Source organism: Pinus tabuliformis, chromosome 4_1 (assembly GCF_031772625.1).
Source record: "Pinus tabuliformis cultivar Carrire ecotype Pingquan chromosome 4_1, CPIR1, whole genome shotgun sequence".
Taxonomy (NCBI): domain Eukaryota; kingdom Viridiplantae; phylum Streptophyta; class Pinopsida; order Pinales; family Pinaceae; genus Pinus; species Pinus tabuliformis.
This window is the reverse complement of record NC_142303.1, coordinates 785,272,618-785,344,706: the sequence shown is the minus strand read 5'-3', so window position 1 is coordinate 785,344,706 and position 72,089 is coordinate 785,272,618. Positions and strand designations below refer to the sequence as shown.

Genomic DNA, 72,089 nt, shown 5'->3' with positions numbered 1-72,089 from the left:
GACATGTCAATTTCTCCTGACATTTTCAAGATCTTTCAACTGAGGGCACCTTTATCTCCTCATGGATTCAGGTTTTTTATCCCTCCTCGAGTTTTTACCGATTTCCCATTATTGCAATGGGGTTGTCATCTGACTCGTAACCCTCCCTCGCCCAGGGGGCATGGGGGCACAGCCTTATATGAGTTTTACTCTATTATTTGGCCGAGTCGATGCTTACTCGTCATGTCAATGGTAAAACTCCGGTGTTCATCTGTGTTGATTGATTACTCGAGTCCGAGCATGGACTCTCTAAAAAAGTACTATGCTTAGGTCGTCTTGCATGGTTACTTATATACTTTAGTGTGTCATTCATTTTTCTGCAGTGTGGTTTGGTGTGTTAGTTTTCAAACAAGTTTCCTGTTTACTATGTCTTTCCCTGCTTTGCAGATGTCTGTGACTCCACACATCGGTTTTGTTGATGGTGCTTTCTGTAGTACTCAGAATCTATCCTCCGCGGCATGGGCCATTTATGAACCTCATGGTGAGTTGATTGATCTTCAATGTATTTGTTTAGGTTGCACAACTAATAACATTGCTGAATACAACGCAGTCATCAAATTGTTGTCTGAGGCCATCGCTCTTGACATTCGGGAATTGGTTGTCAACCTCAATTCACAACTTGTTGTCCTTCAACTCAACAGGAAATATTCCGTCAGAAATCCTTAGATATTGAGAATGTATCAACGTATTCGTCCACTGGAAATTTTTTTGACTACATTACATATCATCATATTCCTAGACACATAAATACATTGACAGATGCATTAGCTAATTGTGTTGGATAGACATTTACGAAACATGTGAAAAGCCAAAACAAATCATTTGTATCATAGTAAGAAAGAATATGTATCATATATATATATATATGGCGATAATGTTTGATACATCAAAACCCCAAAAAATAATATGTGTGTTCAAATAACATCCGCGGCTCGCAAGCCTCATATATCTGTGGTGTGCAGACCTCAAAAATGTAAATGTTGGACCTAAGAGCTAATCAACATGGTGATCATGGTAACATGAAATTGCTCGTGCCACACGAGTCAGCAATTGGCAGATCCGATCCGATGCCCCCACCCCCTCTGGTACTAGCGTGGGATGTCTCGCACCTGGGCATACTCTGGGATATCACGAGTCAACCCCTCAAGGTTCCTCGCGATCTCCTCCTTGTTGTCGCTCCCCTCCTGATAAGGAGCGACATCAAACTGATGAGCAACACACCTGGCTATTGGGGACATCCTGACAGGACGCTCTGGTTGAACATCTGCATTGATAAAACAAAATGTTATAAACAAATATATATAAAAAACAATTGACAAATCCAAAAATTAAAAATAGACTTTTTACCTTCATCGTCGAAATTCTCCCCATCTGGTAGCGGCATGTCTGGATCTCCGCGGAAGTCGGTACCGCTATATAGCAAATCCTTCACTACGGTCAGCTATCGTCATAGCCATGAAAAGAATGCGGGCCTGTAGGACATATTCTGGCCCCTAGTGATCCTAGGCATCAAATTACTCCAACGGACCATCTGTGGGTCTCGTGGCATCGACGGATCTACCTCAGTCAGCTGGTACTGGAACAATGGAACCTGTTCCAAGAAGAAGGTCATTAGTACAGATCCGAAGCAAAATTGCTTCAGATTCCCCACCTTAGTTTTTGACCGCTGGTGTTTCATGTTGATCTTCATGGCTTCTGCCCAATTGAGGATCGTCGGTGTTGTAAAGTCGATATCATATAGAAATTTCGACTTGTTAGTCTCGTGCTTCGTTTGGGACCTAGCCAATCTGTGTTAGTCAATAGTAGCACTCTCAGTGTTAGATCTCGCACAGTGGGAATCTCAATCTTGCCGCTCTTGGATTTGAGGGCTTTTGGGCAATGTTCGACAAGTAGCATGGATATGCTTGCCCTAATCGGTCGTGACCCATATAGGTTGACTGGTTCCTCTCTCCAGGATAGTTCTGTGATGAAATAGATGTCTGCAGTTTCTAACTCCATCTCTTGGTCACCAATGATAAGTATTTCCCAATTTATGTCCCAAAGACTAATAAGGTATCGAAGCAGCTCAGGTTGAGCCCGCATCCTTGGTATGAGAAAGAACTTGAGGAGCCCACAGTTCCTCAAGGCATCCAAGTAATTTGGATCATTCATTGCTTGAGTGTCCACATCTTCGTGCTTGCGTTCTTTCCAGTCTACCATTTTCGACAATTCTTTCCTGCAAAAACCATGTATTCAAGTCAATAATCATTTTTGGCAAGTAAAATTTGAATTCAAACGGTGGATTAGAAAGGAAAATGGATTTTTTTTGTTCACGACGCTAACCCCCCTGTTTTAAAAATAGTTGTGTCGACGACACGGTTCGGCATTTTAACAACCTTGGTGGACACGATTCCGTGCCAAGAAATCGCACCGAATGTTAGGATATTCCGACACATAGGATATAGTTAAGTTCAACTTGGTCTAGTGTAGAGTTAGGTAAAGTGTGTTTCTTTATCGTTGTACATTTTGTAACTTACAATCCGACGGTCACGATATGTAGTGATCCGACGGTTCATTCTCTCCTCGGTATTACCGACACTTGATCCGTGGCTTGACACCCGATTGGTCCATGAATTCTATTTAAAGCGCATGGAGGGTCATTTGTAGGGTAATCCGTGCATGAGAGAATCTTATGTAAATTTTCATTCTTTGATTAATAAATTGCCTGAAGTGGCCGCGTTGGCTCAGGCCGTGGACTGTTTCCCTCTTTGAGGGTTTTAACCACGTCAAAAATACTGGTGTATTGATCTGTGATTTGGTTGTGAGTGGTGTCCTTTTGGTGTTCTTTCTGAGGAACTTACCCTGTAAATTCCTACATGGTATCAGAGCTATTTGAGGGCCGCGTCCGTTGGTGATCCAAATCTGAAGCCGGTAGAACTGCATCCGACTGCCTTTTCCTAGATCTGCTGTTTCTGACTACTTTCGGGTCGAGTGGACTGCTTTGTTGTGTTCGGAGCATCTGTTCCAGTGAGGAACCCCTTTCGTTTCACGCGAAAAGGTTTCCGGTAGCCCTAGCTGCGTCATTTTTAAGATCTGGAGGTATACAGTGTTTATTTGCAGTTTACTGTTATTTTCTCTCTGCTTATTTCGGTTTCGGTTTATTTAGCTTTTTTTTAACCGGATCTATACCTTTCATTTCTGCGTATGCTCTTTGCCCTGCGACTCTGTGCGATCTGAGCAAATCGGAAACAAAAAGGAAGGGTTTTTCTCATGCGTATGCTCTTTTGCCTGCACCTTAGTGTGATCTCGGAAAGTCAGAAACATTGAGAAAAATATTTAGTTTTTCGGCTAAAGCTAACTTTGAGCCGCAAGGTTCAATTTTTGAAAATATTTAGTTTTTTGGGTAAAGCTAACTTCGAGCCGCAAGGTTCGTTTTCTTTGCATGTCCGTGTTGGGTTTTGTGTTTTTTGTTTTGTAGGGAAAAAGAGCTTTCTCAAAGCAAGCACGCAACCCAAAGCCCCCCCCTCTCTCTCTCCCTCTCTCTCTCTCTAAATTTTTTTGTATAGATCAATTGGTTCAAAGCTATTTTAAGAGATTAGCGGTCTTGGGTTCAAGTCTCCATTTTGTGGGGGCGGACTTTTTTCATTTCCGCACATTCCCGCACTTCGTCGGCAACTTCAACAACTTTTTTTCAAAAAGCCATAACTTCTTCATCCGGAAGCCTTTTTCAGAGCCGTTTTTTTTAAACCAGCCTAATTTTTCGAGATCTATCCATTGGAACACTTACTTTCAGCATCTTCAGCTTCATTTTCTGTTGAAATGGAAAGTTAATACCAAGTTACCCTTGACAGCACCAACTACTTCCAATGGTTGTCCTACATGGAGGATTTACTTAGAAGTAAAGGTCTCTACCGAATAGCCACAGGCCAAGAAAAGAAACCGAAAGATGAAGACAAGGCTGCTAAATGGGAAAATAGACAAGATCAAGCACATGGTTTGATAGGGATGTCTATTTCTCCAGATCTTAGATTCCATATTGCAGAACTTGAAACTCCTCATGAAGCAATGGAACAAATCAATAAAGTTTTTGGGATTAAAAATGAAATTAGAGCCCATCAACTTGAAAATGAGTTGCTTACATTGGACCCTAATAATTTTTCTTGCATTGAAGATTTCTTATCTAAGTTCAAGACCCTTAGATATCTTTTGGAAGGTGTTAAGGTTAAGAAAGAAGATAGTAACCTTATTTATTCCATCCTTACTAAGTTGGGACCAACCTACTCTGTATTTGTTTCCACCTTCCATTCTACAAGAGAAGCCTTCATTTCTCAAGGAAAAGACTACAAGCCCCCTTCCTTTGACTCTTTTTGTGATTCTTTAATAAGAGAACAAGAAAAACTCTTACATCTTGGTCTTCTTAATCTTGGAAACTCTTCCAAGAAAGCGTTAGCCGCCCAACAACAACCAAATTCAAAGAATCCTAAGAAGTCATATCCTAAAAAGAATGGTCCTAAACCAAACAAGGGTCCTAAGCAATTTCAGCCCCAAAATGAAAAATCATTTCAACAAAATGATAAGACAAATAAAAACAAAGGGAAGAAGACTGATAGACATTGCAATTTTTGTAATCGAGATGGCCACTTAGAATCAAAATGCTTTAAAAATATGGAAGCCTTGGAAGCAGCAATGAAGAAGCATAACATCCATTTGGGGCAATCTTCTTCCACTTCATCTTCAGGAATGACACTTTCTGCATGTGGTTGTCAAGCATCTCGGTCTGGCTATGCATTAAATGCATCTTCTTATTCTTCTCATTCTCATGAGTGGCTCATTGATTCTGGAGCTTCTTATCACATGGCCAAAAACAAAGCCATGTTTTCTTCTTTAAATGATTGTAACACCAAAAATATATATGTTGGTGATGATAGATCTCTTAATGTTGTAGGGACTGGAACTGTTCATCTAGACAATGGTCAGTTTAATGATGTATTATGTGTTCCAACCTTATCATGCAACCTTCTATCTGTATATCAGATAACTCATTCAGGTGAAGGTAAAATCATTGAATTTTCACCTCATGATGTTGTAATCAAGGACTTAAGAGATCCTAAACAGATTTTGGCTACTGGCATTGCTGATGATTCCACAGGGTTGTATAAGTTTCACAACTTTGGGTCATCAAATCTTCCCTCAGTATTTGTTGCTCATAACGATGAAGTGAGCAAACTTTGGCATGAGCGATTTGTTCACTTAAACTATCGCTCCCTTCAGCATCTATGTAAAGAAAATATGGTGACAGGTCCTCCTATGGTATCTTGCAGAGATGGTGTTTGTTCCGGATGTGTACTAGAAAAACATCATCGGGACAATTTTGAAAAACGTGCCTCTTGGCACGCCTTAGCCCCTTTACAGCTTGTGCATAGTGATTTATGTGATCCACTTCCAGTTGTGTCATTCTCTGGTTGCAAGTATTTCTTAACTTTCACTGATGATTTCTCCAGACGCACTTGGGTATACTTCTTAAAACTCAAGAGTGAAGTATTTAACACTTTTTTGGCCTTCAAGGCCTTTGTTGAAAAACAATATGGACATCAAATTCTTAAGTTAAGATCTGATAATGGCGAAGAATATGTTAAAAACACATTCATCAACTATTTCACTGAGAATGGAATTCAAATGCAACATACTGTTCCATATACTCCACAACAAAATGGTGTAGCTGAAAGGAAGAATCTCACCTTAAAGGAAATGGCTAATTGTATGCTACAATCTAAAGGACTTGGTCTTAGTTTTTGGGCAGAAGCAATTAACTGTGCAAATTACATAATAAATTGCACTCCTACTAAGGCTTTAAAGAATATCACTCCAGAAGAAGCATGGAGTTCAACCAAACCAGATGTAAGTCACTTTCGTGTTTTTGGAAGTGAAGCATGGGCCCATATTCCAGATGAAAAGCATAAAGCTTTAGAACCTAAGAGTGAAAAATGTACTTTTTTTGGATATTCTGAAGATGTGAAACGCTATAGACTTATTCCATTTAAGTCCAAAAATGTTATCATTAGAAGAGATGTAAAATTTGATGAAAATATATCGGCCTGCGAGCCTAGTCCGGCGGATGTGCCACCTCTCCCTATCTCTTCTACCTTTGAAAACATTTCTTCTTCAGATGATGAAAGTGAGGATGACAATCCTCCCCCACCATCTCAGGATCCTCCTTCAGCTCCTGAGCTTCCAAAATGGGTTCGTGCTAGTCGAGATGCAGCAGGTGATCTTGCCGGTGATCCTACAGATCAGCGACGCACACGTTCTCAGTTCGAGAGAGCCTCTTCTTTACTGGCTCAAGCTCCAGTAAATTATGATCCTGACACCTTTGCAGAAGCTTCAGGCCATCTAGATTGGGAAGCAGCTATGAATGAAGAATATCATTCATTATTGGCAAATGATACATGGGATCTTGTTCCTTTACCAAAGGGACGAAAACTTGTTCGATGCAAATGGGTTTACAGAACCAAATATGGACCAGATGGGAAAGTTGATAAACATAAAGCTCGTCTTGTTGCTAAGGGATTTTCACAGGTTGAAGGCATTGACTACACTGAAACCTTCTCCCCTGTTGCCAAAATGAACTATATCCGCCTTGTTCTTTCCCTTGCTGCCTCTTTCAAATGGGAAGTCCATCAGATGGATGTTAAATCTGCCTTCTTGCATGGGGACTTGCATGAAGAAATCTATATGGAACAACCCATTGGCTTCATACAAACAGACTCCAGCCTTGTATGTCGACTTAAGAAATCCCTTTATGGTCTCAAGCAAGCTCCTCGAGCTTGGTATGCCAAAATGGATAGCTTTCTTTTAGAATCTGGCTTTTCTAGGTGTCATTCTGACAATACTGTCTACACCAAGAGAGTGGGCAAGTCTCTTATCATCCTTGTTCTTTATGTTGATGACCTTATTCTCACTGGTAGTGATCCCAACCTTAAAAACCATGTGAAGTCCAGCCTTAAAAAGAAATTTGAAATGACAGACTTAGGACACTTACACTATTTTCTCGGTCTTCAAGTCTTGCAATCCAAGGAGGGTATTTCCCTTTACCAGTCCAAGTATGCTTGTGATATTCTTCATCATTTTCACATGGAAGACTGTAAGCCAGCCCCTTCTCCCTTTCAGTCTGGAGTCAAACTTTCAGTCACTTGTACTTCTCCTGAAGTTGATGCTACCTTATACCGTCAACTTGTAGGAAAACTCTTGTATTTAACCCATACTCGTCCTGACCTTTCCTTTGTTGTTGGCCTTGTTGCTCGGTTTATGCAAAACCCCTGTGAAAGTCATTGGAAAGCAGCTAAAAGAATACTTCGTTATGTTCGAGGTACAGTTAAGTTTGGGATTCATTACAGTGCCGAAGCAACTCCTCTATTGGTTGGTTTCACTGATTCTGATTGGGCTGGTGACCCTGATGATCGGAAGTCTACTGCTGGTTATGTCTTCACTCTTGGTTCAGGACCTATTACATGGGCTTGCAAGAAACAGGGTGCCATTTCTCTTTCATGAGCAGAAGCAAAGTATCGTGGTGCCGTAGAAGCTAGTAAGGAAGCCTTGTGGCTTCGTCAAATCCTGTCAGAATTTGGCTTTCAGTAGCAGCATCCGACTACACTTTGGTGTGATAATCAAAGTGCCATTCAGCTATGCAAAGATCCAGTTCAACATCAGCGCAGCAAACACATTGAACTGCACATGCACTTCATCGGAAAGCTCATTCACGACCATGTTCTTGAAGTGCAATATTGTTCAACAGATGATCAAGTTGCAGACTTCTTCACAAAGGCTCTCACAGAGGCGAAGTTCACTAAACTTCGATTTATGGTTGGAGTTCAAGAAGTTGTCACTAAGGGGGGATAGGCTCTAGTGCCTCCTTCCTTCTCCTATTGTGTCATATTTGTAAATCCTTCAATCCTATCCCAAGTTGTTCTTAAGGGGGGATGTTAGGATATTCCGACACATAGGATATAGTTAAGTTCAACTTGGTCTAGTGTAGAGTTAGGTAAAGTGTGTTTCTTTACCGTTGTACATTTTGTAACTTACAATCCGACGGTCATGATATGTAGTGATCCGACGGTTCATTCTCTCCTCGGTATTATCGACACTTGATCCGTGGCTTGACACCCGATTGGTCCATGAATTCTATTTAAAGTGCATGGAGGGTCATTTGTAGGGTAATCCGTGCATGAGAGAAGCTTATGTAAATTTTCATTCTTTGATTAATAAATTGCCTGAAGTGGCCGCGTTGGCTCAGGCCGTGGACTGTTTCCCTCTTTGAGGGTTTTAACCACGTCAAAAATACTGGTGTATTGATCTGTGATCTGGTTGTGAGCGGTGTCCTTTTGGTGTTCTTTCTGAGGAACTTACCCTATAAATTCCTACACCGAGGGCTAATTTTTTTTGCCAAAACCTCCCTCATAAATCCCAAAATTAGATAGAAACAATAATAAACAGTATGGAAATGGAGTTTAGGAACTTGGCTCTTACCTGCAACTGACGGCTTAGCGAATGGCCTCCCGGATCTCCCGCAATCTGCTCCGGAAAAATTAGGGCAAAAGTGGGTAAAAAGTTTTTCACAACAAGGTAAAATGGTAAATGGTAAAAAATATTTACTTTTCCCTCATTTTATTCAGTTTTTCATAAAATGTTAGGGTTTTTGAGTATTTTTGACCTATTTTTCCTCGAGAATTGGATAATGCACTTTACCTTTTTTGCGCAGCGGCATGTGATGGATGTTCGACGATGGTGCCGAGTCACGTTTCAGCCCTTTTCTCCACTCGTAAAACTCAAATGAAAATATTTCTGAGTATTTTTTCCCTTTTGACTCGTAAAAGAGAATAAAATGGGGGGTCCTCTTTCAAGCTCTTTTCCGACCCTTTAAACACGAAAAGATAGCTGAGCCCTTGTCGTCTCTAACTCGTTAGCGGATGCGAAACATCGTGCGCCCAGTATACATTTACCTCTTTTTTGGGCTAGGATGCATTATTTACGAAAAATGTACTCCTTGACTGAGATGGTCAAGTGGTTCTCTCAAATATCGTTTTCTACCTTTTCGGGCTTGAGAAACACAAATCTACGAAAAGGGACCATGTGGAGTTTTATTTTTTGTGTCTTTTTCAAACTCTCTAAACATGAAAAGGATATTGAGTTGCACCTTTGTCAGACTCCTTAAAATATTAAACGGCATTGGATTCGTCACCATGATGAAGATGAGCTTCTCCTCCCTAGGGCTTGTTAAACTTACTAGGTAGGATTCATTCGAAGGATGAACTTACAGTGCAAGCATATGCTATCCCCTTCAAGTTTGCGATTTAAAAATAATTGGGGCACCTGCTAGAAATGGTGGGGGAAAATTTGGAAATCCAATCAGTTGTGTCGGCAGCTCACTCTTGAACATGGCAATTTCTGCTTCGTGTTAGGTTGGGATATCCTCTTTTCTATCGTTGACCTTCTTGGGTTGGGCCGTTTATTTTTTCTTTCCATTTGATCTCTGCCATGTCATCATGACCACCGACCTATGGATCCAAAAGTTGCCAAACTTCTAGTCGTGTCGCCGATATGTTCAAGAGTTGTCCTTCTGCAGTTACACTTATCCCTAACTCTCTGTATCATCCAAAATCATTTTTCATCCCTTTGTCTTGTGTCGATGATGTGGGATACATTATGGCCCTCCTTCGACATGGTCGTTTCCTGTCGACTTCAGCTCATTATCCAGGAAGTTGTCTGAGAGACTCCCTTCCAATACCTTAGAGCTTGCATGCCCTAATGGCATGTTCCTCGCACTCGATGACAAGCTCACATCATTGGCTTTCGATCGAGTGATTTCACGGGTGTTCGACTACAGTTCCTTTATTTACATTCTGTGAATTGTGCTGATAGTACCTTGAGGACCATTGTCATTATTAGTAGTTTCTCTCGCGCTTGTTAACCGTTTAAATCATTGGCTAGTAATCAAGCGATTTTATAGCATGTTCGACGTCAACACATCTATTCACATGTTAGAATTTGTACTTTGATCAGGTCGTGTTGGAGCGCAAGACCCTGGGCTCAGATTACAAAATTCCAAGTTGTAAGGTGATGTGACATGATCATGTTGATATACATGTCTCTTTCAGATGGGTGGGTGCGACCATACCATGAGTTGTCATATGTGATCCTTCTCATTATTGGATGGCTGCGACTATACCTTGGTTTCGATATGATCCTCTTTATCGAATCGCTGCGCCCATACCTGGATCCATTTGCATGATCTTTCTCTGGATGGTTGTGTCCATACCATGATTCATGTATCAATTTACAGAGTTTTCAGTTATGTATATGTATCTATACTTTCTTGCAGGTTTTCTGACGACAAACTCCGGTTCCCCACACTGATTCATAAAGCATTTCATCTCTCACTTTAGTTCAACCTTCACACTCTAGGGGGCATCTGTTACACAACATTTTGTCACTGTCCCTGTATTCCCTGTCCCATGATCCTAGAGGACATCTATAAAAAATCCTACATGCTTCTCCTTAATGAAGAAACTCCCATTGTGTCCCTCTTCATGAGTAGAAAAATTCCTTTTTGCATCATTTCCCAAAATTCTTCTGTTTTTCCTAGTTTACAAGACCGACGCTAATGACCCTTATTCTCCTCGCGCTGATATGCAAGGATTATAACTATCCCTAATGTCGACCGGAGCGACTGAGCCTTGTTCCAGTCACGCCGATCCTCTTTTGGAAAGTTTTTAAATAAGGAGCTGAAGCTTCCAGCTCTAGAAGCTTCGTAACGAAAGTCTGGTAAATGGTTGGGTCGGATGGAGTCAAGGATGTTATTTTGGGCTCTTTTCCCCTATTAGGATGGAACTAACTCAAGAGATAAGAATTTCTCCCATTATAAGAGGAACCATCTCCCATCCATTCATGCTATATAAACCTCCCTTTTTCCCAAGCAAAAACTATTGTTAATGTTGGTGTGATAGTGTTAATTAAGTTTGGAGTAATCAGCAAGTTATTCATAGTTGTATCTCTCTAGTTGTGTGTGAGGGAGAAGTGTGAATTTGGTTTAGTGTGAAGACTAAAGGGGAGAGCCTTAAAACTATCATTGTTGAGGCCATCATGGTGTTATCTCAAAATAAGGCCCTGGAAGGCTGCAAACCAGGAACACTTCAAGTAACTATTTCAAACCAATCTTTTAGCTAAGGCTTAGCCTCCTCAGCCTGAGAGGGCTCTCTCAAAGGGTTAATGATTTAGATTAAAGATATGAATATATGGCTAACTCTATGGTTTGTAATTGTATATGTTTATAGGTTGAAAGATGAAGGTTGGCTACCATTGGGCTATGGAGTCAAAGTATGTTTCAGTACCACAACAAGATCAGCTTAACATGAAGTCAGGGCATTCAGCATTTGAATATTCAGAACACAACACACATATGGAACCACAGCTCATAAGTGCATACAGGAAGTCAGAGCACAATCAGTGAATTCTGAGTGATTGTACACCTATGCAACTGTAAACAAAACTAAGGAAAGGACAACACACATTCTGAATATAAGAAATCCTTCATGAATCCTGAGTAGTGAAGCCAAAGCATTCTACCTAGCATGGAAGTCAAGGCATTATAGAGTTCAAGTGTAGAAATAACAATACAAAACAATGAAACATAGTAAGTTTATCTATGAAAGAAGTCAGAGCATCAGTGATGAATTCTGAGTATCATAAGTAAACACCACTGCAATGTAAGTATTGGAAGATGCCATCATAACAAGAACATACAAGAACTCTTCATGAATCTTGAGTTGTCTAAGTAGAAATCTGCATTAGGTTAAAAATATACACAGTCTGCACATAGAGCAGCAGCTGAGCCAAAAAGTCTCCAACCCTTTGCTAATTCGACCTCTTGCTCTATATAAAGCATTTACAATTAGGATTCCATCATCCCTCCTCAAGAGAATTCGAATTTTCCATCAGTGACACCTATTCTAACCATAAAACAAACCATTAAATGTATTTGACACCTAACTAGTAGTCCTAGAGACCTAATACAACTAGGAGTGTAACTCCTTATTATGACTAAAACAACCTTATCTAGACATTTGAAGCATTCTTTGACACCTAACACTCCATGAAGTCGAATTTGATGAAGCCTCCCACGTGGTCATCTGACTGCTGAAGACAAACCCTAGAAATTAGGGAACATGTTTCCTTGTTTTTAGGTTTAGAATCCCTGAAAATGGCACGTGGGACAGAGCCTTTATCTCCTCATCCATGACACATTTTACGAAACTGAAGGAGGTTTTTGTAGCCCATGTTGTCTAGAACAAAAACCTCTCCTGGTTTTTTAAAACATTCCTCCAGCTGTTCAGAATCTGTCCTTGAAAAACACGTGTCAAACAGGAAACTGTCCCTTGCTTTGTTCTGGCTGAAAAATAGGTCTTGGGACAGAGGTCATAACTTCTCGTAAAAAATGTATTTGGAAAAACTGAAGGAGGTTTTTGTGAAACAATCTATGCTGAACAAAAACCTCTTTTGGTTTTTTGAAACACTACTCCAGCTGCCCAAAATAAGTCTTTGAAAAACAGGTGTAAAACAGGAGATGAAAAACTGCACCTACAACAGTTTTGTAGCGCAACTTTGACCACAATTTCTCCCACCTCAGAATGGAATTGAAGAAACTGAAAGAGGTTTTTGTAATTCAACATGTTATGAATAAAAGCCTCTTTCAGTTTGCAAAATTGAGTTCTCAGCTGCTCTGGAAAGCTTCTGGAAGTTACCTAGTAAAACAATTTTTTCTGCTGAAACAGGCTGCTACAGGGGTTTCGCAGCGCACTGCGAAAACACTGATTTCGTAGCGCAAGGTTTAGCATGCGTATGTATCTTCATTTCTTGAGTTTTCCTTTTGATTAGGGCTCAAACCTTCTCAAGTGATCTTATTACACCTCTGCAGCAACATCCCTTTCAAAATAATCTTCTTTTTCTTTCAAGGTAGATCCTCAAAAAACAAAACTGTCACCTTCAGCAGTTTCGTAGCACGCTACGAAACTGCTGAGTTGTTTCAAAAATCATAGTTTCAACCCAAAAATTTTCTATTTGAGAACTTTTCTATTAAAACATTCTTTCAAATGTTTCAAGACCCTCCAAAACTGAATGGAAATGTTTGAAAAGATTATACCAAGCATAACTACCAAAACTTTGAAGCATATCCTTACTTGAAGTGAGATTTCTTTATGGAGATCCTTTTTTTCTTTGAAATTTTGTCAGTGATAACAGTGGCTCCACTTGGGATAGTGTGCCCTTGTGGTACACTAAGAACCTGCAGTTCCAGTGCCTTATCCTCTTATCATGAACAAAAATTTATTTGACAAACATCTTCTTTAAGTTCCTTGGGCCTTCACCTCAGGCTTAAGCTTGATGATCACTGTAGGAGAAAGAAGTCTATATCTACTGAAAAATAAAAATGCTCAGTCACCTTGAGCTTATTTGCACTTTCCTACCTACCTACCCTATCAGCTGCAAGCTCCACTTGTAGCTCAAGCAACATGATATTTCCAATAAAGCCAATCAATTGTCTTCTCTGATATTGGAGGCTCTTGACTGCATTCAACCTCAAAATAACCATGGTAGTGAGATGACCACATCAACTCATAATATACTTGATCTTCATAATGCAAATGAAAATGAAAGGCCGGAGTACAAAGCTTGTCCATATATTCACTTATAGGGTCAAAGAATACATGGTTATGTTGATGATCATCATAACATTCTACATCTCTCGACAACTGATTCTCAACCACACCAGATTCTTTAGATATGCTATCCAACTGCCTTTCTAAATGATGCCCACAAACAATGTAATTTTCTTCATTATAAAGATCATTCTTTGATGCAAGTTGCTGCAAGGAATCACAAAAATGAACAACCTTTTCCTCCGCCTGAGGGTCATAGAAAATTTCCTCCAATATTTCTTCTTGCTGTTTGTAATCAATTTCATACTCATAATGATCTGAAGCCTGACAAATCTGCTGCATCTCTACATCAATATCAGAGGATTGAACATGGTTTTCACAAGTAAACCCCTGCTGATCTTCATGCTGCGTTTCATGAGATATTATACCTTCTTCTTGGTGCTGGAATGCATTGTTATGAAGAGCCTCTAAAATTTCTTCATCCATAAATTCATCATCATCATAACAATCCTCCAAGTATTGAATAAGACTTAAAGAATGTCTACAGCAATCTTTGAGCAACAATAAAGAAGGATGACATTCTTTATACATGTCATAGAACACATCATGGAAATCAGCAAGAGAATATAATGAACCATTTTCCAAACTTTTATACCAAGACCATGCTTTTCCTTCTAAAGTGGTCATAAACATCCTCATGAGACAATCCTCAGGAAAGTGAACCTTAAGACTGCGTACATGTATATGAAACCTAACCAAATGAAGAGCAGCATTGTCTTTCTTTTCATCTTTGAATATCGGAAGATCCTCTAACCAATCAACCTTTGGCATAGGATTTGGAAAACCAGGGATATGAGACCGATTCATAGGAGCATACCTGGCATTCATTCTTGCAGTGGAACTCATCTTGTAACTTCATCAATCTACTGATCTTCTAGCAGTGGAGTCACCTACCAATTTATTATTCGATGTGTGGAGTCACCAAGGTAGTTTTGCAGCCTCAAAAAGATGTCTGAGCTCCTGCTACCTTCAAAAGTTCAACCATAGATTTCGAGAATGAATAGACTTCAGGTTCCCGGCATACGCACCAAAATGTTATCTCAAAATCAGGCCCTGGAAGGCTGCAGACCAGGAAGACTTCAAGTAACTATTTCAAACCAATCTTTTAGCTAAGGCTTAGCCTCCTCAGCCTGAGAGGGCTCTCTCAAAGGGTTAATGATTTAGATTAAAGATATGAATAGATGGCTAACTCTATGGTTTGTAATTGTATATGTTTATAGGTTGAAAGATGAAGGTAGGCTACCATTGGGCTATGGAGTCAAAGTATGTTTCAGTACCACAACAAGATCAGCTTAACATGAAGTCAGGGCATTCAGCATTTGAATATTCAGAACACAACACACATATGGAACCACAGCTCATAAGTGCACACAGGAAGTCAGAGCACAATCAGTGAATTCTGAGTGATTGTACACCTATGCAACTGTAAACAAAACTAAGGAAAGGACAACACACATTCTGAATATAAGAAATCCTTCATGAATCCTGAGTAGTGAAGCCAAAGCATTCTACCTAGCATGGAAGTCAAGGCATTATAGAGTTCAAGTGTAGAAATAACAATACAAAACAGTGAAACATAGTAAGTTTATCTATGAAAGAAGTCAGAGCATCAGTGATGAATTCTGAGTATCATAAGTAAACACCACTGCAATGTAAGTATTGGAAGATGCCATCATAACAAGAACATACAAGAACTCTTCATGAATCTTGAGTTGTCTAAGTAGAAATCTGCATTAGGTTAAAAATATAAACAGTCTGCACATAGAGCAGCAACTGAGCCAAAAAGTCTCCAACCCTTTGCTAATTCGACCTCTTGCTCTATATAAAGCATTTACAATTAGGATTCCATCATCCCTCCTCAAGAGAATTCGAATTTTCCATCAGTGACACCTATTCTAACCATAAAACAAACCATTAAATGTATTTGACACCTAACTAGTAGTCCTAGAGACCTAATACAACTAGGAGTGTAACTCCTTATTATGACTAAAACAACCTTATCTAGACATTTGAAGCATTCTTTGACACTTAAAACTCCATGAAGTCGAATTTGATGAAGCCTCTTACGTGGTCATCTGACTACTGAAGACAAACCCTAGAAATTAGGGAACATGTTTCCTTGTTTTTAGGTTTAGAATCCCTGAAAATGGCACGTGGGACAGAGCCTTTATCTACTCATCCATGACACATTTTACGAAACTGAAGGAGGTTTTTGTAGCCCATGTTGTCTAGAACAAAAACCTCTCCTGGTTTTTAAAAAATTCCTCCAGCTGTTCAGAATCTGTCCTTGAAAAACACGTGTCAAACAGGAAACTGTCCCTTGCTTTGTTCTGGTTGAAAAATAGGTCTTGGGACAGAGGTCATAACTTCTCGTAAAAAATGTATTTGGAAAAACTGAAGGAGGTTTTTGTGAAACAATCTATGCTGAACAAAAACCTCTTTTGGTTTTTTGAAACACTACTCCAGCTTCCCAGAATAAGTCTTTGAAAAACAGGTGTAAAACAGGAGATGAAAAACTGCACCTACAGCAGTTTTGTAGCGCAACGTTGACCACACATTTCTCCCACCTCAGAATGGAATTGAAGAAACTGAAAGAGGTTTTTGTAATTCAACATGTTAGGAAGAAAATCCTCTTTCAGTTTGAAAAATTGAGTTCTCAGCTGCTCTGGAAAGCTTCTAGAAGTTACCTAGTAAAACAATGTTTTCTGCTGAAACAGGCTGCTACAGGGGTTTCGCAGCGCGCTGCGAAAACACTGATTTCGTAGCGCAAGGTTTAGCATGCGTATGTATCTTCATTTCTTGAATTTTCATTTTGATTAGGGCTCAATCTTCTCAATTTATCTTATTACACCTCTGCAGCAACATCCCTTTCAAAATAATCTTCTTTTCCTTTCAAGGTAGATCCTCAAAAAACAAAACTGCGCGCTACGAAACTGCTGAGTTGTTTCAAAAATCATAGTTTCAACCCAAAACTTTGCTATTTGAGAACTTTTCTATTAAAACATTCGTTCAAATGTTTCAAGACCCTCCAAAACTGAATGGAAATGTTTGAAAAGATTATACCAAGCATAACTACCAAAACTTTGAAGCATATCCTTACTTGAAGTGAGATTTCTTTATGGAGATCCTTTTTTTCTTTGAAATTTTGTCAGTGATAACAGTGGCTCCACTTGGGATAGTGTGCCCTTGTGGTACACTAAGAACCTGCAGTTCCAGTGCCTTATCCTCTTATCATGAACAAAAATTTATTTGACAAACATCTTCTTTAAGTTCCTTGGGCCTTCACCTCAAGCTTAAGCTTGATAATCACTGTAGGAGAAAGAAGTCTATATCTACTGAAAAATAAAAATGCTCAGTCACCTTGAGCTTATTTTCACTTTCCTACCTACCTACCCTATCAGCTGCAAGCTCCACTTGTAGCTCAAGCAACATGATATTTCCAATAAAGCCAATCAATTGTCTTCTCTGATATTGGAGGCTCTTGACTGCATTCAACCTCAAAATAACCATGGTAGTGAGATGACCACATCAACTCATAATATACTTGATCTTCATAATGCAAATGAAAATGAAAGACCGGAGTACAAAGCTTGTCCATATATTCACTTATAGGGTCAAAGAATACATGGTTATGTTGATGATCATCATAACATTCTACATCTCTGGACAACTGATTCTCAACCACACCAGATTCTTTAGATATGCTATCCAACTGCCTTTCTAAATGATGCCCACAAACAATGTAATTTTCTTCATTATAAAGATCATTCTTTGATGCAAGCTGCTGCAAGGAATCACAAAAATGAACAACCTTTTCCTCCGCCTGAGGGTCATAGAAAATTTCCTCCAATATTTCTTCTTGCTGTTTGCAATCAATTTCATACTCATAATGATCTGAAGCCTGACAAATCTGCTGCATCTCTACATCAATATCAGAGGATTGAACATGGTTTTCGCAAGTAAACCCCTGCTGATCTTCATGCTGCGTTTCATGAGATATTATACCTTCTTCTTGGTGCTGGAATGCATTGTTATGAAGAGCCTCTAAAATTTCTTCATCCATAAATTCATCGTCATCATAACAATCCTCCAAGTATTGAATAAGACTTGAAGAATGTCTACAACAATCTTTGAGCAACAATAAGGAAGGATGACATAGAACACATCATGGAAATCAGCAAGAGAATATAATGAACCATTTTCCAAACTTTTATACCAAGACCATGCTTTTCCTTCTAAAGTGGTCATAAACATCCTCATGAGACAATCCTTAGGAAAGTGAACCTTAAGACTGCGTACATGTATATGAAACCTAACCAAATGAAGATCAACATTGTCTTTCTTTTCATCTTTGAATATCGGAAGATCCTCTAACCAATCAACCTTTGGCATAGGATTTGGAAAACCAGGGATATGAGACCGATTCATAGGAGCATACCTGGCATTCATTCTTGCAGTGGAACTCATCTTGTAACTTCATCAATCTACTGATCTTCTAGCAGTGGAGTCACCTACCAATTTATTATTCGATGTGTGGAGTCACCAAGGTAGTTTTGCAGCCTCAAAAAGATGTCTGAGCTCCTGCTACCTTCAGAAGTTCAACCATAGATTTCGGGAATGAATAGACTTCAGGCTCCCGGCAGACGCACCAAAATATTATCTCAAAATCAGGCCCTGGAAGGCTGCAGACCAGGAAGACTTCAAGTAACTATTTCAAACCAATCTTTTAGCTAAGGCTTAGCCTCCTCAGCCTGAGAGGGCTCTCTCAAAGGGTTAATGATTTAGATTAAAGATATGAATAGATGGCTAACTCTATGGTTTGTAATTGTATATGTTTATAGGTTGAAAGATGAAGGCTGGCTACCATTGGGCTATGGAGTCAAAGTATGTTTCAATACCACAACAAGATCAGCTTAACATGAAGTCAGGGCATTCAGCATTTGAATATTCAGAACACAACACACATATGGAACCACAGCTCATAAGTGCACACAGGAAGTCAGAGCACAATCAGTGAATTCTGAGTGATTGTACACCTATGCAACTGTAAACAAAACTAAGGAAAGGAAAACACACATTCTGAATATAAGAAATCCTTCATGAATCCTGAGTAGTGAAGCCAAAGCATTCTACCTAGCATGGAAGTCAAGGCATTATAGAGTTCAAGTGTAGAAATAACAATACAAAACAGTGAAACATAGTAAGTTTATCTATGAAAGAAGTCAGAGCATCAGTGATGAATTCTGAGTATCATAAGTAAACACCACTGCAATGTAAGTATTGGAAGATGCCATCATAACAAGAACATACAAGAACTCTTCATGAATCTTGAGTTGTCTAAGTAGAAATCTGCATTAGGTTAAAAATATACACAGTCTGCACATAGAGCAGCAACTGAGCCAAAAAGTCTCCAACCCTTTGCTAATTCGACCTCTTGCTCTATATAAAGCATTTACAATTAGGATTCCATCATCCCTCCTCAAGAGAATTCGAATTTTCCATCAGTGACACCTATTCTAACCATAAAACAAACCATTAAATGTATTTGACACCTAACTAGTAGTCCTAGAGACCTAATACAACTAGGAGTGTAACTCCTTATTATGACTAAAACAACCTTATCTAGACATTTGAAACATTCTTTGACACCTAACACTCCATGAAGTCGAATTTGATGAAGCCTCCCACGTGGTCATCTGACTGCTGAAGACAAACCCTAGAAATTAGGGAACATGTTTCCTTGTTTTTAGGTTTAGAATCCCTGAAAATGGCACGTGGGACAGAGCCTTTATCTCCTCATCCATGACACATTTTACGAAACTGAAGGAGGTTTTTGTATCCCATGTTTTCTAGAACAAAAACCTCTCCTGGTTTTTTAAAACATTCCTCCAACTGTTCCGAATCTGTCCTTGAAAAACACATGTCAAACAGGAAACTGTCCCTTGCTTTGTTCTGGCTGAAAAATAGGTCTTGGGACAGAGGTCATAACTTCTCGTAAAAAATGTATTTGGAAAAACTGAAGGATGTTTTTGTGAAACAATCCATGCTAAACAAAAACCTCTTTTGTTTTTTTGAAACACTACTCCAGCTGCCCAGAATAAGTCTTTGAAAAACAAGTGTAAAACAGGAGATGAAAAACTGCACCTACAACAGTTTTGTAGCGCAACTTTGACCACACATTTCTCCCACCTCAGAATGGAATTGAATAAAATGAAAGAGGTTTTTGTAATTAAACATGTTAGGAAGAAAAGCCTCTTTCAGTTTGCAAAATTGAGTTCTCATCTGCTCGGGAAAGCTTCTGGAAGTTACCTAGTAAAACAATTTTTTCTGCTGAAACAGGCTGCTACAGGGGTTTCGCAGCGCGCTGCGAAAACACTGATTTCGTAGCGCAAGGTTTAGCATGCGTATGTATCTTCATTTCTTGAATTTTCCTTTTGATTAGGGCTCAAACCTTATCAAGTGATCTTATTACACCTCTGCAGCAACATCCCTTTCAAAATAATCTTCTTTTTCTTTCAAGGTAGATCCTCAAAAAACAAAACTGTCACCTTCAGCAGTTTCGTAGCGCGCTACGAAACTGCTGAGTTGTTTCAAAAATCATAGTTTCAACCCAAAACTTTGCTATTTGAGAACTTTTCTATTAAAACATTCTTTCAAATGTTTCAAGACCCTCCAAAACTGAATGGAAATGTTTGAAAAGATTATACCAAGCATAACTACCAAAACTTTGAAGCATATCCTTACTTGAAGTGAGATTTCTTTATGGAGATCCTTTTTTTCTTTGAAATTTTGTCAGTGATAACACATGGAATGCTAATGGAAGTGTGTGGGAACTCGGATTTGTCAGAGGAGAACAACAACGCCAATACAATGGTTGTACTCTCTTCTTGATTTAATATATATGAAACTATCGATTGATTTCCTACATAATGTGTCATCTCACATGTTTATGGCTTAATGATTATTGACTTGTTATTAAGTAGGTTGAATTACAATTTGTCTATATCACGGTTGTTTTTTACTGTTGTTTACTTGTTTCAGGTGTTCGAAGAAGGAAATGAGAGATAGTTGGAGCAAGCAAGCAAGGTCATCACCAAACGAGTTAAGTGTACTAAGAGGTAGGCCCTCTTAATTGGTTATAACCTAAGGAAATCTTCCATAGAATGTCTTGTCAGTGGTTAGACCCGCTATCAGGTTAGAGAAATTGTTTGTGTCCGCACTTAGAATTTTACTTCACCACAGAGAGATGGAGAGAGAGTATGTTTGGGGGTGAGATAGAAAGTCAAAGGAGAGATGAAGAGAAGGGGGAGAAAGAATGAGAGAGGGAGGGAGATAGTCAACAAAGTTGTAGGAGGAAACTTGAGCGAGAGAGTGGGTGAGTGAGTGAGTGACATGGGAGAGAGATAAATGGAGGTGTGAGAGAAAGGAAGAGAGAGAAGACTTGAGAGGGAGGGAGAGAGAGAGATGGAGTTAAAGTGGGAGAGAGAGGGAGTGACAAGGGAGATGGAGAGAGAGGAGACTAGGAGAGAAGAGAGATAGAAGGGGAGATAGAGGGAGAAAAGGGGAAGAGAGAGAGAGGGAGGGAAATATTGATAGATATGGAGAAACAATGTGTATGCTTGCGGGGTGATATAGAGAGATGAAGGAGAGATAGAGGGAGATATAGATATAATAGATGGAAGGGGGAGAGAGGGAAGAAGAGGGATATAGAGAGAAGGAGGGAGAGATAGATAAATATGAAGAGAGAGAGTGTGTGTGTTTCTCTGGGGGAGGGGGGTGAGACAAAGGAGAGATGGAGGGAGATATCGATATAGATGGAGGGGAGAGAGAAAGGGAAGAAAATTGCTTGCACTAGATGCATTGATTTCAGTGTACAAATGTTGATTTCTAATCCTATTTGATTTCTTGCAAATTATATGCATTGATTTATGTGTAGATGTTGATTTCTAATTCTATTTCATTTTTTGCATTATATGCATTCATTTCATTAAAGATGTTAATTTCTAATCTTGTTTGATTGAGCTTGCATTAGATGCATTGATTTCAGTGTAGATATTGATTCCTAATTCTATTTGATTGCTAGCACTAGATGCATTGATTTCGGTGTAGATGTTTATTTCTAATCTTAATTGATTGCTTGCAGCATTATATGCATTGATTTCAATGCAGATATTGATTTCTAATCCTATTTGATTGTTTGCATTAGATGCATTGATTTTAGTGTAGATGTTGATTTCTCATCCTATTTGATTGCTTGCATTAGATGCATTGATTTTAGTGAAGATGTTGATTTCTGATAAATGATGTAACTAGATATATGGTGTACATTAATCTCAAGTTAACTAGTTTAACATTGTATATTGATTTTAGTGTAAGCACAACAAAATTATTGACGACCTGCATTATGACTAAGCTTTTGTAGATAACCCCAAACAAAATAAAATCGAATAAAACTTGTATTTGTAAATTTTATTCCTCATATTTTAAAATTGAATATATAACTTATTTCAACCATATTTGAGTTTTTAAAAATTGAATAAAACCTATTTCCATTGTAAGAAATTGATTGAAATACTTGGATAACTATTTGTAAATTTAGGAAAGTTGATAACATTATATAAAATTATAGAAATGTTGCCATATATTATTTTTTGACATGTTCATTAAATTTCAATACGATCGACTTATATCATGTTATGACTAAGCTCTTGTAGATAATTTCAAAATAAATAATGTTGAATAAAGCCTATTTGTTGTTTACATGACATCTATGACATATTTTAATATTAAAATTGAATTAAACTTACTTCAATCCTATTTGTGTTTTTTAATTGAACCTTGAGATAATAAATTGGTTGAAATACTTAAAAAATTTGTTCATGCAATGGTATATGGGTGAGTGGAAAAATTTTTCACACACACACATATTATTATAATATAGATGCCTTTATAATTCAAACAATTTATTTTTAAAATTGAATTGTAATAACATACATGTTGATTGCACTCAAAGACACTTTCTACAAGCCAATATGAAGCATGATTGGAATTCTTCCATGTTCAATATTAAATTGATACATGATATATTTTAGTTCATTTTAAGTATCAAAGTGATTTGCATCATAACTTAAGATTGTACTTATTTTCTCAGTCCATGAAACTAGAAATCAAAATTGAACATGTATTTTACTAATAAAAGTTATAGTATATAGAAAAATTATTAAATTAACAAAATAATTTTAATAGAGCCATAAACTTAAAAAATTAATGAGCATCCATAACCAAGATTAATACAAATCCATAAACTGAAATAGTGAATACATGTATCAATAAAATATCCATATGAAAATATATCCAAATTACAAATATCACATGAACATTCATAAAATGAAATAATGTCCATGATGTACATCTATAAACTATCCATGTATGAAAATATACAAAGTCTATATCACACATGTGAATGTGCCCTATGAAATGAGCTTGAAAATATATAAACTATGACACTCTAAGTACCACAAAATCTCCTATGTGAGTTCTGTCGCACAAAGTAAGTGTCCATAAGATGGTACTGCAATATACCACATTCAAATTCAAACTAATTAGATCATTATGTGTACAAAATAAACAATATGGAAATAAATGATATTGAACCACATTTTTAATTACATATGCATGGATCTACTAACCTCAATCGAGTCCAAATGCAAGTCAAATAGGATGGGGGTCTAATCACGAATGTGGGTTTAGTGCTCCCCTACTTGTGGCTTGATGATTGGGGCATGCATCGATGGACACACACCACCAGTGCCTCTATAACCAACATCCCACTCATGTCTCCACATAATAGTGAGATCAACAACACTCTGCATATGGGCTTGTGTACACGATCACAAGGACAAATTATAATTAGTCGACAAATTAATTAGCATATGTGTAACTTAAAAAAAATGTTGAAATCTTAGAAATAAAAAAGTTTACCTTAACTTTTGGTCCATGTGGTTGTACATAGTGACTCTCATCCACATTAGCGAACATATAAGGTAGAGGTGGAGGAAAATCCATGGAAACATGTTATAGTCAAGAATGGCCTGGCTAATCAACTTCCCCCTCGGATGACCTCAAAAACCCATCCATGTAGCTAGGATGTGTCTACATGTTATCATGAACCTATTAATATAAATATGCATTCTAACACGAATTAAAATTTTTAATATAAATAGTTATGCATAATTTGACAATAAGAGTCAAAAGTTTCATATATATATGTACATGGTCTATGTCACGCAGGTCGTACACCATCTAAGTCTCACGAATGACATCATGATAGATACATGTATATGTCAAAAGCTTGTGAAAGGATAAACTCACGAGAAATGCATCATCATATAAGGGCACTGGTGGGTCATGAGGCAATGGTGGTGGTATCCTAATCTCTCCATCCAATGCAACAAGCACACTAGTCAATTATGTCCGCATGTTGTCTCCTCTATCTCTGTCGGTAATACCAAGCTTCGAGACGGTAGTGGCAATAATATCAAAGGTGGTGGTACATGCTCAGGGTCCCTATGAGCCCCCTCGCGCTCATAAGTACATCCCAAGCCAAGTCCATAATAATGAGATCCAATATTAGTGTAATCTGACCTCATATGTAACATGAACTCTACATATAAATGCTTGGAAAAATAAATGGTGGCCTGGTCATTATGGGGGAGCTGGCCCCAAGCTCCAATGAATCTATTATACACAAAGGGAGTTGCATTAATATTCCTAAAATATTTAAGTGGAATTGAACCTTTATGTTTATCTAGGAGATCCGAAGGGATGTCGAATAACTCCCCATGAACATCAATGTCCTTAGTGGCCTCTTTCAACACCTCCCAAGCACCTGGGCTTCTAACCTCATGCCTCTTGATCCTCTGTATAAACTGTAATATGTGACTATGTGGGATCGACCTTCGGTATGTCTCGATCAACCTATTGATGTTATCCAGCATCAAATACAATGCAAGATGAGTCGTTGAACTGGCAGGGATCTTCTCTATCTCTGTTGTGATCTGTGTATGACGAGTCATAACATCCTTTAATGTGATATGAGTTGTAGCATCATCCCACAAAGGGTTCGCTGTTGCACTTTGATCCTCAGCTTTGACCTACTAAGGGCCTGTAAATCATAAACATAATTTAACATATATATAATTAAAAAACTATAAGCATAATAACATATACATTAAATTCAAACACATCAGTTGAAGACAATTTCAAGACATAAACACATAAAGTTTAAAGAGGATTTAAAAATGCAGGAGGTGTACTTGAAATGGGCAAAGAAGGTCCACTGGATGTAGCATGGTCATCAACATAGACAGAAACACTACCTCTGACACTCTAACTGGCGTCAGAGGCAGGATCTACAAGGGGAACATGAACTCTCGGTGGGATATGTGATCTATCATGAGCCTGACCATGTATAATAGAACCTCTCACACTGTGATGGCCTGCAGTTGGGACACGTATATGGGATGCCTCAACATAATACATATAATACATATAAACTAATCCAAGAAAAAAATGTTGACAAAAAAACCATTTATAAACTCAAGGAAAATAATCTAACATGAAGTCCTCAACTTTAGAGTCCATTTTTTGTTAATTTATCAACCAAAGTACATTGAGTTTCATGTTAGCAAAATTGAAAAAAGTGATCAAATCTACCTTCACACTTTTTCTTGTTTCTAAATAATGCATTTTATTCATAACACACAAATATGTAAATATATATGTAAAAATTTGAAATAAACCTATTTACAAAACTAATAAAATTTGATGCCAACCAAATACTACAATAGATTTTAATTTATTAATATTTGACTTTGACATTGTTATGCAACCAATTCACAAAATAGAGGAAAGATAGTTCAACGACTTCAAAATCAGTCTCTTCGAGGGGGAAACCTCCTTTACATTACACAAATGAACAATTGTTGGATTCTAAAAATGACAACACCTCCTTTCTATATATAGGATTCTAAGGGGTCACAATATAGTCAAAGCCGACAGAACAATAATAATGTAAGGGCACAACAATAACAATAGTGGGCTTCTATGGGGCACAATAATAACAGTATGGGGACAACATGGGCACAACAATAACAATAAGGGGATACAATGACAATATAACAAGTGAATACACTAGTATTATAGGGACCTAACATGCCCCTCTCCTTCAGAAAAATGTTGTCCTCAATGCTTGAATAGTTCTGGATGCTTCTCTATAAAATTCTCATCCTCCCATGTGGAATCTTCAGTAGGTAAGTTCTTCCACTTGATGAGATACTCTGAAATTAATCAATTTCGTAGTTGTCGAGTTCTTATTTCTATGACTGCTTCAGATTCAAATATGATTTTTCCTTCCTCGTCAAGTTCTGGCAATATTGTTTGAACTGGGAGCTTGTCACCTATAACCTTCTTTAAGCATGATACATGGAAAACTAGGTGCACTCGGGAAGCTGTAGGAAGCTCCAATTTGTATGCCATAGTACCAATAATTTGCAACGCCTTGTACGGGCCATAATACTTTGGTGATAATTTATTATTCTTCTTAGCTTGCTTGAGGGAAATTTGTTTGTATGGTTGTAGCCATAGAAATACCCAGTCACCTACATCAAAACTTATTTTGCTGCGATGTTGATCTACCTGTTGTTTTATTCTATTCTGTGCCAAAGTGAGGTTATCCTTTAAGAATTGGAGAACTTGTTGTTGATGCTCGATGTGATCTTCCACTGCTTGAACCTTAGAATTTCCTCTTAAATATGATGTGATGGATGGTGGATGATATCCATAAAGTACCATAAATGAGGTCATTTTTGTTGCATTATGGAAGGAAGTGTTATACCACCATTCAGCCAGAGGCAACCATTTCACCCATTGTGTATGTTTATCATATACAAAGCAACGAATATATCCTTCCAAACATTTGTTTACTATCTCAGTTTTCCCATTAGATTGAGGATAATAAGATGAACTATGAGCTAATTGAATACCCAGACAAGAAAATAATTTTGTCCAAAAGTTTCCAATGAAAATGGGATCTCTGTCGCTTACAATAATCTTTGGGTTTCCATGTAGCTTTTGAATTGTTTCCATAAATGTAGTAGGAATTGTACTGGCTTTAAAGGGATGAGATAATGCACAAAAGTGTGCATACTTCATAAGTATATCAACTACCACCATGATGACACTCTTTCCTTCGGACTTGGGTAAACTTGTGATAAAATCCATTGAAACCTCCTTCCAACGTTGACTTGGAATGGATAAAGGTTGTAATAGACTCAGGGTCTTAATTGTTTCAACTTTATTTTGTTGGCAAACCAAACATTTTGCCACAAACTTTTGAATATCATATTTAAGGCCATCCCAAAAAAAAATCTTCTTAACTCTGTGGTAAGTTTTTAAAAATCCTAAGTGCCCTCCTAAGAGAGAGGTGTGCAATTCCATAAGAATTTTTTGTTTGAGTTGGGAACTCTTATAGAGGTATAAACGATCTTTGTACCATAACAAATCATTTTTCAGCTAAATGTAGCAATGTACTGGGGTCTTGTTGCAACTTTTGAATGAGAGCCCACACTTCTTCATCATTCTTCCATTCAACTCTTGCTTTGTTTATCCAATCTGGTTGAATAATAGAAATGGCGCCTTCCACATCCTCACCCTTTCTTGAGAGTGCATCTGCAACAACATTTTGTTTCCCTTTCTTGTAGATGATTTCAAAGTCATAACCCAACATCTTTGTGACCCACTTTTGCTACTCTTCTGAAGATAATCTTTGTTCTAAAAAGTATTTAAGACTATCATGATCTGTTTTTACCTTGAAGTGTCTTCCCATTAGGTAAGGTCGCCATTTCTTAAATGCATGTAGTATTGCCAGCCTTTCCTTCTCATAAATAGATTTACGTAAATACTTTCCTTTGATTGGACGACTTTCGAAAGCAATGGGTCTTTCTTCTTGCATTAAAACAACACCAGTTCCATTTCCTGAGGCATCACATTCCACAATAAAGGTTTTTGTGAAGTCTGGCGTAGCTAAGGCGGTGTTTGGCACATTGCCTCTTTAAGATGGTCAAAGTCTTTCGTTGCTTCTGGAGTCGAAGAAAATGCATCTTTCTTAAGTAATGTTGTTAGAAGTGTTTTTATTCTCCCATAATTCTTAACAAACTTGCAATAATACCCGGCCAACCCGAGAAATCCTCACAGATGCTTTATGGATATGGGGATTTTCCATTCTTTAATGGATTTAATTTTTTTAAGGTCTAGCTTAACACCTTCATGAGATACAATGTGACCCAAATATTCCACCTCTTGTACTCCAAAGAAACATTTGGAGGTTTTTGCATATAATTGTTTCTCCTTCAATAGTTTGAGCACTCTATCAACATGTTGAACATGATCCTTCCAAGACTTGCTGTAGATTAGCATATCATCAAAAAATACTAACACAAATTTTCTAAAGAAGGGTTTGAAAATGGAATTCATCAAACCTTGAAATGTAGAAGGTGCATTGGTAAGGCCAAAAGGCATGACCAAAAATTCATAATGACCCTCATGAGTTCTAAATTTTGTTTTTGGAATGTCTTCAATCTTCATTATGATTTTATGATATCCTGAACGAAGGTCCAACTTGGTGAAGTAAATTGCTCCATGCAATTCATCCAATAATTCATCAATGACAGGAATGGGAAATTTATCTTTAATAGTGAGCTTTTTGAACTCCCTATAATTCGGACACATGCGCCATGATCCATCTTTCTTGTGCACAAATACTACTGGAGCAGAGAAAGAACTTTGACTAGGTTGAATTATACCAACATCTAGCATTTCTGCAACCATACGTTCAATTTCACTCTTTTGGGAATAGGGATATCTGTAAGGCCTAATGTTTGGAGGAACACTTCTTGGAATCAAATGAATAGCATGGTCATGATCACGAATAGGTGGGAGGCCTTTGGGAGTCTCAAATACCTTGGAATGGTTGTCCAAGACTTTTTGGAGATATGGAGAAATAGATGATTTCAGCGTGGGAACCTCTAGCGAACATAATTGTGCAATTACGTCGTGTTGTTATTTCTTTAGAAGCTTTGTCATGCCATTAGGGCTGATTTTCTTTTCTGGTTTCCCTGCAATACCCCTTAATTCAACTTCCTTTCCTTCTGAAAAAAAAAAAAAGAAAAAAAAGTTCTTGAAAATTAAGAGCTATCGTACCCAAAGATTGTAGTCATTGGACTCCTTGTACAACATCAGCACCACTCATTGGAATGGAAAGCATTTGACTATTAAAAACATATTCTCCCATGGATAGCTTGATATTATGGCACTTTCCAGAGCAATTTACGGTTCTTCCATTTGCAACTATCACTTGACATTATGGTGTTGGATATAGGAAGCAATTCCCCTTCCTTTCTCTCTCCCTTCTCACTAGTGCTAATTGCCTCTTGGGTCTAATTTTCTCTCCTTGTGGACCCCACTCTCCATTAACGCTGTAATTTTCCTTTTTCCTCCTATGTCCCAATTGTCAGAAATGTCTCCCTTTTTCCAGAAAGTGTATAGACTAATCAAAATTGGGGATATTACAACTATATAGTTTAGGCTTCTGTGATCCATATCAAGTTTATAAAGGATTTTTCGGCGAAGATCACATGAGACATCATTTGTCGACGCGTTTCGAACCAACCAGTGTGGTTCATCGTCAGGACAAGTTGAAGAAACAGATCCAGCTTAACAGGTTAAATAGACAGAGTAAAGCCTCCAAAGGCTAAAAAGATAACGGCTACTTTTGACTAGGTCCAGGGATCAAAACTAAACAAGTTAACCTGGGGGGCCTAGTCCATTAAATATAAAAAAAAAATATTAATAAATAATTTAAATATTAAAAATAATTAAACAGTGATGTTCGATTAGTACCTAAAAATAATTCTTAATAATAGTTAGTTAAAGATAAATAATAATAAAATTATATCTAGGAAAAAAATAAATAAATAAATAAATAATAAAAATAAATAAATTAATCTAGAGAGGGACCAGTCCTCTTAAAAATGATAATAGTTAAATACCAATATTAATAAATAATTAAAATTTTAATAAATAATTAAATTTTAACAAAGCAATTAGGTCCCCTAAGTAACTAAAATAATTTAGAATTAAAATTCCAATTAATTATTAAATATATTAAAAATTATATAAAGTTATATTAAAATTAAAATATAATTCAAAATATGTTTAAAATTATATTTATATTAAAATTGTATTTTAGTAATTAAAGTTATATTATCCTAATAATAATAAAATTTATAAGTTAAAATAATAATAATAATAATAAGTAGTTAAAAAAAATAAAATAATAATAATAATAATAAAATTTTATAAGTTAAAAAAATAAAAATAAAATAATAATAATAATTCAGAATAATAATAGATAAAGAAAAAAAAAAAGACTAGGACGAGAGTGGTGGGACCCAACACCGACTAATTTTCCAGCCATCATCTTTATTGAGATTACTCGGTCTCTTTTCAATCTCAAGCACCTCCCTAAATTTCCGATGATGGAAGTGCGAAACCTTAACAATAACACTAGCTTCCTCAATACAAACATAATGATTGGTTTTCTTGGCGTAGCTAAAGCGAAAGACCCTAAATATATGAAAGGTGTATACCTTTCATATCTAAGATATATAATCCCACAATAATTTCTCAATATCATAAAACTTTTTATATGCTTTGTTTCCTCTAAACTTTAAGAGGACCAGGTTCTGAAATTATAGCATTAGTAACCTGGAAAATCTGAAAACATGGCATTCAAGTGACTTAGCAACTAAATTAGTCTGCGGTATTATATGTTTCATCTACTGTTAATGTCAGGATTTTTATTTTTTTTATTATTAAATAGAACTATATTGGAGCTGCCTTCCATTGCCACATATGGTCCCTTTTCTATGCCGCGACGCAACCTATTCCAGGGCTGATTCATTGGACGTGGCTTATGAATATGATTGAGAGAGCGAGGCCACCATTTGGACCTGCTTTCAATTGCCACGAATGATCACTTTTCCAAGGTAACGCCACGACGGTCAGACCATGCAGGTTTGCCTAGCATTGCTTCTATTTATTTTCTTCTGAATACTCGACGAGCTAATGTGGTAGAATGTCTGTGTCCAAAATGGTGAAAAAGCGAGACTTGTACGTTGCAAAATATCCAACAGGTTTGGATGACATGCTCAAACATTTTGAAGATACAGTGCTGTTGCAGCAACTGGGGCAGAGCAGGGAACCTCGGGTCTTGGGGATCGTGGGGTTAGGTGGCGCAGGAAAAACAACGTTGGCAAAAGAGTTCTTCAATCGCAAGAATTCAGGTTATGAAACATCCTGCTTCTTATTTGACGTGAGAGATCATGCTGCCAAAGGTTCTTTAAATGTGTTGCAGAGAAAGCTTCTTAATAGCTTGACTGGATTGGATCAACCAGTAGACAGCGTTGATGAAGGTAAAGGGATGCTCATAGACCCTCTCAAATCTTCCAACGCCTTGGTAATCTTGGATGACGTTGACGATGTGAATCAGGTTGATGCACTTCTGCCTCTTCAAATTCATGATCTCCGCCCAGGTACCTTAATATTGATTACATCTAGAGATAAGCATGTTCTCAGAAGCTCAACAGTTGAAAAAACATCAATTTATAGGCTAACTGGACTGAACCCACAACACTCCCGGGAGCTTTTCTGCGCTTTTCTGCTCCCATGCCTTCGGCCAACCCTATCCGCTCCCAGGATTTGGACATCTGGTGGATAGCTTCTTAGAAGCGTGGAATGGATTGAGCTTCTTCCAACCGTGTAATGGATTGCCCATATCTTTGAAAGTATATGGGGCCCTTCTTTATGGAAGAGACATATCTGACTGGGAAGACGAAATTGGGAGTCTTCAACATACACTTCCCAATGAGATAAAGCAAACATTTATGAGAAGTTATAACTCACTCACTGCAGAGGAAAAAGAAATATTCTTAGACATTGCATATTTTTTCATTGGACAAAACAGAGATACGGCCATTAGAATATGGGATGGATCAGGCTGGAAAGGAAGGCTGGGGCTTCAAAATCTAGAGGATAAGAGTCTTGTAGAAGTGGACAGTCTAAATAACATACGTATGCATAACCAGGTTAGGGACATGGGGAGAAATATTGCTGAGGATTCAAGGTTGCCGCGTCGGCTTTGGCGTTGGACAGAGAAAGTAATCGACGATTTCTCGTCGCTATCATCTGTAAGTGCTCAATCATCCATTCCTTTTGCAGATTATTCAATACAAATCTGGGTTCAGTTTTTTTTTTTTTTTCTTCATTTTGAGAAATAAAAATTTGGGTTCAATTTTTTACTTCTTTTTCCATTTTTGCAAGCCGCAATAGTTAATAAATACTGCATATCGTTTCTCAGAATGGACAGATAAGAACGGTGCGAGGAGTTAGGATGGTTCTTGATGAATATTATGACGATGAATTATATGGCGCTACTGTTATGAGGAGGTTGCAACTTCTTGATAGTGAAGGTGTTGTTATGAGGAGGTTGCAACTTTTTGATACTGAAGGTGTTCTCTTGGATGGCGTTTTAAAGAGGGTGGAATTCCCAAATCTCTTATGGCTCCGCTGGAATAAGTGTCCCAGCTCTTCCTTGCCTTCTTCAATTCCAATGAAAAATTTAAGGGTTCTTCAAGTGTCCGGTAGCGAATTAAAAACACTATGGCAAGAATTTGATACTGAAGGTGTTCTCTTGGATGGCGTTTTAAAGAGGGTGGAATTCCCAAATCTCTTATGGCTCCGCTGGAATAAGTGTCCCAGCTCTTCCTTGCCTTCTTCAATTCCAATGAAAAATTTAAGGGTTCTTCAAGTGTCCGGTAGCGAATTAAAAACACTATGGCAAGACGAATCACAGGTAAATAGGAATTTGCTGCCGCGTGATTACTTGTTATTGATGTTCATGGTACACCACTAGATATTGAATGAATCCAACAGTTTTCACACATACATATGGATATTTTTGTTTATGATTAGGAAGATTATTTGTTTATGATTAGGAAGATTAGCAGGACAAGGATTTAGAAAAAATAAATCATTTACATTTACAATAAATTGTCATATCATTTTCACGGTATTATAAAACATCTTTATCTATAAAATATTTTCTTGAAGCAAGCATTTTGCAGGCAGGGACCTTCATAATATATATAATCTCTTCTAAAGTAAACATTTTGCAGGCACCTTTGCAGCTGCAGGAGTTAGAGATTTCTGCACCCCTGTTGAATATTCCGAAGTCCATAGGGCATCTGAAGGATCTTGAACGGATTGTGGTGGATGGCGGAGGGCAGATGACAAAATTGCCTGAAGAAATCTCCCATCTCCAGTCACTGAAGGCCTTGGTGTTGAGTAACTGCTCAGAAATATTTTCATTACCAGACTGCTTTGGTCATTTATCAAACCTCCAGCATATGGAGCTGCGTTACTTCAAGAAATTGAAGAGGATTCCAAATTCGTTGGGAAATTTAACTAAGCTTACATATCTTGATTTGTGTGGTTGCAACCGATTAACTATCAGCAGCGAAACGTTGGGAAAAATAAACACGCTTGAGTACATAAATCTTTACCAATGTGAAAAAATTAGGATATTGCCTCAGCAAGTCCTACATCAAAGGTCCCTAGTAACACTACGGTTGGAGGGCACGGACTTGAAAGAATTGCCAAGTGCAATTGGAGAACTACACAATTTGGAAGTTCTGGGAGTAGGAAGCCCTTCGCTGGACAGGTTGCCGTATTCGTTGGGCAACTTAAAAAACTTAAAGGATTTTCGTATATGGTACTGCAAGGAATTGAAATGTTTGCCGGCCTCTCTTGGACGGTTGAGTGAATTGACTAAGTTGGAAGTATTTGGATGTCCCTTACGCGGATTTATGTTTGAAAAGGATATTGAAGGAAAGACATGGCCCCGGCTCCAGGAGTTATCACTGGTAGACACAAAAATATCTGAAGTACCCTTCACCGAAGGGGTTTGCCCCAACCTCGAAAAGCTTCACATCTCAGAGTGCGGTGATCTTGTAAAGGTTGGAACACTACCAAATACACTTACCGAATTGGAATTTATTTGGTGTTCTGATTTGAGGAAAATAAAGGGCCTTTGGGGTCTTGCAAAACTTAGAAGGCTAGTTGTTGATGGGTGCCCAAAAGTAGAGACTCTGCCAAGCATGGAAACATTTATATCTTTGGAGAAATTGTGGATATCTAAATGTGTGAAGCAAAGGAGCATACGAGGGTTGGCGCAATTAACAAAGCTCATATCGTTCTATGTTTATGACTGCGATGAGTTAGAAGAGTTGGAAGGCGTTGAACACTGTATGTTGTTAAAAGAGCTTTACATATCAGGTTGTCCCAAACTGCGATGGGGGGAAGGAATATTTGAACAGGTGTGCCAACAAGTGCGGGAGCTCAAGATTTCTTAGCTGGACATGATATGCAAAGCAAATTGAAAAACGGTTTCGCAACGAAATTAGTGTGATTTTCAATTAAATTACAACCCTGGTTGGCTATTTTGATCACAAGATGTTACTCCATGCTTTACATATCAGGTTGTCCCAAACTGCGATGGGGGGAAGGAATATTTGAACAGGTGTGCCAACAAGTGCGGGAGCTCAAGATTTCTGAGCTGGACATGATATGCAAAGCAAATTGAAAAACGGTTTCGCAACGAAATTAGTGTGATTTTCAATTAAATTACAACCCTGGTTGGCTATTTTGATCACAAGATGTTACTCCATGTAGATATGGTTTGGTTTGTTTGGTTACGGACTTTGGAAGAATTTGCTTTATTAATATTAAAAAGCTCTTGTCAATATAGAGAATCTTATATACTTCCTTAGAGAAACTCTCCTTATGTACAAGTTGTTCTACTTTTCTTAGTTCTTTTCATTTTAATAGCAATGGCTGAGTTCCTTATATGACTGTGCTCATGCTTAGCTTGTGCGCTTGCCTCCTGGTTTGTTTGTATCATTCATAGCTAATGGATGATATGCTGAGAGTATTTATTTTATTTGTTCTTTTCAATGAGATGGATCATGACTATGTGCTTTCTCTCTTAATCAAGATTAAGCATAAGAAAAACTTGGTTTCAGACTCTAAATTGGGCATATATCTATTACAGACTCTGAGGGTATTTATTTTATTTGTTATTTTCAATGAAAATGAGTTGAAAATGAACCCTGCTGTATTTTAAATATTACAAAATACAAAATAGTTGAGGATGAAATTTCAGGCCATTCAATGAAAATGAGTTGAAGATGTATTCTTTTGTATTTTAAGTATTACAAAGTACAAACTAGTTGATATCTTGATTAATATCAGTTTCCGGAAATCTTGAAATCATATTACAAAACGCAAAGTTGCAAACTAATTGGATAACTCGATCAGTATCAGTTTCTGATACCTCGATGAGTTATCAGTTTCCGGAAATCCTGAAAATCTTGAAATCATATTACAAAACGCAAAGTTACAAACTAATTGGATACCTGAATATCTTGAAATCATGTTACAAAATGCGAAGTTACAAACTAATTGGATACCTGAAAATCTTGAAATCATATTACAAAATGCAAAGTTACAAACTAATTCGATACCTCAATCAGTACCAGTTTCATTTTCAAAATACAATGAAAATACAAACTTACAAAGTAGTTGGATACGTCAATCAGTCAATTTCAGAATCTCGAGGTTCATTTGTTCCAATTAGTTGCATTTATTGTAGTTAATAGAGTTCTGGGTTCTGAAAATTACAAAATACAAACTACTGTGCATACCTTGAAAATCTTGAAGTTCATGTTACAAACTATAAACTTACAAACTAAATTTGGATGCCACCACATTTATTGTAGTTAATAGAGTTCTGACTTCTAAAAATTACAAAATACAAACTACTTGGACTTTGCACACCTTAAAAATCTTGAAGTTCATGTTACAAAATATAAACTTACAAACTAAATTTGGATGCCACCGCAATCAATAGGCAGTTTCTGAATTTTGGAGATCGTATTACAAAATCTTGGAGATCATGTTACAAAATATGAACTTACAAACGAAATGATTTTGGATACCACCTCAATCAATGTCAATGTCAGTTTAACTAAATGAATTTGGATACCACCTCAGTTTAACTAAATGAATTTGGATACCACCTCAATGTCAGTTTAACTAAATGATTTTGGATACCACCTCAATCAATGTCAGTTTCTTACAAACTAAATGGATTTTGGATAAGTTTCCAGTTTAACTATATCAATGTCAGTTTCTTAAATGGATTTTGGATTAGTTTCCAGTTTAACTAAATGATTTTGGATACCACCTCAATCAATGTCAGCTTCTTACAAACCAAATGGATTTTGGATAATATTTTGGATAACACCTCAATCAATGTCAGTTTCTTACAAACTAAATGGATTTTGGATAAGTTTCCAGTTTAACTAAATTATTTTGGATACCACCTCAATCAATGTCAGCTTCTTACAAACTAAATGGATTTTGGCTTCTTACAAACTAAATGGATTTTGGATAATATTTTGGATACCACCTCAATCAATGTCAGTTTCTTACAAACTAAATGGATTTTGGATAAGTTTCCAGTTTTCTGGAAATCTTGAAAATCATATCACACAATACAAACTTACAATTTCAAATGGGTTTTGGATACCACCTCAATCAATGTCAGATTCAGTTTCTGTAAATCTTGAAAATCATATTAAACAATACAAACTTAAAATCATATTACACAATAATATCATATTACCAGGATAATATCATTTAATTTTATTGACCTTTGAGGTCAGCCTCACCTAAAATTTAGTGGAGTGGTGATTAAAGTGAATTCATTTATCCTTATTTTTAAAAAGTTTTGAGTGGTTAGTCTATAGCATCTATCAATATTATTGTTATTCAAGTAATTTAAAAGATGCGCAGTTTTAAATTTCATTGTTACTGTTTTCACTATGAAGTGTGTCATTTAATTTCTCAACTTAGAAAATAAGTTTCAGTTGGGCTTTTGAATTCATTTCTGATATTAAGTCCGGGTTCCAAGTCCTTGAATTTTAGGTTGTGAATTACCATATTTAAAAATCTTCTACCGTTTGTTATCAAACTGATTGAATGGTTGGGAATCACAGTTGAAGGATCGTATTAACTGTGTTCAATGATTTTTAGAATTACGGGAATCTGAAGAATGATTATCTATATAAGCATTGTATTAATGTTGTGCAATTCAGGGATTTAATTTTCTAGATGCCATTGTATGTATATTTATTGATTAGATTTAATCATTTAAACACTGATGCGGGGGGAGGGGGAGGGGCTAACGAACATGAAACCCAACTGAATTAAAACCAGTCTTAGTACAGAATAATCTATGTTCAAATGAAATCCAGTACTTCTTGAATTTCATCAGTGATTTATACTTGATTTCGGACCTTCGGCAAATGGAAGTCCCAATCAACCGGTTCACTGACTAAATTGTCTAGTTGTGTTTGAACTACTGTAGATCTAACATAATTTTTATTGCATAGTTTGCAAACCAGGCAAAATCTTGTCACCATTTCTAATACCTTAATTTTTTAAGGGACTTATTTTTTTTCAGAAGAAAAAAACGAAATTTTCATTCATTTACAATGGCCAGGTGCTTTATCCCCTCTAAACATTTTAGAGAACAGATATCAGGTGTGGCCAGTGAGATGCAGAGCATAAATTTTGTTTACATCAGAAAACTCAAAACAAGACCAGTGCACGATACACTGCAACAGAAAAAATGTAATATGTTCTAGGAACCGAACGAGACAGTTTTAAAAGCTGGTCCCATCAAGGGGAACAGTCTACAGAAAAAATCTTCCGTGGGACGAGAAATATACCAGAAAATACGCAGGATGATACTCCAAAATTAGATCTCAAAGTAGTCCAGTGATCGCTCCCAGCCATCAACCTCCAGCTCGTATACCATGAAACCGGGGGAAGAGGAAGACCTCATTTGGAAAGTGCATCTGCCAAAGTGTTTTGTTCCCGGTATACGGGTTGAAAGGTGACAGTGGAGAAGGTCATCAGGAGATCACTGGTTTGTTGCATCCAGTTGCACAGCGAGGGAACCTCCAACGAGTGTTTCCCGTGAATCCAATTGATCATTGTCAGTGAGTACCCTCGATCAGAAGGTTGTCAATTTCCAGCCATGAGGAAACTTGCAGTGCACCCCCATAAAGCTATCAATTCCGCTTTACAGTTGTCGCCATCACCACCATACCAGTGAAAGTGGTAATGAGTTGTGTCATCAAGTGAAAGGTAAACCCCACAGCCACAAAAACCCCCTGAGGCGGCCCCATCAAAATGGTAGATGGGGAAGATGTGGTCTAAATCAACGTGAGTGATGTTCCTTCCAGGATCCAAGTGTATACATGGGTCGACTTCTTGGAGATATTCAACAATGTTCAATGCCACTAGTTGGACACGAGGTTGTTTATCTTAGAAAATAAGCATGTTTCTTGCTCGCCATATGCCCCATAACACATAGTGGGACAGCCCGGTGTGCCTTAGCATGTAGAGACCAAGTGGTGAAGCAGTCCATAATCGAGACAGAGTCATTGGGCATAGGGACACCAAGAAGTATGGAGACCTCCGTCCAAACAGCCGCAGCAAAAGAACATTTTATGAATAGATGTGTGTAGTCCTCCGAATCCAACCCACACATGGGACATCTATTGGGGCCCATGAAACCCTTCTCAATCAGCGGGTCCCAAGTAAGAATACGGTTATGTAGGGCCAACCATGAGAAGCACTTGATCTTAAGTGGGGCATTCCACTTCCACCATGTAGCAGTAGTAGCAACAAATGGCAGTGATTGAGAACAAGAAGTGATGTGGGCATATACTTCATTGACCGCAATGCAGTCGGTCGCAACATGTCCCCCCCACACCAGTCGATTTGAGCATAGAGTGGGACGGATTCTAGCCATGCGGAGACAGCGGCGGTATTGATCCCATTCCTCGACCAGTTGGTTTGGTAGGCCAATTTGCCTAGCATGTGGCCAAGCAGGAGTAGCATTTGGGAGACAAGCCCTGTCCCAAAGATTTGCAAGCGAAGTGATCCCCTGTGTGTGCAAAAAATGAATCAAGGGTGTTGTAAGTGTATGGCAGCCATTCCTACCTTTGATGACATCTAGGCCGACAAGAATTTTGCTACCATCCCAAACCATCCACTGCAAGTTGTTGCATAGCATGGAATTTCCTGACGAAGATTACGCCAAACAATAGATGCACCAGCTGTAGGGGGTGCCCCGACAACCACCCAATGCTCCATATTTGTCTATGCAATGTATTTGTTGAACATGATTTTATGCCACAGGCCTCTAGCATAAAAAATCCTCCAGAGGGACGAGGCAAGGAGAAAAATATTGGAGCCTTGGGAGTCAAGGAGTCCCCAGCCACCAAAGTTTATGGCTTTCAATAAGGTACATAAACTGACAAGGTGTATCTTTTTCTTCTCTGTGCTAGACCATAAGAAGGTAGCAATGATATTGTCAATGTGGCGGATGATGGATTGTGGGATATGAAAGAGATGCATACAAAACATCGATATGCTCTGTAGAACTACTTTGATCAGGGTAACACAACCTCCCAAGGTGAGCCAGTGATGATCCCAGTAAGTCAGCTTGTTTTTGAACTTTGTAATAAGCCAATCCTAGTCATGGGAGAGGTGTTTGTTTGGTTTCAAAAAACATCCCAGGTATTTGAAGCCATCAGTCATGGAGCAAATATTTATCCCAAAAGATGCAACAATAGCCAAGACTATGTCTGAGTCTTGGTCATCAATGATTAATTCTGTTTTGGAGGAGTTGATGACTAAACTAGATGCCTTTCCAAATTTGTCAAATATCTTGTGGAATGTGTCCCATTCTGTGAACTCAGTGGCCCCAACACACAACACATCATCAACAAAAATGAGGTGGGTCACCTAAAAGTTTCTTGAGATTTTACAACCAGTAATTTGTCCAGATTCCTTCATGGCGATGATACTTCTATTGAGGGCATCCATGACCAATATGAAAAGTAGTGGGGATAGAGTACAGCCTTGCCTGAGTCCCATGGAAACTTTAAAGAAATATGTAGGTTCGTCATTGATGAGGACGACCATGGAAGTGGATTTAATGTAAGCCATGATCCACCAAGCATGACAATGCAGGAATCCAATCTTGTATAAAATCATTGTGAGAAATTCCCAATCAACATAGTCGAATGCATGCTTGAGATCAATCTTCATGAGACAATATTTTAGCTTCTTGGATTTCACAGAATGAATACACTCTTGAGCAATGGCAACGACATCTTGGATTCTCATGTTAGACATAAAACCAAATCGCTCCGACGAAATATATGATGAAATAATCTTCTTTATTCGATTGGCTAGGAGTTTTGACATCATTTTATATACATAATTGTAGAGAGAAATTGACCGATATTCAGAGAAAAGTGAAGATTTTGGTTTTGGGGGAATTAAGGTAAGAAAGGTAGAGTTGATGGCACCTGGAATATGTCCATCAGTTCTGACAATCTCCACCATTTTGACCAGCTTAGAGACCTTCAAATAAAAAAAATGTTGAAATAGTTCGATAGGCTAGCCATCGGGGCCACGACTCTTGTCCTTGGTCGTCTCCTTGATGGAATGTAGCAGTTTGTCTTCATTAATAGGAGTGTCCATGATTGCTATGTCCTCATCGTTGAGCATTATTGGGAACAAGTCCACCAAATCCATTTTTTCTGTGATGTAATCTATTTCCCTGTCCAAAAATTGATGTCTGAAATAGCGAAAAGCTTCCAGTTTTATGTCTTTGTTATTGGATAAAGTATTCCCTGAAGCATCTAGCATCTCCCAGATGGAGTTTATTTGTCTCTGCTTGGACGCAACACGGTGAAATTTTTTTGTATTGCAATCTCCGCCTTTAATCCATGCTAGCCTACTTTTCTGTCTCCACTCCTCTTCGCGGAGTTTGAGAATTTTATCTCGCTTGAGTGCCAAGTCCAATATTGCTTGTTGTTGCTGAAAAGAGAAGTAATTTGGAAGAATTGGATCCAAGAGATGAGCAATTTCTACTTCAATAGAATGAAGCTCCTTTTTCATGTTGGATTGGCGGTTATATACCCAGACTCTGACTTCAGATTTGAGTCGCGTAAGCTTGTTCCTAACCCGCATAATAGGATTGTTTGTATCACCAATGATAGGGGCGCACCATGTTTGATGGACTGAGGACTCAAAGTGTGGGTCATTTATCTACATTGTGTTGAATTTGAGAGGTAGATTCAGATGGTCTAGTTCATTGCGCCATTCCAGTATTATGGCATCATGGTCAGAGATATCCATGATGCCAGTTAGAGTGTCAGAGGTAGCGTTTCTGTCTATGTTGATGTCCATGCTACATCCAGTGGACCTTCTTTGCCCATTTCAGGTACACCTCTTGCATTTTTAAATCCTTTTTAAACTTTATGTGTTTATTTCTTGAAATTGTCTTCAACTGATGTGTTTGAATTTAATGTATATAGTTTGTTAATTACATATATGTTAAACTATGTTTATGATTTACAGGCCCTTCGTAGGTCGAAGCTGAGGATCAAAGTGCAGCAGTGAACCCTTCGTGGGATGATGCTACAACTCATATCACATTGAAGGATGTTACGACTCGTCATACACAGATCAGAATAGAGATAGAGAAGATCCCTGCCAGTTCACTGACTCATCTTGCATTGTATTTGATGCTGGATAACATCAATAGGTTGGTCGAGACATACCGGAGGTCGACCCCACATAGCCACATATTACAATTTATACAGAGGATCAAGAGGCATGAGGTTAGAATCCCAGGTGCTTGGGAGGTGCTGAAAGAGGCCACTAAGGACATTGATGTTCATGGGGAGTTATTCGACATCCCTTCGGATCTCCCAGTTAGACATAAAGCTTCAATTCCATTGAAATATTTTAGGAATATTAATGCAACTCCCTTTGTGTATAATAGATTCATTGGAGCTTGGGGCCAGTTCCCCCACAATGACCAGGCCGCCATTTATTTTTCCAAGCATTTATATGTAGAATTATGTTACATATGAGGTCAGATTACACTGATATTGGATCTCATAATTATGGACTTGGCTTGGGATGTACTCCAAGTATTATGGACATGGCTTGGATTACACTGATATTGGATCTCATTATCATGGACTTGGATTGAACCTTAGAATTTTCTATTAAATATGATGTGATGGATGGTGGATGATATCCATAAAGCGCCATAAATGTGGTCATTTTTGCTGCATTATGGAAGGAAGCATTATACCACCATTCAACCAGAGGCAACCATTTCACCCATTGTGTATGTTTATCATATACAAAGCAATGAATATATCCTTCCAAACATTTGTTCACTATCTTAGTTTTCCCATTAGATTGAGGATGATAAGATGAACTATGAGCTAACTGGGTACCCAGACAAGAAAATAATTTTGTCCAAAAATTTCCAATGAAAATGGGATCTCTATCGCTTACAATAATATTTGGGTTTTCATATAGCTTTTGAATTGTTTCCATAAAAGTAGTAACGATTGTACTGGCTTTAAAGGGATGAGATAATGCACAAAAGTGTGCATACTTGGTAAGTCTATCAACTACCACCATGATGACACTCTTTTCTCCAGACTTGGATAAACCTGTGATAAAATCCATTGAAACCTCCTCCCAACGTTGACTTGGAATGGATAAAGGTTGTAATAGACCCAGGGTCTTAATTGTTTCAACTTTATTTTGTTGGCAAACCAAACATTCTGCCACAAACTTTTGAATATCATATTTAAGGCCATCCCAGAAAAAAATCTTCTTAACCTTGTGGTAAGTTTTTAAAAATCCTAAGTGCCCTCCTAAGGGAGAGGTGTGCAATTCATAAGAATTTTTTGTTTGAGTTGGGAACTCTTATATAGGTATACATGATTTGTGTACCATAACAAATCGTTTTTTCAGCTAAATGTATCAATGTACTGGGGTTTTGTTGCAACTTTTGAATGACAGCCCACACTTCTTCGTCATTCTTCCATTCATCTCTTGCTTCGTTTATCCAATTTGGTTGAATAATAGAAATGGCACCTTCCATATCCTCACCCTTTCTTGAGAGTGCATCTGCAACAACATTTTGCTACCTTTTTTTGTAGATGATTTCAAAGTCATAACCCAACATCTTTGTGACCCATTTTTGCTACTCTTCTGAAGATAATCTTTGTTCTAAAAAGTATTTAAGACTATCATGATCGGTTTTTACCTTGAAGTGTCTTCCCATTAGGTAAGGTCGTCGTTTCTTAAATGCATGTAGTATTGCCAACCTTTCCTTCTCATAAATAGTTTTATATAAATACTTTCCTTTGAGTGGACGACTTTCGAAAGCAATGTGTCTTTCTTCTTGCATTAAAACAACACCAATTCCATTTCCTGAGGCATCACATTCCACAATAAAGGTTTTTGTGAAGTCTGGCGTAGCTAAGGTGGTGTTTGGCACATTGCCTCTTTAAGATGGTCAAAGGCTTTCATCGCTTCTGGAGTCAAAGAAAATGCTTCTTTCTTCAGTAATGTTGTTAGAAGTGTTGTTATTCTCCCATAATTCTTAACAAACTTGTGATAATACCCTACCAACCCAAGAAATCCTCACAAATGCTTTATGGATATGGGGATTTTCCATTCTTTAATGGATTTTAATTTTTTTAAGGTCTAGCTTAACACCTTCATGAGATACAATGTGACCCAAATATTCCACCTCTTGTACTCCAAAGAAACATTTGGAGGTTTTTGCATATAATTGTTTCTCCTCCAATAATTTGAGCACTCTATCAACATGTTGAACATGATCCTTCCAAGACTTGCTATAGATTAATATATCATCAAAAAATACTAACACAAATTTTCTAAAGAAGGGTTTGAAAATGGAATTCATCAAACCTTGAAATGTAGAAGGTGCATTGGTAAGGCCAAAAGTCATGACAAAAAATTCATAATGACCCTCATGAGTTCTAAATGTTGTTTTTGGAATGTCTTCAATATTCATTATGATTTGATGATATCCTGAACGAAGGTCTAACTTGGTGAAGTAAATTTCTCCATGCAATTCATCCAATAATTCATCAATGACAGGAATGGGAAATTTATCTTTAATAGTGAACTTTTTGAGCTCCCTATAATTCAGATGCATGCATCATGATCCATCCTTCTTGTGCACAAATACTACTAGAGTAGAGAAAGAACTTTGACTAGGTTAAATTATACCAGCATCTAGCATTTCTGCAACCATACATTCAATTTCACTCTTTTGGGAATAGGGATATCTGTAAGGCCTAATGTTTGGAGGAACACTTCTTGGAATCAAATGAATAGCATGATCATAATCACGAATAGGTGGGAGGCCTTTGGGAATCTCAAATACCTTGGAATGATTGTCCAAGACTTTTTGGAGATATGGAGAAATAGATGATTTCGGCGTGGGAACCTCTGGCGAACATAATTGTGCAATTACGTCGTGTTGTTATTTCTTTAGAAGCTTTGTCATGCCATTAGAGATGATTTTCTTTTCCGGTTTCCGTGCAATACCCCTTAATTCAACTTCCTTTCCTTCTGGGAAAAAAAAAAGGAAAAGGAAAAAAGAAAAAAAAAACTATCGTACCCATAGATTGTAGTCATTGGACTCCTTGTACAACATCAACACCACCCATTGGAATGGAAAGCATTTGATTATTAAAAACATATTCTCCCATGGATAACTTGATATTATGGCACTTTCCAGAGCAATTTATGGTTCTTCCATTTGCAACCTCACTTGACACTATGGTGTTGGATATAGGAAGCAATTCCCCTTCCTTTCTCTCTCCCTTCTCACTAGTGCTAATTGCCTCTTGGGTCTAATTTTCTCTCCTTGTGGACCTCGCTCTCCATTAACACTGTAATTTTCCTTTTCCTCCTATGTCCCAATTGTCAGAAATGTCTCCCTTCTTCCAGAAAGTGTCTAAACTAATCAAAATTGGGGATATTATAGCTATGGCATAATCCATGTTTTAAAATAAAAATCTAGAAAAAAATTACATTTTAAACAAGGGTTGTAGGATGTCTTAGTCCTTGCCACTTAAGTGGAAAAATTAGTTGCTAAGTATATTTATTCACATCTAGTTTTTATGCAAATGATGGTAAATATGTTATTTACATGAGTAATTTTGGGTGGTTTTTCAATGCACAAATATCTATAAATGATAGCATAAATATTGCCACTGCATGCATAAATTATGACAAAAAATTATGATGCAAACATTATATTATGTCAAGGTTGTAATAAGACTTTCAAGTTATAGACCAATCAAATGTTTAGAAAATAATATATTTATTTTTTATAATTAAACATTATAACTTGCATTAATCAATACTAATAATTTAAAATAAATGAATTGAAAAAGTCTTTTTTAACTATATTAATAATTTAAAATAAATTTACTTCAATTAATTTTATAATTTAAATAAAATAAAATTATATTAATAAAATATCAATATATCATAATTTAATTTAATTTAATTTTATATTAAATGTTTTAATATTATTTAATTATTAATTATTATTTTAAAATCTATATCATTCCGGATTTATAGCATAAATATGTAACTTCCTTGAACCAAAATCTATATTGAATTATAGAAGATCTTCTAACTTATTTGTTTGTTAAAAAACATAACATTTTTACTTTTATATTTTTAAAGTCTTGAATTATAGTTGGATCGTTGTTTTTAAGTAACCCATATTATAAAATATTTTCCTCATCTTTTAAAAAAATTCATTTTGTTGCTGTTAGAAAATATAATCGGGTTGATTTTGGAAAGGAGGTCACGAGTACTATTATTTTATTAAAAAATGTAAATTTGTGATATATAATTTAATTATTTGATAATTAGGATTATTTTAGATAGTAGAATTATTTCATTTATATTTAAATTTATGTAAGTTATATAATAAATTGCAATATCTTAATAAATATTATTGAAAAACTTTATCTTTATAAATATTATTGAACTGACTTAAAGTTTTATAACCAATTAAATAATCTTGTAAACTAATTTTACCAAACATACTACTAAGGTAAATATTATTGAAAAACTTTATCTTTATAAATATTATTGAACTGACTTAAAGTTTTATAACCAATTAAATAAACTTGTAAACTAATTTTACCAAACATAGTAACTTTAATAACTTTATGCTTATAAATATTTAAAAAAATTTAATTTAAATTAAAATTATATCTGTAAAGTGGCTTGATATAAAATGGCCTAATATACCCACTCCAATCCTAGACTGAAAAATAACCAAATTTTATAATCTCACAATAATTTCTCAATATCATAATTTTTTTTACATGCTTTGTTTCCTCTAAACTTGAAGAGGGACATATCTGACTGGGAAGACGAAATTGGGAGTCTTCAACATACACTTCCCAATTAGATAAAGCAAACATTTATGAGAAGTTATAACTCACTCACTGCAGAGGAAAAAGAAATATTCTTAGACATTGCATGTTTTTTCATTGGACAAAACAGAGATACTGCCATTCGAATATGGGATGGATCAGGCTGGAAAGGAAGGCTGGGGTTTCAAAATCTAGAGGATAAGAGTCTTGTAGAAGTGGACAGTCTAAATAACATACGCATGCATAAACAGATTAGGGATATAGGGAGAGATATTGCTGAGGATTCAAGGTTGCCGCGTCGGCTTTGGCGTTGGACAGAGAAATTAATCGACGATTTCTCGTCGCTATCATCTGTAAGTGCTCAATCATCCATTCCTTTTGTAGATTATTCAATAAAATCTGGGTTCAGTTTTTTTTCTTCATTTTGAGAAAAATTTGGGTTCAATTTTTTACTTCTTTTCCCATCTTTACAAGCCGCAATAGTTAATAGCTATTGCATCTCGTTTTTCAGAATGAACAGATAAGAACCGTGCGAGGAGTTAAGATGGTTCTTCATGAATACTATGACGATGAATTATATGGCGCTATTGTTATGAGGAGGTTGCAACTTCTTGATACTGAAGGTGTTCTCTTGGATGGCGTTTTAAAGAGGGTGGAATTCCCGAATCTCTTATGGCTCAGCTGGAATGTGTGTCCCAGCTCTTCCTTGCCTTCTTTGATTCCATTGAAAAATTTAAGGGTTCTTCAAGTGTCGGGGAGCAAATTAAAAACACTGTGGCAAGACGAATCACAGGTAAATAGGAATTTGCTGCTGAGTGATTGCTTGTTATTAATGTTCATGGTACACCGCTGGGTATTGAATGAATCTAACAGGTTTTCACACATACATATGGATATTTTTTTATGATTATCACATCATTTACATCGACAATAAATTCTCATATCATTTTCACGGTATTATAAAACATCTTTATATATAAAATCTTTTATTGAAGTAAGCATTTTGCAGGCAGGGACCTTCCTAGTATATATAATCTCTTCTAATGTAAGCATTTTGCAGGCACCTTTGCAGCTGCGGGAGTTAGAGATTTCTGCGCCCCTGTTGAATATTCCGAAGTCCATAGAGCAGCTGAAGAATCTTGAACGGATTGTGGTGGATGGCCTCGGCGGAGCGCAGATGACAAAATTGCCAGAAGAAATCTGTCATCTCCAGTCACTGAAGGCCTTGGTGTTAAGAAACTGCTATGAAATAATTTCATTACCGGACTGCTTTGGTCATTTATCAAACCTCCAACACATGGAGCTGCATCAGTGCCCGAAATTGAAGAGTATTCCAAATTCGTTCGGAAATTTAACTAAGCTTACATATCTTGATTTGTGTTGTTGCAAGGGATTAACTATCGGCAGCGAAACGTTGGGAAAAATAAACACGCTTGAGTACATAAATCTTTACCAATGTGAAAAAATTAAGATATTGCCTCAGCAAGTAGTATGTCAAAGGTCCCTAGTAACACTACAGTTGAAGGGCACGGTCTTCAAAGAATTGCCAAGTGAAATTGGAGAACTACACAATTTGGAAGTTCTGGGAATAGGAAGCCCTTCGCTGGACAGGTTGCCGTGTTCGTTGGGCAACTTAAAAAACCTAAAGTATTTGAGTATATTGTACTGCAAGGAATTGAAATGTTTGCCGGCCTCTCTTGGACGGTTGAGTCAATTGACTAAGTTGGAAGTATTTGGATGTTCCTTACGCGGGTTTATCTTTGAAAAGGATATTGAAGGAAACACATGGCCCCGGCTCCAGAAGTTATCACTGATAGACACAAAAATATCTGAAGTACCCTTCACCGAAGGGGTTTGCCCCAACCTCGAAAAGCTTTACATCTCACAGTGCAATGACCTTGTAAAGGTTGGAACACTACCAAATACACTTACCGAATTGGATTTTTTTTGGTGTTCTAATTTGAGGAAAATAAAGGGCCTTTGGGGTCTTGCGAAACTTAGAAGGCTAGTCGTTGATGGGTGCCCAAAAGTAGAGACTCTGCCGAGTATGGAAACATTTATATCTTTGGAGAATTTGCGGATATCTGGATGTGTGAAGCAAAGGAGCATACTAGGGTTGGCCCAATTAACAAAGCTCATGTCATTCGATGTTTATGACTGCGGTGAGTTAGAAGAGTTGGAAGGCGTTGAACACTGTATGTTGTTAAAAGAGCTTTACATATCAGGTTGTCCCAAACTGCGATGGGGTGAAGGAATATTAAAACAGGTGTGCCAACAAGTGCAGGAGGTCAAGTTTTTTTAGCTGGACATATGCAAAGCAAATTAGAAAACGGTTTCGCAACGAAGGTGTGATTAATTAAAACAAATACAACACAAACTATAACAAAGACACAGGCAGAAACACCAGCAAAAGTGAGACAAAGCTCACACAACTTCATCAATTAATTTACTCAATTACATCACACTTATATATGAAACTCAATTCTGTTCAACCACTCATAACTAACTAATTCTATTTCTGCATTATTCTCACATCCTCCCTTAATGGAGAAATGGATTTTCTACAATACTTAACTGACTTCTAAAAACTTTAAATTTGATTTTACCAAGGGGCTTAGTAAATATATCAGCCACATTATCCTTGGTGTTACAAAATATCAATCCAATTTCATTTGACTCAATTTTCTCACGTACAAAGTGGTACTGTAACTCAACGTGTTTTGTTCTAGCATGGTAAACTGGATTATGTGCTAATTTGATAGCACTCTGATTATCACAATTGATACATGTTGCACCACTTTGCGCTTCTTCAAGATCTGCAAGAATTCTCCGCAACCAAATAGCTTCACAGGTGGCATTGGTCAAAGCTTTGTACTCTGATTCTGTTGATGATAAAGAAACAGTTGGCTGTTTCTTACTACTCCAAGATACGACCCCTGATCCAATATGAAATGCATAGCCAGAGGTAGATCGTCTGTCATCTGGATTTCCTGCCCAATCTGAATCAGAAAAACCTGTCAGTGCAACATCAGATTCATCAGTATACATAATACCAAGATTCACTGTTCCCTTTAAGTATCGGAGAACTTTCTTTGCAGCATTCCAGTGATTTCCTGAAGGCTTAGCCATGAATTGACTAAGGATACTGACTGAGTATGCAATGTCTGGTCTGGTAGTGGTGAGATAGTTCAAACTTCCCACTAACTGACGATATAATGTTCCATCTGCCTCTTTCGATCCATCTTCTTTGTACAACTTTGCATTCTGTTCTAAGGGAGTTGATATAGCTTTGCAATCTGTCATATTGAACTTTTTAAGAATCTCCTTTGTATATTTGCTTTGAGTGATCAAAGTTTTACCAGGTTCTCTCCATACCTCAATTCCTAAACAATAATGCATTTCACCCAAATCTTTCATTTCAAAAACCTGTGACAACTGAACTTTAATTTCTTCAATTAACTTGTGAGCACTGCCTGTTATAATGAGATCATCCACATACAAAGATATTAAAGCAACATTTCCTTTTTCATCTTTCTTAAAATACAAGTTAGGATCATTTTTGCTTTTCACAAATCCATTCTGAAGAAAGAAGGTATCAATCTTTACATACCATGATCTTGGTGCCTGTTTCAAACCATACAATGCCTTTTTTAACCTGCAAACCAGATGCTCCTGTCCCTGTTTGACAAACCCTTCAGGTTGAACCAAATAAACTTCTTCCTTTAAATCACCATTTAGAAAAGCAGATTTGACATCCAATTGATGTATATTCCAATTATGTTTTGTGGCTAAGGCAATCAGTAATCTAATTGTATTCAACTTAGCTACTGGTGCAAAAGTGTCTTCATAATCAATTCCCTCCTGTTGAGCATATCCTTTTGCTACTAATCTTGCCTTAAATTTATCAATTGTACCATCTGCTTTAAATTTTGTTTTGTATAACCATTTGCTTCCAATTGGAACTTTATTTTCAGGAAGTTCCACTAATTCCCATGTTTGATTTTTCATAATAGAAGCATACTCATCATTCATAGCATTAATCCATGGTTCATGTTGTTTAGCCTGCTCATAATCAATTGGTTCTTCAACATTCATTATATTAGACATTAAGGCATAGTCTCTATACCTTTCAGGAAGCCGAGTCTGTCGGGACGACCTTCTTGGTGTGGGTGTTCCATCCATGATTCGTTGGCTTTGAGGTGTATCACCTCCTTGTGATGACTCACTGCTGCTAGATGTGCTCATACTGCTGCTATCATCCTGATCCTGTACCTGTACCTGGACCTGTTCCTGTTCCTGCTTAATCAAAGTATCAAGCTTGAGATGTGCATCATTAGAAATATGCCATGTATCATTCTTTGTGTTACTTTTATCAGTCTGCTCATGAAACAATACATCACGACTTGCAAATAGTTTATGGGAACTTGGATCAAACAATTTATAGGCTTTCTGATCCGTACAATATCCAATGAAAACACACTTGATGGACTTGGCATCAAGTTTGCTTCTGTTAGCCTTAGGAATATGAGCAAAAGCAGTACATCCAAAGACTTTGAAATGACTCACATCAGGTTTATAACCATAAAGAACCTCAAAAGGAGTTTGAAAAACTAATCGCTTAGTGGGACATCGATTCTTCAGATAAACAGCAGTGTTAATGGCTTCTGCCCAGAAACCATTAGAGATGTTCTTACCTTGCAGCATACTACGAGCAGATTCCACCAAGGTTCTATTCCATTGCTCAGCAACACCATTTTGCTGAGGGGTATGTGGCACTGTGAACTGTTGTTGAATTCCATTAGATTTACAATAGGTATTAAAGGCTTTTGATTTATATTCACCCCCTTGATCAGATCTGAGTATTTTAATGCACTTTCCTGTTTGTTTTTCAACCATATTTCGAAACTCTTTAAAATACTCAAATATATCACTTTTCCTTCTAATGAAATAGACCCAGGTATATCTAGATCTATCATCAATAAAAATAACAAAGTATGAAGCACCACCAAGAGACCTAGTTTGCATAGGTCCACATACATCAGTGTGAATTAATTCAAGTATATCATACTTTCGTTTCTCAGTATGAACAGGAAACTCTTCTCTATGCTGCTTACCAAGTGCACAAGCTTCACATGGTAAATGGTCACACTTCATAATAGGAAGACCTTCAACCATTGATTTCCTTTGTAACAACGATAAATCATTGTAATTTAGGTGCCCATACCTGTGATGCCATAATTCTGCCGTCGATGTCTCTTGGGATGTCAATGCAACATGGCGCTTGACTGTCACATCCAATCTGTATAATCCTCCAACCCTGGTACCTGTAGAAACAACCTTGTAGTGGTCCTGAACATCTTTCACTAGACACCCCAACTTACCAAATTCTACTTTTAAATGATTATCAGTGATAGTGGAAACATATAGCAAATTCTTTTTAAGAGCAGGTACATACATCACATTATGAATCTGTCGCATTTGTCCATTAGGTAAGTACACATTTATTATGCCATAGCCTTGAACTTTAAGTGACCTATCATCTCCTAGGTAAATGTGTGTACCATCAGATTTCTCATAATATTTATCATACCAATCTTTATTACAAGTCATGTGTGCCGATGCACCAGAATCGATAAACCAAGCATTCTCATCATCAGTTTCAGCAGACAATGCAGCATCAGAAAGAAATAACTTAAGATTTTTAAATTCATCATTCACTGAGGTGTCTCTGTTTATGTAATTTCCATTATGCCTTCTATGTCGTTGATTTGATTCATTATTCTTTCTCCTATAGCAATCTTTAGCCAGATGTCCAGGTTTTCCACAATAATGACATTCAATGTTCCTTTTAACATAAGAATCAGGAGGTGCCATACCTTTCTGCTTTGCTTGAAAACGGCCTCTGTTTCTGTCCCATGGTCTCCCTCGGAATGGTCTTTGGCCTCTTGCAGTCAAAGCCAAATCAGAACCATTTGACTCCAGTTCAAAAGTTTTCATGCGCTCTTCTTCTTGAAGAAGAATTCCAGCCAATTCTTCAAATGTAGGAGGTGTCGGTCTAGCTGAGAGAGCTGAAATAAAGACTTTATAGTCTGGGACTAACTCCTTTAAAGTAACAGTTACCAAGTCTGTACTAGAAACCTTTTCACCAATATCACCAAGCTTATCACTAAAGTCTTTAATTCGGGAAACAAAGTTGCTAATGCTTTCATTGGTATCCATTTTGATAGATAGCAGCTTTGTTTTTAAAAATAAAATACGGTTTGCATTAGAAGTCTCATACAAACCTTTGAGAGTGTCCCATGTTGCCTTCGAAGTTTCACAGTCCCGAATGTGAGGAATAATATTATCCTTCACTGACATGCGTAGCAGCACCCTTGCTTTCATTTCACGCTTCTCCCAATCTTGAGTATTAGTAGGGGGTTGAGGCTTGGTCTCGTCACCTTTGACAATCGGCCAGAGATTGTATGCCTCCAGTACTGTGATGATCTTAAATTTCCAATTGACATAATTTTCTCCATCAAGTCTTGAAGACTCATTTAAATATGAATCTGCAAGGGGATTAGCTATCGCCTTAAAAACTGTCTTCAAAACACAAAAGTTACCAGACAAAACCCTTTTCAATCAACACCGATATTGGTTTTCAGGAAAAGAAAGAATCCTCAATGGCGAAGCAGAATCCCTGGACCAAACCCACTTCAGTTTTCACTACAAGCTTTCAAAAAGCATATCAATTGCGATGTAAAACCATTACCAGCGACTAATAAGCGTCAGTTTCAGGGAAATCAAAGAATACCCAATTAGAATTACTGACTCAACAAAAACACACAGGTTTCAAGAAAATCAAAGAATCTGCACACGACGGTTTTAACTGCAAAAAGACCCAAAACAATCGGGATGAATCATGTTCATTTCTGATGTATACCAACTTATGACAAAGATGTCCAAAACGCATTTATCGCATGTAAGCAACCCTGAGCAGAGAGAGGCCGTTTAATAAGGCCGACTGGAAAAAACAAATGACCACGGCAGTATACTAGCTCTGCGAAAATCGGCGAATAAAAACAAAATGAAAAGTATTCTGCAGGTAAGGTACCGGACATGACAAGGCCTGACCGGGACAAGAGTGCCTGGAAAACCAGACAAAATGACGCCTAGCACAGCGGAACCGGCGGAAGCTTGCAATCAAATTGGCTTGGCGATCAATCGTGGGCTTCTTGGTCATAAACCAACAAGACCGATCCACACAACATACTGTCACTGCGCACACTCTAATGGCAGAATCATTCACTGCCTGCGAAGAGGAGAGAGGCGCAGACAGAAGAGAGCTCTGATACCAAATTAAAACAAATACAACACAAACTATAACAAAGACACAGGCAGAAACACCAGCAAAAGTGAGACAAAGCTCACACAACTTCATCAATTAATTTACTCAATTACATCACACTTATATATGAAACTCAATTCTGTTCAACCACTCATAACTAATTATTTGATTTTCAATTAAATTACAATCCTGATTGGCTATTTTGATCACAAGATGTTACTCCATGTATATATGGTTTGTTAGGTTACGGACTTTGGAAGGTTTTGCTTTATTAATATTAAAGAGCTCTTGTCAATATAGAGAATCATATATACTCCCTCAGAGAAACTCACTCTCTTGTGTACAAGTAGTTCTACTTTTTTTTTAGTTCTTTTCATTTTAATAGCAATGGCTCAATTCCCTTTAGGACTTGTGGTCATGCTTTAGCCTGTTCACTTGCATCCTGGTTTTTTTTGTATCGTTCATATCTAATGGATAATATTCTGAGAGTATTATTTTATTTGTTCTTTTCAATCAGATGGATCATGACTATGTGCTTTAGCTCTACTAATTTCTCTCTTAGTCAAGATTAAGCATGAGAAAAACTTGGTTTAAGACTCTAATTTGGGCATATATCCCTACCAAGTCCAATACTTCTTTTTGGTAAAGTTTTAGGTCGTTGAGAGAGATGGACCATGAACATGAACTTCAAATTTTTTAATCTCTCTCTTCATTGAGATTAAGATTATATTAGGCATCCATCTCTCCTAAACACAAACAGTTATGAATCTTCAGTTTACCAAAATTTCGGGTATAAATCCAAATAGTTATGAATCTTCAATTTGCCAAAATTTCAGGCCATTTAATGAAAATGAGTTGAGGTATTTCGGGTATAAATCCAAACAATTATGAATGTTCAATTTGCCAAAATTTCAGGCCATTTAATGAAAATGAATTTAGGTTTAATCAAAATGAGTTGAGGATGAAGAGTGGTATAAAGCCAAACAGTTTTAAATCTTCAATTGGCCAAAATTTCAGGCCATTTAATGAAAATGAGTTTGAGGATGAAATTTCAGGCATTCGGGCCACTCAATGAAAATGAGTTGACGGTGAATTTTGCTGTATTTTAAATATTACAAAATACAAACTGATTGGTACCTCGATCAATATCTTTACTTGATAGTGATAACTGATTGATACCTCAATCAATATCTTTACTTGGTACCTTAATCAATATCTTTACTTCACTATCGGTCCAAAAATCTTGAAATCATATTACAAAATACAAACTAGTTGATACCTCATCTTGAAATCATATTACAAAATACAAACTAGTTGATACCTCAATCAGAAATCTTGAAATCATATTGCAAAATGCAAACTAGTTGATACCTCAATCAATAACAGTTTCCGGAAATCTTGAAATCATATTACAAAATGCCAAAGTGCCAAGTTACAAACTAATTGAAATCATATTACAAAATGCCAAGTGCCAAGTTACAAACTAATTGAAATCATATTACAAAATGCCAAGTGCCAAGTTACAAACTAATTGGATACGTCAATCAAAATGCAAGTTACAAATACTTCAATCATATCAGTTTCATTTTCAAAATACAAACTTACAAAGTAAGTTTCATTTTCAAAATACAAACTTACAAAGTAGTTGGATGCGTCATTCAATCAATTTCAGAATCTTGAGGTTCATTTGTTCCCATGACATGTATTTATTGTAGTTAATAGACCTCTGAGTTTTAAAAATTACAAAATACAAACTCGTTGGACTTTGCATTACCTTGGAATACTTGAAGTTCAGAGTTCTGGCTTTTAAGAATTACAAAATGCAAACTAGTTGGACATTGCATAGCTTTAGCTTGGAAATCTTGAAGTGCATGTTTCAAAATATAAACTTACAGATTAAAGTTGGATACCATCACAATCAATATCGATTCTGAGCCACTTTCTCTGTTGATATGCTGAGCCACTATAGATTCCTGAATTTCTGTTTCCAGCATGTGATTTCCCATCTGCATACTCGTCAGTCCTAAATTTGTCTTCAGGTTTAACTTTCATAATCATTATAGACTTCTCCTCAGATTTAATTTTCATAATCATCACAAGTGCTTTCATCTTCTTCATTTTCTTACTCTCCAATTTCATCTTCTTGAACACGTCCCTTGGTGTTAGCTCTGCTATGCTTTGCTACCTTCAACTTTACAACTCTCTTGTCAGAGCCAATTTAACCATGACCAGCCTAGAGCCACTCTTTATTTTCTCAACAGCATCCTTAACGGCTACATTTATCATCTTAACACTCACTTGCACCAGAATTGCTACATTTATCTCCTTAACACTCACTTGCACTAGAATTGCAGTTGCCGCGGAACTGAGCTTTTGCGAAACCCGCACATTATTAGAGACATGATCAACAAGCAATAACCAATAATTTCCTTCTTTATGGAATGGGGAAGTAATGTGCATGACGCAAAGCAACAGTAAGACCATTTCCACATCTCAATGAAATCTGAGCTCGCAATTTAACAATGTCCCTTCTTGAATACCTTCGACACTTTTAGTCTCACATGTAACATCCTTTGTTATGTAAGGCATCATGTCAAGAACTACCTCCACATCATTGGCCTTATATCAGAAAAATCCGGTTGAATTAGCAAATTTATATGGTCATAGTGAGGCATTCCACTCACGTCCTGAAGAGTGTGCACCTTTTGTGACCAAGTTTTTTTACAACAACCTCACTGAGTGTGCACCTTTTGTGACCAAGTTTCTTTACAACAACCTCACTTTGGAGTGTGCACCTATTGTGACCAAGTTTCTTTACAACAACCTCACTTTTGGGTGTGCATCTCTTTCTCTTGTGACCAAGTTTTTTTACAACAACCTCACTTATTGTGACCAAGTTTCTTTACAACAACCTCACTTTTGGGTGTGCATCTCTTTCTCTTGTGACCAAGTTTCTTTACAACAACCTCACTTTTGGGTGTGCATCTCTTTCTCTTGTGACCAAGTTTCTTTACAACAACCTCACTTTTGGGTGTGCATCTCTTTCTCTTGTGACCCGGTGTCTTTACAATAACATGTAGTGTCTTTACAATAACATGCACCTATTGCGACCTAAGTTTCTTTACAACAACCTCACTTTTGAGTGTGCGTCTCTTTCTCTTGTGACCAAGTTTCTTTGCAATAACCTCACTAAAGTGAGGTAGCTACAAAAATGGAGCAATCCGCTCAATGAGGACCCCAACATTAGCATTTTGTTTTTGTTCTGTAATCTTCCTGGCATTGAGTGGTGCAACATGAACATAGTTACAAAAATGGAGCAATCCTCTCAGTGAGGACCTGGACCCCAATAGTGGCATTTTGCAATCTTCCTGGCATTGAGTGGTACAACTTGAACAATACTTTGTGGGAGTTCCATTACACCAAGTGCAAATCTCAATTTTCATTTGTAGTGTAAGTCGCAATTGTAATTTGCAGTTTAGGTCACTTAACACATCAATAATACACATCGCATTTCACAGAGACAAAAAGGTCACATTTCAATTCAACAGTGCCACTGAAGTGTTTGTAGATTTCTATGGTGATGATCTTAAAACTGTGATGTCGGAAATTTTCTCCACAGTAGACATTTTATTGTCGATGTTTTGAGTCTAAACGAAGACCCATCGATGGGTCTTGGTTTAGACTCGAAACGTTGATGCGTCTTGGTTTAGACTCGAAACGTCGACAATAAAAATGCTTGTTGTGGAGCAATTTCCGACATCACAGTTTCAAGATCATCACCACATAAATCTACAAACATTAATCTCTTCCCTATACGGAAGATAAATCTAGCTTGAGTTTTGTACACTCAAGAAAATTAGGGTGAAAATAGAGACAAGAGTTGTTGATTCTCATTTTGTCGACCATTTTCATTGCACACACCCTCAATTTATTATTCATTTTTCATTCGCTTCTCCGCGACCTTTGTCCTGACAATGGGTCTTGGTTTAGACTCGAAATGTCGACAATAAAATGTCTACTATGGAGAAATTTTCGACATCAAAGTTTCAAGTGCCACTAAACGCTGTCACTACAACTTGCAACCAATGGGATAATTAGAATAGCCTAGTCACAATACTTATCTATAAAACAGGTCACACTTCTCATTAGTAGTGTGAATCGCACTTGCAGATCATAGTTGATGCAAGAGCATTTGGCACTCTTAATGAAATGAGGAATCCAAAGCGGAGCAAGGAGGACGTGGACCATCGGAGCAAAATAGGGGACAAATTCTGTTTAAAATAGAGCTAGTTTGATGGAATGGATAAAGTCTCTCGAAGACTTAATTAAATGTAATTTGCCACATATGTATGCATGTAGAGAGAATTTAGGGTAGTTGAGTGATTTGTGAGGATTGATCGGATCCTTTCAGTGATCCGATCAAATATTTCTTATATATATGATGAACCTGTGTGTTCAATAGGATAGAGAGAGACAGAGAGTAATATAGTGTGGGAGACAGAGTGAGCAAAATGTAATAGAGAGAGAACTCGTTCTAAGGTTGAAATGCCTTAGCTTGTAATCATACTATGTAATATAAGAGTGTGCTTTGTGTTGAATATGTGCGCTGTGTATATTTCATAAATAGTCAGAATGTTAAGTGATGCAGGTTTGATCGACCATCGATCACTGTAGGATCGATGGCGATCCATCGATTAAACGAATAATAGTGTTATCTTTAACTGTTATGGAGTGATGTCGTGTATAGACAGAGTTTGGTGGCAGAAGAACTGTGATTTAAACGAAAAATCCATCAAGGGAAAACGAGATCAAATTAACGAGGAACCAGACAGAGAGTGCACAGGATCCGTTGGATCTCATAGATCGATGGTCATCGCATGGTGAAAGAGCGAGGGCGTTAATTCGCGAAGAAGTGGTTTCGCAATAGTGGAAGTGGTATTTCGGGCGGCCTCAAAACCATAAGTGGTATTGAAGGGTGAGCACCCGATTCCACTCATCAAGCGACACGTAGTAGTGAGGAGGAGAGAGGAAACCACTTTTCGGGCGGTTAATCCTCGTGCACGTTGCTCACCTGAAATTGTTGTGGAGTGTTGGATCAAATGAGGGTTGGATCTATGGCACAAGGTCAACAATTAGTTTCGTTGATCGGATGTAACAACAACTGTCAGATCGAGTGGTCGATCAACGGTCGTGATTTGATCGGTGATCGGCGATCGGGGAATGCGAAGGATGGTGTAGCAGAAAGGTGATGGACCGAGAGTGGACCCGTCGATAATTATGAACGCGGGTGTAAAAAAATTTGAAGTCCGGTCATGATTTCAACTGTGTGTTTTCCGCGTAATCTTGTGTATTTCCGATAAAGTCTTGTGGTCCCGATTTATAAAGAAAAATTGACATAGTCGTATGGTCTGGGTTTGGAGGCTTAAACATCAAATAACGCATTCCGATAGTTAGTGGGCCCATAACCCACAGGCCTTAGGATCGAAATTTCTAAATGAAAGGGGAAATTGGTATACCCCAAAATCTCCTTTCATCAATAGTTGTTAATGACTATGGATGTGACTTACAATCATAGGCTAGTCGCTATCTTGAGTCTTATCGTTGGTCGCGAGCCGAGACTACAACTATGATAGGTTGGAATGATGGTTTGAAAGGGTAACAAGCTAAGAAAGAAAGAACGTTGGATTTGATTGTATAGTATGAGTGCAACTAGCAGGGTTTGCCAACATCTCATGGCAAGGTTTCAACGAAATGCAAACGAGGTGGGACAAAACCAAAGTAAATCGTTTGAACAGAAAATGTGAAACTTTAAACTAAAGCCCTAAAATGGCATTCTCCTTCAAACGAAAGAACACCATCACTCAAAAAATGAACCATAATATATATATATATATATATATATAGCGAGAAGTTTAAGTTGACGGGGTTTGATTTGAGAGATCCAACACAATACGATGAAACCCAATTACTGAAACTTAATGCTAAGCCAATGTACGAGAGAAAGGAACCACCAACACAGTGTATGGATGCTAAGAGGAGGATCAAGGGTCCACGATGGATAAGTGAGTGTGCGTAGAAGTAATAGGAGGAGTTGAACGCCAAGGATATGAATGTGCAGGGTTAGGGCATCGAAATATTGTACACCTTTCAATTTATGCAAGAAATAATGATTGCAGAGTTATTCACATGGATGGCCTACTCATCTAGTTTGTGAAGGCATATTGAAAGGAAAAGGACAAGTGAGTTAATTTATATAAAGTGGTGGTATGTGTGAGAGAGAGAGAATGCAAGTCAAGAATGCCCTCTGGGTTTATCGCATGCGAATTAAATTTTGCATCCAACGAGTGCTCTCATTTGAAATTTGAGTAAAACAGTAGGGAGATAAGTTGAAATAGAACGAGAAAAGGAGGATCTCATCAATACTGCTTCTGATAAGTTGGAACAATTAGAGGATCCCAAGAATGAGACAGTTTACTCCGAACAACAAAGAGCAATTGACTTGACCCGACAACAAGTTTCTTGCCAAGATTTACGAAGAGCTATATGAACTTTGAATAGTCGTTTGAATATTTTTCGAATGAGTTTCACTCTATCCTTGATTCTTCGAGATCAACTCATCCTTCTTGTTTGTGTTCTTTCCATATCCTAAATTGAAACTAATGGGATCAAAATGCTCTCTTGAGACCTTGGTGACTCCTATTTTATCAAGCAAAAGGGTTGATTACGAATCCTATATCGATGGACAAACTCGATTCGTTTACCAAATCTAATAGAAAATGATCAATGAATGGATATTCTTGTCCCTTTCTCTGTTTCTCCCCAAAATAAAAAGATGGGGAGATGAAAAAAGTAAAAAGAGAGAGAAGAGAAAAAGATGTTTAATATGCCTCCTATGTGATCCATAACATACGAAAATATTAGCGTAATCTGATTAAGTCATTCATTTTGAATGCTACATAAAGAATATAAGCCTTATTCTCTCGACACAACCGTCTCTTCTCTCCACCATAGATCGGGATGGTGGCGTAGGACATATCCATTTGTAAAGTGCCCCCCAACTGGCTAGCCCATGATCAAGGATAATAACGTGCCATACTTGGTGTGGCAAGAGAAAGAAAAATTGAACGTTTCTTATCACAACCCTTTTTCGTAGTAGAGGTATTCACAGGTTCCCCAGGAAAATATGTTGGTCTCATGGAAACAATTAGAGGGTTTCAAATGATCCTTTCTGTAGAATTAGATGGTCTTACCGAACAGATCCTAATAGCTCCAATCATTTCATTCATTCCGTTCCTAGTTGGGAATAAATGATCATGGCATGATGGACCCGACGAATGATCGTAAGATTGTTCTCCATTCCATCTTGATCCTAACAAAACTTTGTGGATTATGGAAATGAGAGGAACGAAAAAGAGCTAGCTATCAGGATCGAACCGATGACCATCGCATTACAAGTGCGATGCTCTAACCTTTGAGCTAAGCAGACTCAATGGAATATATCTATCGAAAGATGGAGAGAAAATTAGATTTATTTCCTTTATGGTTGACTTTAGCATACATCTCGGATTAACCGGGATGATTGAGGATTTCCTAAAATAGGAGGAAGTTGGAGAAAATGTCCTTTCTTCTTTCGGGGGGGATAACTTGTCTCCATTCGCTTCGTATTAGCTCAGCGTGGAGTTTCCAGTATAGCCATCCTTACCCTCCTCTCATTAAACCTACGAGCTTTACCTTTTTGGTTATTTTTATCCTTCTCGACGATTATTTAAATCGCCGAGAATGATAAAAATAACCAAAAAGGTAAAAACATAAGTTGTACTTTTTTTTCAATGCATGGCACAAAATTATAAAATTCTCATTTTAACTGAGCATTTGAACTATGCTCAAATTTTTATTTTATTTATTTTATTTTTATTTATTTTATTTTTTCGCTTCACCGTAATGTATTACTGTTTATGGAATAGTAATATCTCCATTTTGACTGGGATCCAACCTGATTATCCATAGATTGAAAATTAAAAATTGGCCTATAAATAGTGGATCGAATTGTATTAGTGTCTATAACTATTTATTTCGGGTAATATTAATTATTAAGGCTTCATTGGCCATTGCTGCTAGATCTCGTGCTTGACCGCGCCCCGTTGAAGGATCCCTGTCAAACTGGCTATGGTCCTCAGTAACCGGACCTCAAGAGAGAGCTTAGGCGAGGTGCTCATGGATCCAAGTGAAAGGGCCTCCTCATTCTTTAGTCACGCCATACTAGAGCCCCCGCCTACTTCTAAGGTGGGAGAGAAACTGCCAACGTAAGGACACATTTTCACGTAATAAAACATGAAATTAGACAGGCTTTTGGTAACGTATTAAAGGCTTGCCTATTCTTTTTTATATTTCATTTATTTAGTAAGAAAATAAATATCCTTCCAATAGACCAATCCCTACATTGTGTATTGGTACATACAAACAATAAAATCTCTTTGCCTCTCCCTGCTATTATGCATGAACAAAATTGTTTCAAATCCTATGTCACGATGACTATATTTTCCAAGAACATGTTATAACCAACCAAGGAAGAGCGAGGTTCGTCACAAGGAAGGATATTGACTCGCTACCACTCGATAAGTGTGACGAGGGCGAGGGAGATCAATCTATATCGCCAACCAAGGACCAGCTAAGAGCCATAGGGGAGAGCTACACTAGATAAACTGGGCTAGTCATCTCTGTTGCACATGGTGTCCTACCTGAATGGCAATGGATGCTGCCGAAGTAAAAGATCGTCAACAAGGGTGTTCTAGTGCGTTGTATATTATTACTTTTTTAATACTTGTATCATTTCATGATGATGCCATGTGAATTGCTTCCAATTATAAAAAAAAGGGTAAGGAAGGTTCATGAATATTGCATAAGAAAAAGTATTCTATTTAGGGTTCTTCATGGGTTAAATCTATTCCATGAGATCCTTCTTCTCTATGGTATAGTAGCCATAAGTGGTTCTATTACGGGACAATTAATAGTCTTTTGTCCATGAATTATTCGCCCATCTATTCAGCGTTGTGGAAACCTCATGCAATAACTTTATTAGTCGTACCATATATGTTCTTTCGTTTTTTTTTTTTTTAAATTATAAAAGAGCCTTCAAGTTCTAAATCTCTGCACCTCATGAATTCGATCAACAATCCAAAAAATCTAAGTCTATTTATGGGTGGTCTAATTCTTCAATGGTTGAATCCGATTCTTTTAAAAAATCCCGTATTACCTTACGACGAAAAAAAAAAATATATATATATATATATATTGAACATAGTTCAAATGCTCATTTAAAATGAGAACTTTATCATTTTGTACTATGCAATGAAAAAAAAGTATAACTTATGTTTTTACCTTTTTGGTTTTTTTTATTCTTCTCGACAATTTAAATAATCATCAAGAAGGATAAAAATAACCAAAAAGGTAAAAATACGATGAAGTTGCAATAGCGATGACATGATCCTTCCACTTTTTCGTGGGAGCCCTGATCCAAGGTAGTAATGTAGGTACCTCTGCGCTGTAGAGACCCTGAACGCTATGGGTCACGTGACTACTAGATGCACTGACAGTGGGAGGAGGGGGTTGTAGAGCCTACCCCGTCACCGAATCATACACCCTCCCATGTATAATGAGGGGACCTTTTCTCCTCTGCATCTTTTATTAATCTGATTCAGTAGACTCCAATGTCATCTCCCCCTACATGTTGAGCAAAGTTTTCTTTATTGAGGGCTTGGTTATGGAATATAAGGTTTCCATGAGGCTGATCTTGAGCCGCCATCCAAGCACGAATACCTTCGTTCAGGAGAATATTTTTTGTGTAACCACATCTGGCTTTCGAAATCCACTCTGTGCCATTAGGTGTGGATTTTGCGGCGCAACACTCTTTAGGTGTGGAGCCGTATCATCTTCCTTACTTGTAGAATCCACATCGTTTGAATCATAATTCTTACTCTTCAAGTCTTCTTTCCCTCTTGATTCAGAATTATTCTTGTCATGAGTCTTGCCATTCTTTCTTGGTGCATCCCTTGGGATTTCGTACCTTATTAGCGTTGTTCTACGCCCTTTTTCCCGTGATTGTAGGAGCCTTTAGGGGGTACCTAGCTATGTGATAAGGTGTCAAATTTCTCTCTGTATAGGTTGCTTTAGTGTCTTTTTAGGGTCAGTTGCATTGGTGGTGTGAGGAGTTCTCTTGGTGATATTGGCCCTTATGGCGATATCTTCCTTGCTCGTCTCTACCGTTGTTGTCTCATGATTCCCACTGACTGTGCTAGCCCTTATATCGATATGGTTTTTGGTTGGTTTGTAGGTTCTTTTCGGTGAACCTTTGGTCTCCCGTGCCATGTTGATACCTATGTGACACTTGTATACTTGGCTTACGCGTTTGTTACATCGGGCTTACTCACCTATATTACATGGTCTACCTGGCTTACCTGGTTGTTACGTCATGTATTCCCCTTCGGCATATTCATTCATGTACCTATCTATTCCCTTGAATTAGGGCTTAGCTTTTTATTATAACCTTGCCTCATGACTTGCTGGTGGGGGAGACCTTGCTAGTATTGGGAACCTTGCCTTATGACTTTCCTATCTTTTTCAATACTTATCGCAAAATAAGGATGGAATAAGTATGCCACCCTTACAGTAGCCAAGGATTCCCCCAGAACACTAGACTTATCCGTATCCACTTCTGCAACTGCACTTATCCGCATATCTGCATATCCGATGTCGGACCTCCATTATCTGATTGTCCATCTCTAAGGGTCACCATCGCCTACTAATGGAAGGAAGGCCTTGTCATACCATCCATTCCTCTATTTAGTTTTATCTCCTCCAATTAGTTCTATGAGATAAGATTGTCATTGTCATTGCCGTTGTTCATTCTTATCCGCCTCCTTGGGTTGGGAATATGCTATCTGTTGTTGTTCATTCATTATCCGCAATTCATTCTCGTTCATTATCCGATGTTCTCATCTGTGCAGTTATTAGAATATGTGATAATCTCATTTCGCTAGTTGTTGTTATAGAGATAGATAGATAACCATAACCAGAGATAAAAATAGATAGAGATAGATAGATAGATAACCATAACCAGAGATAACCATAGATACAGATGAATAACCAAAGATCATTAATGTTAGTTCGATTATGGATAACCAGATAGAACTGCAACCATAGAGATTTCAGTTGTGGATACTGACACAGCTACTGTGGATAACCAGAAACTAGAGATAACCAGAGACTAGAGTAGAGATAACCAGAGATTACACCATGCCATCTCTAAAGGATGCCACCATAACACTTGGAATTGACCCATCATTATTTCAATTATCTCTCCTCAACTCCGCATATCCGTCTCTGCAACTCCGCTCCAATATGAAAATTGAGAACTCTGCATAACTTTGCATTACAATTGCTATGGCTCAACTTTATCACATTCTCACATTCTCACATTTGACCTAATTAATTACTATTAGACCCATCTACCCACAACTCTCTTTTGAAGGATGTCACTCACCCCAAGGGACTTTATGTCCATATAATGTCAAGGCCAAACCTATATACAGAGTATGGCTTATGATTTAGCTTGTATTACTACCTACAACGAAGGTAGATAAAAAGACCCGTTTCATTACTAGTCATAGTAGTTACTTCTATATTAGGGAAATAAAGCATGGTTATAACATGTATAAGTATACGACTTACTACTCCAATCTTTTTCAAGCTAATACTAACTCTGATTCTAATATGCTTAATACTAGTACTATGTTACTCTTAGTTATATAAGTAATCAATCATTTGTCATCATGTATCGTATATCCTACATATCATCCCTAATTAATACACATAGAGAATAGTAATAAATGGTTCTCATACTAATAGTAAGCACATAATAGTTTCATATGATACAACTATCCATTGTGTTCGCGTAATTAACTACCTTGAGAGAACTACACTGCTTAGAGATTAGGAAGTAATGGGAATCATAGAGCTTATACAAGCTGTTATCTATAAGTTACACTATTCGTTCTACATCGTGCCTTAGTTTACCATAGCTAAGCCGTGTAATCCTTACATACGCTTACTCTGTATTGAATCAATGAACATAATACATAAAACCTTTATAGGGTAAACGCGTTAGGTATGTTATGAGATTACACTAGGCTAATACAAGTGTTCTGAGTGTTCACATTATGACCAATGCTTGGCTTAAACAAAGGATGAGTAAGCTATTCCAGTAATTAGTCACACATAGTACCTGATATGAAACCATTGCCTGTTAGGGTATCTGGAATATAAGCATATCCATGATTATCAATACTTGTTACTCTCATTGAAACGGGTTACTTGTTACAATATCATGAAGTGTAAGCATTCCCATAACTAACCTATGATACTAGTTCCCTTAATCAGAGAGATCAAACCACATCATGAAAGGGTAAGTGTTACCGTAATAATTGATATAAGTATCCGTATTACTTATGGCTAATCCTTGTGAATACAGGTACCAGCTACTTGGAATACATGGGATTGATACTAGCTTTGTTACTAGTGAGCTTCATTGTTACATTCTACTCATATCTGTTATAGTACAGGCTCTATTTCCAGTTGTTCCAGATTAAACTCATATCAATTACTAGAGTGTGTGTATAGATTCAAGCACAATAAGCAATGATACTGATGTGTTATATATACTCTATGCCCATAATCTTCCTACTAGTAATTCACCTAATCACTTGTTGTAATGCGAGTAATAGAGATACTACACTATTCCTGGAAATGAGTAACATGAGATCAGAAAACACTATAAGCTAACACGTAACCAGTGTTGACACACTTATCCTATTCATGGATCTACGTATTTGACCTAATTATATATAACATGTGATTCTAACCACTATAAGCTTGATGTGTTCCCCTTAGTTCGATCTTGTAAGCTGTTTCATACATGATTACTATGGGCTTTGTACTCTCCATATCTTGTTCAAGCTCTAAGACTAGTTACAGATGATCTGTAAGCTTATGTTGATTATGTAAATACAGAGAACACAAGCTACTTATATGCTTGTAAATAGTGGATACGTAGCTTTGATTAGGTAAACACAACCAATCACGTTCTCTATAAACATCATATTGTTCTAATTATAGGGATACTATGATTCCCATTACTCATACTTGCTCGGCATAACTCTTTTCATTGAGTACTAGTAGCTGAACCTTTGTATGATATTAGAACATCACCATAATGGGATTAGAGCCTAATGAGCTTAGCTTAGATTACAAACAAGAGCTATATGGAAACCTTAACCATGTTAGTATTAACCCTTGTAACAAAGCTAGTGATATCACTTTCGCATCTATTGAAGTAATGGTGTTTTCTCTTCAGTTAATCATAACGAAACCATTGACCTTTACTTACTATTACCTGTATACACGTGTTCATCCCATTGTACTATAAGCAGATCTATAAGCTTAATACGAGCTGAATATAACTAGAGATGATCATGGGTATAGCTTATCTGTAATTAGTCATGTAACTGATTACGAGAATAAGGTCACTAGTACCGACCATATCACTTAAGTAGTAGCTCTTACATATTTGTAGTAATCAAATACTGTATAAAGTAAGGTTCATACCATGTTAAGGTTATACATTAGCAGGATACAACAATACTTATGATCCTATGCTTAGGAATAGTGGAATACACTCTGTACTAATTAGGGAAACACAGTCCATGTTAATTACTAGTATGCTTTGATTAGCTAAGTTTAGAGTAAGGGCAATGATTAGGGATAGAACTATTACCAAGATGTATTGAGCTTACAGGTAACCACTGGTTAAGATGAGCTTGCTTGGTTATGGTATACTTATGAGTTTTATACATTGTAGTGTTATAAAGGTAAGTGCTTTATTATGTAGAGATGATTAGGTTAAGCTTCGATAAGGTGATAGTATTGATGCTTACTTATTACGAGAGCTCTAATTACCCTTATCATTACAAGGGTTTCTCTCTTTGTTCGTGATTATTATGGATACCAGCTACTCTACTAACTCAATGATCATGTACTAGTTCCAAGCAGTTGTAACCATATAAGCTTCTGCTTGTTTGCCATGAGTACTACCCTAATTAACAGTAAGCTGCTTAATACATAGTCTTAGTTACCTATATGATTACAGTTCTTAATGGGAACATATCTAACAGATAAGTGTAATAGAAGCAGTAAGGTGAAATAATGAATACAATGGTACTTATACTGATAGTTACAAGGGTCATGTTTCACTTGCCACTACTCAAACATAACCTCCAAGTTGTAAGTTGATCTTAACTAGTAAGCTTCTAGTAATCAATGATGCTCGAACATAATGGATAGTATAAGCTAGTTATGATGGTTCTTACTAAGTTGATTAGTACTAGTGATTCTTAATTATCAACGTAATACAACATGTATCTCTTATGGAAACACAAGCACCTTTAGTGAAACCACATAATGTTTAGTACTAAGTGTGATTGGAATGAGTGATTACCATTATATTTCACCATTTGTGAGTTAACATGGATATGTAAGCTCTATAAGGATAAACACAGAGTTGAATAGAGTAGAATAAAAGCTATATCATAACACAAGCACCTTTAGTGAAACCACATAATGTTTAGTACTAAGTGTGATTGGAATGAATGATTACCATTATAGTTCACCATATGTGAGTTAATATGGATATGTAAGCTCTATAAGGATAAACACAGAGTTGAATAGAGTAGAATAAAAGCTATATCATAGTTAGAGGGTCTAGTTATATCTTTCTATGGACATCCTTCGCTCAAGAGTAAAGAGTACCTAGTTTATACTGGTCTATCTCTAGTAACCAGTAAATAAAAAATACTATATCAAATCCCTTTCCTATCTAACATCCCTTTTACAGTATATACAAGGAATGAAAAAAGACTTTACTGAATGTTAATGAAACTCGATTCCTTATCATTTCTTTCTTTAGGGATTGGTGTTAGATCAAGATTTGGAATGGTGGATTGGTTTATATACATTGTAGAAATCTCTTTTATTATCACTATAGAAGAGACAAGGAGAGCTTTAACTACTTTTGACTCACTTAGCTATTACTAATGCAAAATAAGAGGAATACCCGACATTAGTCAACCTGCCTTGAATCACTACTTCTTTTAGGAGCTATCATTAGAAGAAAGAAATGAACCACCTACCCACTACATGCTTGAACTTAGACTTGAAAGGTATCACTTTAGCTCCCTCAAAAGATCAAGGGAGTGCTTGCTAACTTTAAGAGTGAATATTATGCTCTTAGTCTTGGTCTTATTGAAGAACTATAACTTTCTTGGACTCTTGGGATTGTTAGAAATGTATAGCTCCTGATGTTCATGCTTGGTTAGCAATTAAATGATGATCATGGTTACCGTACCTACTTCTTACAGTGTTTAGGCTACACAAATCAATTTTACTGTACCCTTCTTTACCTCATACACATTTGACCACCACCAATACCCAAGGCACATGATACATTTTGTGCTTAGATGTATCATGAAATTTCTCCTATGTGTTGTTAGGGAAACCATCTACCACCACCTTCTGTAGATCTTGTAGAGTCAGTAGATCCAACAGTGTATCTAGTCGATGAAGCATACGCAATAGATCTCGTAGCTACGTCCCTAATAGCATATCCAGGTGCAAGTCTATAGCCCGTAGCAGTGAAGAAAGCATACTTAGAGTCAGTAGTAAAGTAAGTAGTTCCATAAGAAGTTAATCTAGTAGAACTTTACTAAGCAGTTGTTTAAGAAATCGGTCCAGTTGTTTATATATATATATATATATATATATATATATATATATATATGCAGATCCAAATCCAGATTCCGATGTTCGTGATCGAGATTGAGATTCTTACCTTAGTGAGCCAGGCCTGACTACAACCACAAGGGCTACCCTTCTTATAGTGGCCCCAGTTGTATTCCCTATAAAGCTAGACAAAGTCAGGCAGATAAAGCCATCTAAGCCAAGCTAGCATGTGGAGGGTTTTTGCACATTTATAGTTTCCAATCAACAAAAAGCATCGTATATAGAGGTAGCATAGGCAATTTACCTAGTAGTATCCCTTCCAGTTGATTTTGTTGATGACCTAGTTTAGGGGGAGTAAATAGTTGAGAATATAAGCAACAATGGCAAGGGAAGGGTTGGGCAGAACCGTATGAACCAGCTGCCACCAAAGTGAGTAGTCCTAGTAGCTTATCCAATAGTTTACCCAGCAACATCCCAGTCCTCAAAATACCAAAGACAAATGTTATATAGCCATATACAAAGACTGTTCAAGAACCACTACCCCTCCTAGATATAGATCCACTAGGAAAGCCCATGCTTAATCCACTGGTGAAACGAGATCAGGGTCATCATTGCTTGCCTCTACTTGCTCCTCTAATGGAGGTGGACCAATAACGAGAACTCAAACTACTATGGGTGGCTCGTATATATGCATGCCGGAAAAACGGATTTGAGTCCAATTGGCTGGCTCCCGAACTGGGCAGGCAACTGGTATGTTAGCTTTAGATCTAGTGAAACAACTACTCTTGCTACTAGGGATGGTTCACCCCGATAAACTGGCTCTGTATCTCGATCTGGAAGGGATGCTTTGGACTCTCGAATTGGATCTTCTATTGGTGGATCAATAAGATCAATAAAGTCAACCACTTTTGTCTATGTTGCTTGCTTTGCTACTTGCTCTATTAGTGGTGGATCAACGTAGGATCATCCATTCGGTAAACTAGCTCTGTAACAACTAGGTAAACAAAGACTTCATATAATAATTGCAACTGAATCAATAGCTGTAATTGGTGCAGGTGGTTAGATATGCCATGTTTCTCGTACGGACCTTCAATAGAAAGCGCTATGCCCCTGCCAGACCATCATTAGAGATAAACCCGGAATAGGCTAGCCATAGGACTGCATGAAACCAATAGGTATCAGACTGCCCTAGTGGGGGCCCACATGCAAACAAATGAATACGCCTATAGAAAAGGAAGTAGTGTCGCGTAGAGATAGATTCAAAGTATCGAGTGTAGCCTTCGATAGAATGTTAGGGCTAAGGTGAAGGGAGCGGAGAGAGGAGCAGAGCCCATTTCATTTCTAAATCCACTGGCAGGAGTATACCTAGTAGCAGACCCAGGAATAGAGGTGCATGTTCTAGTTCCTGATCATGATCGAGATTATGACCTTCGTTCAGATCCAAATCCATAGTCCGCAACATCCCTTCCACCAGTCATATCAGTTCATCCAGTAGATGAAGCTATAGATTTTGCAGTAGTAGATCTGATCCTAGATTAAGAACCTATTGATCCATCACTAGAAGCAAAGCAGGGACAGTCGATGAAGAAAGTGACTCAAAAGGGAAATATGCATCTATTTTATTATAAAATGCACAACACTTGGCTTGGAAACACGATTGATCAAACCAAATGGGACCATCCTAAAGAATTTCTGATGCACCTACCAAATCAGTGGTAATCCCTTTTTCCTCCCCCCAGGGTAGGGAAAAAAGAAAAAATGTGCACTCGCTATTATATAGGATGGCCATCTTTCATTCTTAGCTTCAATAACACGATTCCAGTACGACATTCAGATGTGGGTGGAGGTATTGGATTGGGGAGCCCCACTCGGACGCCATAAGGTCCAACCAAAAAGTAGGAGGAAAGGCAGAGAAAGAGGAATAGATGATAGAGACAATAACAACGGATCAAGATTGGAATCTAGGGACAACGCGAATAATTGGGTAAAAAATGACGGCAAAACAAAGTTCTTAAAGCTGCTTTTCCAAAAGAAGTTCCGCTCCGACGGAAACTCGTAATTGAACGAAGTTGGTAATGATTCCTCGATCTCGCAATGGTTAGCAGTGATGTAAGTGGGCTTGGTCTGATTCTGCCATCCCTCAGTAGCTGGACCTCCACTTATGTGCTACATCGCCTCTCCCACCAGCTCGTATTTCCACAAAAGTAATTTTCATGCCAGCCAAAAAGAATTCATACCATCAATTTTGTATAAGAAAGAAGAGAATACAAGCTGGGGGAGATACCCGTAGGCTATTGATAACACTGAACTCCTTGCTATCTCCCCTATTCAGAAGCTAGAACACTAGTCCGCGAAGAAAGAAGCTTTATCATGAGAGTAGTAAGTACTTAAGTATTCCATAAAGCAAGTATGATTCCATCCTGAATATAATAACCAACCTTATGATTCTATCGTCTAGAGACCTAGCACAAGAAGAAGGGGAGAGAACAGTTGCTTATAGCGAAGCACTAGAAGACAAGACTTTCTCTCTCATTCGTGCAAGTAGTGATTCTGGAAGCTGTTTATAAACTATGGTTT

General features: G+C 37.3%; 2 protein-coding genes across 2 annotated transcripts; one reads left to right on the top strand and one right to left on the bottom strand.

The window, feature by feature from the left end:
- Positions 1 to 30,978: 30,978 nt before the first annotated feature.
- LOC149178531 (disease resistance protein Roq1-like) lies at positions 30,979 to 34,312 on the top strand. Its single transcript, XM_089422130.1, has 4 exons — positions 30,979 to 31,435; positions 31,689 to 32,089; positions 32,260 to 32,754; positions 33,077 to 34,312. Exons 1-4 carry the CDS (start codon positions 30,979 to 30,981, stop codon positions 34,310 to 34,312), a joined length of 2,589 nt encoding a protein of 862 aa, XP_089278256.1.
- A 6,190-nt stretch (positions 34,313 to 40,502) lies between these two features.
- On the bottom strand, positions 40,503 to 41,078 carry LOC149178530 (uncharacterized). Its single transcript, XM_089422128.1, has one exon. It carries the CDS (start codon positions 41,076 to 41,078, stop codon positions 40,503 to 40,505), a length of 576 nt encoding a protein of 191 aa, XP_089278254.1.
- Between the last annotated feature and the right edge of the window lie 31,011 nt (positions 41,079 to 72,089).

What these genes read in the sequence shown, in the direction of transcription:
- LOC149178531 (XM_089422130.1), top strand. Translation starts at nt 30,979, where the DNA reads ATGTCTGTGTCCAAAATGGTGAAAAAGCGAGACTTGTACGTTGCAAAA. An exon ending in ATTTCTCGTCGCTATCATCT is followed by an intron (nt 32,090 to 32,259) that starts GTAAGTGCTCAA and finishes ATCGTTTCTCAG; the next exon opens with AATGGACAGATAAGAACGGT. An exon ending in TATGGCAAGACGAATCACAG is followed by an intron (nt 32,755 to 33,076) that starts GTAAATAGGAAT and finishes AACATTTTGCAG; the next exon opens with GCACCTTTGCAGCTGCAGGA.
- LOC149178530 (XM_089422128.1), bottom strand. Translation starts at nt 41,078, where the DNA reads ATGCGGGTTAGGAACAAGCTTACGCGACTCAAATCTGAAGTCAGAGTC.